This window comes from Corvus kubaryi, unplaced genomic scaffold (genome assembly GCF_017639235.1).
Source record: "Corvus kubaryi isolate FWS band 111438036 unplaced genomic scaffold, C.kubaryi_AGA036_p1.0 split3-131, whole genome shotgun sequence".
In the NCBI taxonomy this organism is placed as follows: Eukaryota; Metazoa; Chordata; class Aves; order Passeriformes; family Corvidae; genus Corvus; species Corvus kubaryi.
The window spans coordinates 7,682,428-7,747,153 of NW_024582083.1; the positions used below are offsets into that span (position 1 = coordinate 7,682,428).

At 40.0% G+C, this 64,726-nt stretch overlaps 2 protein-coding genes across 2 annotated transcripts; one reads left to right on the forward strand and one right to left on the reverse strand.

Annotated features, from left to right (window-relative positions):
• The first annotated feature begins 19,735 nt into the window (after positions 1-19,735).
• On the forward strand, positions 19,736-22,290 carry SLC25A4 (solute carrier family 25 member 4). Its single transcript, XM_042014878.1, has 4 exons — positions 19,736-19,935; positions 20,184-20,670; positions 20,963-21,103; positions 21,457-22,290. The coding sequence occupies exons 1-4, from the start codon at positions 19,825-19,827 to the stop codon at positions 21,612-21,614; spliced, it is 897 nt and encodes a 298-aa protein (XP_041870812.1). The 5' UTR covers positions 19,736-19,824; the 3' UTR covers positions 21,615-22,290.
• Positions 22,291-24,418: 2,128 nt separating this feature from the next.
• Positions 24,419-57,862, reverse strand: CFAP97 (cilia and flagella associated protein 97). Its single transcript, XM_042014880.1, has 6 exons — positions 57,738-57,862; positions 45,016-45,894; positions 44,856-44,927; positions 35,882-36,144; positions 27,005-27,155; positions 24,419-26,315 (listed from the first exon to the last, which is right to left on the reverse strand). The coding sequence occupies exons 2-6, from the start codon at positions 45,872-45,874 to the stop codon at positions 26,188-26,190; spliced, it is 1,473 nt and encodes a 490-aa protein (XP_041870814.1). The 5' UTR covers positions 45,875-45,894; positions 57,738-57,862; the 3' UTR covers positions 24,419-26,187.
• Between the last annotated feature and the right edge of the window lie 6,864 nt (positions 57,863-64,726).

The window sequence follows — 64,726 nt, forward strand, 5'->3', positions numbered from 1 at the left end:
CCTGAGAACATCTGTTATCCAAGAGTTTCCCAGCAGCCTCCCATCACCTATGTGAGATATATGAAGGAGGATGATGTAAACCCCAGCTTTTCTTCTGGACTGTTGACATTACATGCAATGGAGGGTGTGAACTGCTTTGTCTGATCCTCAGAGCAATGCCAACCTATAAAGCATGGGTGAAAAATCCAGGCTGGGTAACAGGCTACCAGACAAAATAAAGGATTATTTCTCACTGAAAAGGACTTCTTTCAGAAGCAGCTTCCTGATCCAAGAACGGCAGTGTTTGGTACCTGGGGGTGCAAAAGTTGCCATTTCCCAACTCTGAAGAACAGATGGAGATGTTAGAGCAGATTTCTGAAGTGAAATGTAGACACAGCTAAAGGAAGCCATTCTGATACTGCAGGCGGCAAAAGAGAGTTTTTATTATTAAAAAACCAAACCAAACCAAATGAGTAATATTTAAAAGAAGAGCTTCTCACCCACACAGGATGTTTTCTCTGAAAAAGGACTTTGAAAATGTCCCAGAAAACTTGGAGGCATTTTTGCTACAGCAAGCCAGAAATCTTACATTATATGGAATAAATCAGTTGCTACTCCATTCATTTTAAATGAGGCTGGCTGGGCAATTCCACCAGGCACCTCTCAGCAAGAAGCAATGTACCAGCTGCAGCTTTGCCAGCACTGCCGGCTCTCCTCACACCTGGGATCTGCACACTGCAGCTGCTCCTTCATGCCCACAAGGATGCTAAAAATATAGCACCTCCCACTGGAGCACAAGAGATACCTCATGTCTGATAGCCTGGAAAAACACATTCAACTCCAGTTTAGATGTGATTGGAAGCCAACCAGTTAGGTCACCCTGCTCTGAAATCTGCCCTTGCATGCAGATAAGACAGATAAAAAGGCTAAGTGCAAGCCTAGTAGTGTATGAATAGTGTATGTGCAATGCAGGCAGCCTCAAGAGAGAGATACTCTTGTGTAACAGACTAGGAATGCTGACCCCTTTTTTCCTGTGAAAGCAGATGTAGATCATTCCCAAACTGAACGTGGGCAAAACTTCGCAAAAAAAAGTCCTGTATTTCATTATAGCCAAAGGATCCAAGTCATGATTCAACAGGCTTAAGAAGGGTCATTTGTAACAAAGCTTAGCTAGTGGCAAGTACTACAAGTAAGTAACTTCTCAAAATTTAATTTAAAAATTGCACAATATATCACACCATACACCACTTGAAAATATCTTTCACACAAGCTGAACAGTGTCCTCTCTAAAACAGCCTATCACAAAATATTTGTTTCCCTGAACTTACACTTTTCATTGTCAACCACAATCCTTTTATAATTTAACTAATTTAAAATATTTTTCAGTCTTTTTTAAAAAATAAATATAAAAAACTATTCCAGAAAAAGAAAAATTAATCCATTTCAAACACCACAAAATATAAACTTGAAAATGCAGTCATTTTTGTTAAATTATTTATTTAGTTTTGAGGAACTTTGTTAACAGGATCATCTACCCTGATAAAGTCAAAGTTAACTTGTCATTATACTTATTAAATGAGTCAACTAATTAAAAAATTAGCTATTTATCCACTAAAAAGATAAAAGTTCAAAATTTTGAGAATTTCCCTACAAGTTTTCTATATGTGTTAGTAAAGAAGTGTAATGCTACAAAAACCATGACAAAGCACCTGGTTTGGTACATCTTATACCTTTCCCCCTCATTAGCTCACAGACTCAGTGATGTGGACCTGATCTTAGTGTGGTCATTTCAACTCACCAATGTTTAATGCTGCATTTCAGAATAGAGGGGTGTTACACACACCTTCCCCTGATACAGATTTATATCTGGGATAGTAAATGTGCACAGATTCCTCATCTTAATATTCTGAATACTATAATAACTCCAGTCTAAACATAAGTATCCTTATGGTTTCTTAGCACCATTACACAAGTTTCATTCAGTTGAATTTATAAGATGAAGATCTAATCCAAGATGAAATTGATGTGAAATAGTGAAAATTAAAGCCCTCAACTTTTCTAAATGCTAACTGGATCTTCCACCTGCAGCAAACTGTCAGTCTAACCTATTTAAAGCCAGATTCCAAGGTCACTTGGGCTAGTCTCCTCTTTTGAATTCATTTCAAGGACTGAGTACTTCAGAACTTGGCACAGCAAATACAGCACGTGCACAAGAGGAAAAATTTCTCCAACACATTCACTAACATATGGTTTAATGGTGGTTAAAACACAGCTTTTCTTTATTATCTTATTGTGTCAAGCTCGGCAGAATTCAATTAAGGTATCTGTTTTACCAGGGAAAATTTAAAAATGCACGTTAGTGCTGTGAAAGGGCCATAACATGAGTTCTCTCCAGAGCTAAAGCCGCTCCTCACTCCAGGAAAACTCTCGATAATCTTACTAAGAGGTTTGGAGACTGATAGCAAATTAGGGTCGAACACAGCCTAGTGCTTCCTTTAGCCAAAGGGCACCCTGACATCTAGTGGCCAGGACATTCCAAAAATATCACTCTGCTTTTTCAGCAGAGGAACTTCATACGGAAACCCTCCCACATCCCTTTCACATGTTTCAGGTTTAAAAAAAAAAAAAGAAAAGAAAAGAAAAAAAAAAAGTTGAAAATCATGGTAACACTGCGTATCTTTTCTAATTACCTGTGTAGAGAGCCCCTAAGAAAAAACACATGAAGTTAAACATTGATCTCCTCTATCTTACCTTGGCATACTGTCTTGGGGTGACTTTGTGTTGTATCCCATATCGCTGTTCTATGCCCAGAAATTAATTTTGTGCCTTTCTATGCCTTTAAACTGAGCCTGAGAGGGGGAAGAGAAAAAACCCAGCAAAACTCTTCAAAGCAGTTGTTTTTCAAGGACACAGAGATAGAGACTCCTCTCTGCATTCAGCAGCAGCGGGAGTGGGAGGAAGCAGCTTGCTTTTCAGCCAGCTTTCAGCTACTTTTTCTCCGGAGAGAGACAGAGAGTTGAACTTTTGCTTTCCTGGGACTTCGTTTTTTCCCTTCTTCTTTTTTGGACTGTTTCAACATCTGAACACATTGGGACTTTTCCCACCGAGGTGGAGGCCCTGGAGGAGGGGGCCCCACCCCATTCCAGCTCCGAGGAGGAGGAGAGAGACTACCTAAGGAAGGGCTTTGACATTTTCCCAGGTTTCTCTCAGCAGAGCAAGAGGTTTTATTATTTAGCATTATTATCCTTTTCCTGTGTGTTGTTAAATAAATAGTTTCTATCTCTTTCATTTTCCTAGAAGGAAAGTGTATTTTTTCCCGAACCTGCTGGGAGAGGGATGGTTGTAACCTGCCTTCTCTCACAGGATATATTTCCAAATTTGTCCAGACCAGCACAGCATACATAATGTATATAAGTGATTTTTATATCTAGTTCTATAGCATACATTAAATATTACATTTCTTTTTCTAGGTAACTGTTAATGAGAGATCCATGCAACGGAGCTTCAGAGAACCAAGCCACTGGATCCTTTTTTGCATCTGTAGTTTTCTCCAGCTAAATGCTCTAAAGCTGAAGTAGGAGCTACAGACCACATGGTGATAGCAAACATTTAGAAGGAGCAAAGTGGAGGTGGGGGAGATTAATTAGGGGTATATAAGAATGAAGAAGTACAACGACTGTATAACAACCACCCAGCTAGGTCACAAACTGTCACGTCTATTCCAGAAAGGTCACTTCTGTAATTTTTCCCAGCTCCCTGACTACGTAACAGCTTTGACTCACTATTGAGGATGTGCTGAAGACTCTGTTTTTGTAAGACTATATGATTACTAGTGCTGACTTGAGAGGAGATGGGGAACATATGATGGGAAGGGAGAAAGAGCTGAGCTGTCACTGAGGCATCAGGATCCTTATGCCATCCATGAAACTATCCTGATCTACTATGAATTAGTGTAAAGAAGCTCTGTTCTACCAGGTCTGGCTGGAATTGAGTTAACTTCATGAAAGCCCATGTGTTGCTGTGTTTTGGTTTTGTGACTAAAACAGTGTTGTCGGTAACACACTAGTCTTTGGCTATTGCTAAACAGTGCTTGCACAGCACAGCATCAAGGCTTTCTCTTTTTCTCCCACTGATCCACTCTGGTGAGTAGGCTGGGGAGGGCAGGCACAAGAATCATAGAATGGTTTGGGTTGGAAGAAGCTTAAAGATCATCTACTTCCAACCTCCCTGGCATGGGCAGGGACACCTTCCACTACACCAGATTGTTTAAAGCCCCATCCAACTTGGCCTTGAACACTGCCAGGGATGGGGAATCCACAGCTTCTCTGGGCAATCTCTGCCAGTGCCTCACCACCCTCACAGTAATGAATTTCTTCCCAATATCTAATCTAAACCTGCCCTCTTTCAATTAAAAGCTATTACCCCCTGTCCTTTCAAGAAGATGGGAGGGAACAGTGCCAGAACAGCTGACTCAAACTGGCCAAAGGATTATTCCATACCATATAATACCATGCTCAGCATTAAAAATTGGGTGTGGGGTTGTCTCCCAAGATAGCCATTGTAGCTGATGCTCGGAGACAGCTTGTGGAAGGTGGTGAATGATTAGCTTTGCATCCCTTTGTATTTTTTCTTTCACTTATTAAACATCCTTACTTCAACCCAAGTGTTTTATAACTGTTGCTCTTCCTGTTCTCTCCCCTGTCCTGTCTGGGAATGACTGAGTGAGTGGCTGTGTGTATATTTAGATGCTGGCCAGGGCCAACCTGTCACATCCATCCAAGTAGCTTATCATAGCAGATACCAGACAGACATTTCAGAACAGACAGTCCAATGCCACACTTTTGCTCCATTGATAATGCAACAATGTACTGAAAAGGCACCTCCAAGACAAGCAGGTCTTTAAATACACCCAAAGGAAAAGCAAGGTAGAAAGAAGCAATGAAGAATTATAGCTACTGGTGACAACCAAGACAGCTGTTATTTCCTTGCTGAAAGTGGACTGTAGGAGGTACAGCAGAGCCTCCTGTTCCCAGCCTGGAACAAGCAATGCAAAAAAAGGAATCTATTTGCAGAGGTGAGCACAAAAGAAAGCTCTCTGTGAGCACCAGTTTCTGAGCTATTTGACAGGACAGCTTCACATCCCCCACAATCTTGAAGAGACTTTAGTTACATCTGTGGTAGCAGGAAGTGCATCTCTTCCAATCATCATCTGTTACTTTCCACTCAGAGTGACTCCCCTCTGTTCAGGACAACACTTAGAAATGTCCACTAGTGAAATGGGTGAAATTACTAAGAATCTCAGACACTTAGTGTGTGGAAAAAACCAGAAGATGGGTGCAGCTGGACTTCCTTTCAACTGAAAGAATTAAGAGGATCCTGATGTAAAAGTACCTGTTGCCGTGAAAACACTGACAGCAATAAAACCCTCCATATCTGAAATAAATCCAACTGATGCTGAAAAAGAAGAAAATTTGTGCTGAAGCAATATAAACTGGTGACTAATAACCACCATGAAGCTGATGCCTCCACACATTCAGACAGACTGCAATCAAAGCATAATCAGGAACTGTCAAACTCATTCCTGCAGTGCTGAGATCTCCCTCTTAGATGGCAGAAACTGCTCCCTGTACTCAGAATGAAGTACAAATAAAACCTGGTAATGCAATATTCCCCTTAAAGATACAGGATATTTGAAGATACAGCTATGACACCATCCTGAACAAAGGACAAGAATCTCCAATGTGACTGAACCAAGAATAATTAAAAGATCTTCAGATTTTTAATCTTAAGGTCATCAGTATGTTGGGTACACTGAGGATGGTGAGGTAGCAGAGGACTGTCCAGTTGTGGCTTGAAAACGAAAAATCAACTGAAAAAATCCATTATTTTCCTGCCCCTTAAATAATCCAGTTACTTCACACAGTTTCCCTTATACAGAAACACAAATGCCCTGAATGCATTCAGCTGTAGGGATTACGAAAAAGGCTGCTTAAGGAAACACTCCTAAGAAGTTAAAATTCTATCTCCCCACAGAGAGATTGTTTTGGATAAAGAAAATCATTCTCACCAGAATTCAATTGCTTTCTGAAATTCCTGCTCATTAATCACCTTTCTCTTTAATTTGTCATTTATTCCTGAGAAAAATGTAAAAAAGACAAAACAATACTAAGAAAACATTTCATACACATTGAAAACAAATGAGGCCTAGGTTAGTGAAAAGATTGAACTACTTTAACCACATATTCCATCTTCCACTTGGAGAAAGGGTCCAATTCCATTTAAAGAAAGTTGCTCACCCTATATGGTAAGTGAAAAATTGTCTCCCTTCCCCCTCCCGGCATACAGGTTCAGCCCACACTGTTCAGGAATGGCATAGGACTTAATGAAGTTTACAAAAATACTGCCTTATATAAACAACATATCAGAGATCTCAAACAACCTACTGAGCACAGTAATTAATTATTTAGGACTCTTTGCTGGCATATTTAAAACTAAACATTTACTTCTGAACTGGTCCTCTGTGACCAGTACCCCTTCAGAACAAAGCCTACTGCACTGAGAAACACACAAGTCCAGTTGAGAAGCATTAACAAACAACAAAAAAAATAATCTGAGAGCCACATACAGTTTTTGCCAATGCTGTCAAATACCAAGTGCAGGGTGAACACAGCATTCTGCAAATATGAGAGCAGGCATCATTCTGAGGTCCAGTGGCTGGCACTTCTGGTGACCAACAGGCAGAAGGAGGCAGTGAATGGAGAATGCCAGACACCCATCAGCTGACATCCAGATGCCAACATTTCTAAGCTACCATGTATTTTCTTCCACAAGGGATACTTCTACATGGTTATTTAAACCAGTTCCTTAAACCATTTATCCAGCAGCTTCAGGACAGCATTTCTCCGTTGGTCACTGCTTGTGGTTTGTCTGCCTCCGTAAGGCACTGAGAGCACACTGATGGAAGAGGCTCTGCACAGCTACTAAAAGTAACAAAAAGAAAAAAAAGAAAGAGATCCACCCTAGTATCTGAATACCTGGGAACTATAAAAGCCACCTAATGATGATCTTAGCAAGTCTGGGCAAAAGACACAAAAATTCCTTCCTGAGAAGAACTTAGTGATGCTGCCACTTTCCAAACAATGGAGCCCATATATTCTCAGCAAATCTTTCACTGCAGGATTGGTGCAGGCTGGAATGCACCTGTCCCAATGAAGATATTTACAGAGCCTTTCTCTACATGTCAACTCACTAACTATAAAAACAAGGATACACACACGTCTAATCCACGACTTCTTGACACATCTCAGAAGGTGCTCATATGGTAGCATCGAATTGTGGATCTCGCTATTCTATCACAGGTGATTTTTCTGTGCTTCAAATTTCACAGACTTCTGTGGCTTATGCAACTTCTGCAGTTTACACTCACAAAGGGGTCACAAATTAAACAAGATAAATGTGACTGGACAGATGTTTATCAGAATGTGGCCAAGAGTGAAATAAAATTAGATTGAACCAAGTTTGCCAGCTTTGCTTCAACTGCAGCCACACCAGACGCTGGACTGATTCTCCCATCTCCCATTTCCCTGTGAAATCTATGAAAGAAAAGACACAATCAGATTTTACCCGTTCCCACTTTTTCCAACCCATATCCTCAAGTCGGAGACTACAAGTAAAACTGATCTGGTTTTTATCTTCCATTAGAATTTTTTTCAGCTGTAAATGCAATGTGATGGAATCAAATACTAGCCAACAAAGCACCTGGGCTCTGTAGAAAGCAATATGATCACTTCTACTCAACCAGGTCCTCCTGCCAACTTGGCTGAGCTGTGAGTCTTGCTTGCACAAATCAGCATCCCAGCCAGACAATGGTATAGTCTCTCTCTTCTGCTATTGGGAGCCTGGGAAATGAAGCCAAGTGATCCCAAAACTGAAGAGTAAACCAACTAGAAGGGAAGGTTAAACAGACACTTATACTGGTTCTCTGTCTTCCCCCAAACAGGCCCAGAGTTATGGCCTGATTATGCTTTACAATACAAGCAGAAAAGTCCTCACCTTTAAAGTTCAGTTTGAGGTTGCAGGCTTGAATGTTAGAAAAGAGTTTCTCTAACAGAATCCTTCCTCCTGAAGGCAGGGAAAGCCAATAAACAGCCTCACAGCTGCGCTGTTACAGCCACTTCCCAAAGTGAAATCACACCTCTAAAAATCCTTAATTAACTCACATATTTTGAAAGAAGCTTTTATTTACTTTATTATTCATTAACTGCCTGCATAAACAAGTCACCACAAGCCTCTGCATACTGTACAACAATTTGTTGAGTTGATGAAAAGATTAATGACTACAGTTGTTTTTATCACTGTACAACATTAGTTGAGTCACAGGGTTCTGATCAGTTCTGCATTTATTTATATTTTATAGATTTTTTTATTAGTCAGAAAATTGGAAGTTTCTTTCCTTTGAAAGGGAGCCACAGGCACATTGATAGCTAAGTCAAAATCCCACGCATGTTTGGGACAAAGAAATTGAAGGCAAGTGTTTTAAAATCAGTATCAAAAAGTGAAACATGCATATCACATTTAAAGATACAAACATTAACATAGCAATCAAGGCTTAACATTAAAACCTGTTTTGCGAAGCGAAGCAGTGAGTTTTCAGAACCATACACCACACCACAAGTTCATTTACTTCATTAGGGCCATGAAATCAGCCCAGCTGCTTTGATCCAGAACAGAACCCTAAACACAGCTCTTACAGCTGCTGGGATATTTGCAGATGTGCAAGCATTCAGGGCTACACAGGCTCCAAATCTATCATGGGTGTACTGCATCATGGCCAGGAAATACCCCTTGATGGCAATTCCCTCTAGCTCTGATGAAATATCAGATTACTTCCGTTTTGCTTCCACACTGCCTCACGGATCAGCTATGGAAAAAAAGGTCCTAGACACCTCCAGGTGTCATGTACTTAGACAAGATGGCTGTAGCTTTCTACACAACTTTGTATCAAACATGTGTGTAAGTAGGGAATTTAATAATTCTACATAGTAATCAAAAGTATAGAAAAGTTTTTGACATCTGAATTACTGATCGAAATTCCTTCCTCTGCATCTCCCCTGCACACTGAAACACAAACAAGCATGTCAAAAAGCATGATTTCTGTGTCACAAGTTGCTTTGCAGAGTCACAAGGGCCCTACCAGTGCTAAACCCCAAGAAAACTATTAGCTATGTTCTGTTGCTAGGATCAGAACTGCTAGTGAAGATATTAGGGCACATTTCAACTGGCTGAAGCACTGCCTGAAACGTGAAGCTGAAAGCACGAATTCACCTGCTACTGCTTTCCTAGTTACACTTCGTTATGGATTTGTGGGATTTCATCACTGACTTACTTTGTTTCCCGAATCTAAACAGCAGAGGGCAGCACTACAGCCTGGTTCAGCCTGGCATCAGCTTCTGGAAAAAGACTCCATACGGACTTTTCTGCTGTTTATCAGAAAGGTTATTCCAGGATACTTCTCTTGCACTGGGCATAGGCCCAGCATCTAGAGGCCCTGTCTACTTAGTAGGTATCTCTGCCTTCCTGAGTCACCCCAACTATGAAAGGCCATGTTTCCTGGCTCTGTTCCAGCCTGACCTATTCAGGGGAAAATTAATCCTGCTTCAGAAGGCCAATGCTAAAATAAACCCATGCTTGCTGGAGAGTGGAGAGGTGACAGGGAAAAGGAGACTATGTAAATGAATGCTTCTCCTCCCTTGCTATAATCAACCTCCTCCCATCCACATCACTGCTGCTTGAAACTGAGAACAACGTCCCCTGCTGAGCTGTGCCCAGTAGGAGAAAGTGCACAGCTGCCAGATAGCTTTCCCAAAACTACATCAATGGGATCTCTTCTCTTGAACTGAGGATGTTTCAGAAGTGGAGGAATAAGGGGAAGAGAAGTGCTCTGCTTATGGTGGTTTGGGCTTTTTTAATCTTATTTCGCAGAGGTGACGGGCAGAACAAGAGACAAAAGTATAGAATAAGCTGCAGGGTACCTGGTGCTGCTGTCTCACCATTTTCCACTCTTTTAGCTCTTTCTGTATGTGGATTATTACCAGTGAACAAAAAAGCCTGCAACTTCAAAAACGCCTCACAAAAATGAAGCATGGCATTGAGGAAATACGTGGAAGCCAGAGAGATATTTTAAATTGCATAAATATCTATTTTATTTGAACTGTTTCTTCTGACCTGACTCTCTCGTCTAGTTCTGTGTATAAAAAAGGGTGCCAACCTACAACATTGAAAAGCAAATCACAAACAAGCAGCAGACTCACACAGCTTGTGAGTGACTCCCCCCAGTCACTATGATCCTGGAAGTAACTTACAAGATCCAGATAATTTATCCCTGACTGACTATTTCAAGACTGTTTCATGTCTGGAATATTGTTCCTAACACCTCAATTTTCCTCATTATATACACTCAGACCATCCCCTGTCTTTTATCCCTTTATAGCCATCTGGAAAATAGAAAATAGCTCAGTCTCAATTTCTTCCCTTACTGTATATTACTACAAAGGAAAAGAAATTAAATGGAGCAATAGGACAATTCCTTTTACAGTGTTGACCTGCAAGCCACTTTTACAGCATATATATTCATTCATTCATACCTACCTATAATATAACTGTACATACATTTATGTCAATTTCAAACAATACTGCAACATTTAAGAATGTACAGTATCTTCATTTATTTCTTATGATGCCATGAAGATTTTTTGCCTTTTCTTTTATACCCCTGTTATACCTTTTTACAACTTCTGTATCGTTAGTGCTTTTTGCCTACATTCTTGGACTTGTTTGTTCAGCTAGGAGACTGAACATTTTAAAGCTTCGTAGGTAGGGGTTAGTGTGCCCCAGACTCCAAGGTCCCCTCCAGAACACATTCTGTAAACTAAGATAGAACCATCCAGGGGAAGGGGGAGGAGAAGGTTCTTTGGGGAGGGGGGCTCATTCAAGCCTCTCATTGGGGAATTTTTGATAGATCTGCTAATTAGTAAGACCTATAATGATATACCAGATCTTTTGGGGGTGGGCATTGCGCTGTGCATTTCAGTGCATTTGACCTGGACATGTGCACCTCAGGATCCTTAAAATACATACCAAGGTAAAATCCCTTTTTCCCTTCTAACCGTGTTTGACTCTTGATTTAAGACCAGGAAAAGGCATCACTTAAGATTTATAAGAAAGTATTCAACTGAATTCCTATTGAATCAGAAACTGGCAGTCATTCTCTAGGAATGAATGAAATACAGATTGATGTTTTTCATCAAGCTGAGGTAACATACCACAGAATCTAATTGTTTCCTGGCTTCTGCTTCTGTCCCCATAATTTGTTCCCTTTCATATCCTGTGTATCAGCTGGGTTTAGCTGATAAATTCAAAGGAATTTTTGGACCTGGGACTCAAACTGGATTTTTTCCACAGTGAGTTCTGAAGCATTGAAACACCCCATGAAGGGACACGAGGCTCGATGCCATAAAACCCATAAACTCTGGCATCTAAAGACTTTCTCACCCAGTTTTCTCACTCTTCAGCAGTGTAGTTATCATCTTCAACATCAGCATCCCACTTGCTGAGATTTTGGCTTTTCAGCAGACCTTTATTTTCTTCATGCATTTTAATAATGTGTGGCATGGAACTGACCTTAATTTGCCATTTTCTTGCAAAATGAAGATTAATATTTGAATTTATTATAAAAAAAATTCTGGCATTATAATCAATACAATTTGAATTACAACCACAATGTAATTGCAGCCTATTCAACCAGCATGTAGGGTGACAAAAAATTGATGATTCATTCACTAAGTAATACAATTTATTCATTTCTCACTTACTTGAAAATAAGCTTGAAATTCTATTAAAACTGTTGTGCTAATAGCTATTGCAAGTTTGCATAAAAATTACATCTACATTTAATGCCTGAAATTGTTTCTGTTTTATAAAAATATGATTACCTTGTTTTGCTACTGCAGTGCAGTTATCTGACTGTGCGCGAAGCTGTGATTCAGTTAAATATATACTGCTGTCAGAAATAATTTCAGTGTTTCCTACAATATATGAAAATAAAATTATTGTCAGCAAGAAAACAATGAACTATTATGAACTATTTCACAGAAGAACGACTAGTCTAAAGTAAAATCACAGCATGAGAAACTCTATAAAATATCTGAAAACAGGAAGATGTAACAACTTGAGCGGGAGCTAACAATATTGACACTTTTATTTAAAAGAAAATTATTATATTATAACCAGATGTATTGTCCAAAATAGCAGGTGGAAAAAAAATAAATCACTTAAATAATTTAACAATTCAAATCTGTCTGCCTGAAACAATTGATTTTAGAAACACCTAGAACAGTAAAGTCACACACAGAAACAACTTAGAAAATGCAAACCAGAAGATTAACAAAACAAACAGACAAACAAAAAGATCAATTTAAATAATTTTTGATACTCCAAAATTACAGCAACACAAAGGATGATAAAAAGATGAATTGAAAAGAACAAAAAGGCCAACTTGAATTGAATAAAGACTTGCATTATCCCATTAAGATTATATTAAGATAATATTTAGAAGAGTAAGCTTGAGCAAAATAGAAAATAAAACCCTACTTAAAATGCTACATGAGATTTCCTCATATACTCTAACTTGCACCAACGTTGTATCAATGATTTTAAATGGTAATTACTGGTTTATGCAGACCTAAGAAGAAAGAATAAGTCCCTACAACTCTAAGAAGAGGCAGGCAATTGAAAACTAGGCAAGAGTCACCAGAGCTATGGAAAGCTGAACACGAGAGTCATCACACAGGGTATTGCACGAACAATGTAAAGAATGTTGCACTACGCAAAGAGGGCTGGGTGTCATACTGGACATTCTTCCAACCCAAAAGGTTTTCTGAAGAAGAGCATGTTGCAAACTTCAGGTCAGAGATGTCTACGTTAATACTTTCGCTTTTTAATAGCTTTGCTTTGCCAAGCTTTGAAAACAAATCAGGCCTATTTTCTAGGTCATGGAACTTAGGCAGGTGCTTCTGAATTCGGCATTCACACAACCCAGTATTTCTCCAGTTTGGAAACAAACAAACATTAAAAAAAAACCCCACCAGGTAAGCAGGAGAACTTGGTGAACAACTTTATTTCCTGATCGGGACATAAAACACATTTGGAATGTTACTGCTAAGAAGTGTTACTCACTAGCAGCAAGAGAAAATTGTGTCTTGTGGAAAATACAGAGGGCTGCAGCCATAGCTTGGCTTTGCTCTGATCACACACCTGCCCAGGCATTGTTGATACTGTTTGCAACTGTCACACCTTCCAAGAGATCTCGTGAACACCATGAGAAGCATATATCTGGGAACGAACTGGAACATGCAGAAAAGCAAAGTACAATGTTAATTATCTCTTAGCACAACTTCTATCTCAGACAAAAGACAAAAAATCATAGAAAATATAATATTCCAAGGTAGTAAGTAGGAAAATGAAACTTCAAGTATCTATCAAACATAACAATTAGGACCCTGGAAATGTAGACTTTTCTTGAGAGGCAAACCTTGCCCTGAAGGTTACAGTTTTTGCACAGAACACAACACTCTCCAGATCTCATTTCTTCCATGCAAAGTTAGTTCAAACTAGAAATTTTAAAAAATAATGAATATATAAACATCAGAGATCCTCTCAGTACATATTTTTTTCCTGGAAGCACAAAACCTGAAAATCACAGAATCAATAAGGGAAATAAGTTCCACCACGTAATGAAACATGTTTGGAAATGACTAAAGGAATTATTTTCTGCAGAGATCTACACCAAAAGAAAAAGTACAACATTCCTTTCAGCTGCAAAGTAAGCTTTCAAATTTTGCTTTATGCTTGTTCTGAATAAGCTTTAATGGTTATTATTGAAATAAATATAATCTTGCCTCTTAATATTATTGCATATATATACAAATGGCATGTGCAAGAGAGATCTGGCAAAACTTGGAAACCTCTATTCGTGCCTTGCTCTACCACACACTGACAAAATGACCTTGAGAAAGTCACCTCACTTTTCTTTGTCTTTTTTTCCAAAATGCCTTCTGAGGATAATGAGTTATGCTTTATATCAAAATATATTTACCAAAGAAGAGCTAGTAAATAGTGAATTATTATGGAGTCTAACAAGTCATTAATTTGCTTATATACATGGCTTGGAAACTGTCCACAATATCTCTGCTTTATGAGTTTACCAAAATCTGTGATGTGTACTGTTTGTTTGTGTCATGACTGCATTAATAATCAAAAAATTAATAGATATTCTGGAGTACTGTAAATGTTTATGACAGCCTGTAGAATCCATTAATTATTCACTGTAACACACATCTGTGACATAAAAGATGACTTTTGTTCTCAAGGTATGTTGACATCTATGAGGAAAAACCACTGATGTTCTAAATCTTAGCAACACTGTTATTCTGTCTATAGCATACCAAGTATTTACTGTACAGTCCTATAGAGAAGTGAAATTAATTTCAGAGTAAAGACTGTGATTGCAATTCTTCAAACAACTAGTGTAGCACAAAATAATGCTTGTCTGATTTGAGGACCAGATAGTTTCTGGTTTAGTTCTGTTGTACTAAGGATCTGAATTTGTATGAAATAAACAAATCTCTGATGAGGAACCAAATCCTGCAGTATTGGTGCTTGATTTGTTTCCCTTCCCCCTGGTTCTTCATGCCCCACTCTTTTCCAGTAATCTTTGCCTTCTCCAGTACCTCAGAGTGGCCACTAGTGAAGCCAATGAAGCACTGAAAATTGAAAAAAACATATTTACTGTTAGTTGCCTTCACCAGAGCAATTTTTAATGTGGTAGAAGACATTCAGTCAACACATACACTTTCATTATTAGTTCAGTCAACAGGGAATGTCAAAAGTATAACATGCCTGGCCACACACATGCACAAGAGGAAACCAGTCACTGCAGACTAGAGAGACTCTGTCTATCTTGGTTAACCTTGCTTGTGGGCTATTTCTCCACATCTCTCACGTGCTCTCTTGCTGCAACTTATCTCTGCACTCCTCTAGTTTTCCCTCCTGGTTTCATCGCTTCCTTTTTATTCCTTCAGCTGCTGCTTCTTGTTTCTTAAACAATCTACCTGAGGCAATGAGCCCTACCTCTTACTCTGCCTCCTTGGTGCTATTTTCCACACCTACACTTCTGTATCCCCACTCTCAAGACTTTACCATTGCTCAACTGGCCCTTCTTGTATTCCTGTTCTGTCCTTCTGCCTGGTCCGCTCCCCTTTCTTCTCTTCACTTGCTGCAGCTGGGGGATACACTTTAAATACTTCCCATAGGCCTATTACATCTCAGTGTCCACACATCCTGGATGCCCTTGCCTGACTCTCTGCAGATTCAGTCTCTTACAAAGACTTCCATTCTCTCCATCCCATCCCACCCCTTACTGAGGCTACCCTCACCATCCCCATCACATTTTGCCTGCTTTTAAGCAGTATCTCAGCTCTTCTCCCGTCTGAAGAGGGAAAAGCCCACTTCCTCCTCCTTTATCTTTATTTTCTTGCACAGATTGATTGTAGACTCTCTCTGTTTCTTACTCTCCACTCCTATCTCATGAATTATGAAGTATGATTGCCAAACACATACCTCAGTCTGCCTTCAGCTTCAACTTTCTGGCTGATCTGTGATCAGGTTTACTTCATCCACAACTGTTTAATTGTGTCCCCTTCCAGTTGTGCCATCTTTATAAATTTTCTTCCTACTTTTCCAAATTAAATGAAGACCTGCACTTTTCAAGTGCTCTCTTCCTGAACATCTTCTGCACAAATCCTTGCCAAAGGAAATATTAATATGCTCACTTCCTAAAAGTTTATTCCTTGTGTGACAGGTTGGGTATTTTTCCTTCCTACTTCCATGCCCCATGCTTATCCCGTTAAAACAGAACCCCTGATATTAATTTTCATCCACTTCCTCAGTTTTCTTCTGAAATGTCGACCCTCCTCCAACTCCTCATCGTCACATTACAGACATGCTCTAATAAACAAACACACCCTATGCTGACTGTTATTGCTATTTCCACTTCTCAATGTGCTGCTTACACTTACTGTCCAATTTTCCCCCCTCCAGCTCAAAGTAGGCTCCTAAGACAAGTAACACCAACACCCAGCTAAAATAACCCTCACTAATACCTGTCCAAAACAAAACTCAAAGCTCACATTACTTCATTCTTCTTGATCATCTTTGTGATCACCAAACTCATTATTTCTCTTCAACTCTTACCCTCAATTAGTTCTGTTTTGGCTCTCTTATTCTCCTCTTCCTGATGTCAAATATATACCAATCTTAAAAATGAGAACTTACTACAATCCCACAAGTCATTCCAGAAAAAGCAACATCTTTCTTCTTGGCATCTTCCCAATACACTGTCTACTCACCACTGTCTAGGCTAGGAGACAGGAGGGTCTGACTGATTCCTTGTGCTCCCCCTTGTGTATGCCATCAAGCTTGGACTGCTGACTTCTGAGGAAAAGATTTTTTATTTTGTGTCTGGCCTAGCTTCAACGCCAGGGTTCCCACTGTCTTGGACACGTAAGTAAACAAGGGTATGCACTACTTTGGAAAAGTTGATCTCCTGTAGTGTTTGAAGCTGGCTATTCACACACTAGAGCACAATGCAATCAGTCACTAATCTCTCTTGGAAGTGTAGATGTAGGTTATTTTTAGCTCAGAATTTTTAAGAACAAAATCCAGTGTCTTTATGCTATGTCAGCAGTGCAGAGCATCCACAAACTCAGCCTAGAAAGACAAACAATCCATCCAAAGCTGCAAAGATCTAAGGAGGATGAAGCTTGAAAGCTGGCTTTCAATAATTCAGAGAGCTTGCATTTTCAGAACTGTTTTAGCCATTTCTCTAGGAAAGTATCAGAATATTGAATACCAAACACCAACTAACTGTATGAAAAGCCAAAGGTTCTTCAGCGGGTTTTTTTAACAACATTTCCAGCTAGTGGAAATAGCTCAAGGTACTGATGGAGTTAGTAGTAAATTCCTTACAGGATATGTTTGAACTTCTACAATAAGTAGCATTATTATACCCCCTCATTATCATACATAGGAAAGATTCAAACCAGGCATTTGGAGCAAAAAATCAAACAAATGAAGAATAACTCTCAAAGTAGCCAACAGATGTCCTGGTCCAGGCCTGCTTTTGCTAAAACTGTTTAGAAGCAGGGTCTCTCCTGGAAATAGGTATCTGGGCTCAGAGAAGGGAGAGCAGAAGCAGAAAAGTGGCCGCTCACTTGCTATGCAGTCCTTTCTTTAAATACTGGCAGTTATGGGTAAATAATACTAGTGCTACAGAAATACCCGATCAAACAATCTCTGTGGATGTGATGATGATACCCAACAATAACTTCAAAAACTAACTGGAATTCTTATCATAAAGACTTTATTAAAATGTCATTTAAAACCCCCCAACAATTTAAATGACCTAAAAAAATAATTTAAAACCCCCACCGATTTAAATGAGCTAAATCAAAGATGTTGGGGAAGGGGCTGGCAAACAATCCTTTCAGGCTAGACCTCCACTCCAGTCTTACTTCAGGCCCCCCACTGCCTTCCCTCCCCGGGAGCATCTCACCACCACTCTCCCATCTCCCACTCACCGTACACCAGTCAGCAGGGCACTGGCTGACACCTGAGTGCACACCCTGAGGAGACCTTATGGGTCTGGGTAGCCAAGCAGCAGCTGCGAGCATCACTATCCCAGGGGTCCGTGTGAAACCAGCAGTAGAAGCCTCAAGGTGTTAAAGGGGTGTTTGCTTTCCTGTGAAAAGAGGAGACACCAGACTTGGCGAGTGAAGTATGAGGAAGAAAAAGGAAAGGTCAAAGGTAGCAGGCAGCCACATATGTTAAACAAAACTCCTTTCAACTCACAGTCTAATTCTAGGGATCCCCTATGCTTCCTACTTGTGCCTGCTTTTGGTCCTTGCTTGGGGAAATGTCTCTTTGGGGGCGGGGGGGAAGGGGCGCTCTTCCCTTTTCTTAGAAGATGGAGAAAGGCTCCATCCTCTCAGGAGGCCAAGGTGCAAAGGGTGCTTCTGGAGATTACACCCACTTCTCACACTTGAGGTTCATGAGAAGAGACCTCAACAGACCTAGGAGCAGCAGAGGGCAAGAGAGACAGGGGATCAAATGTACCATCCTGTTGGGGTCCCTCCCCTGCCATGGAGCCCTGGCAGAGGGGCCCTGAGGGCACAGACACGGGGCTTCCCTGCCCCTGCTCAGCCTCGTTCCCATGGGTTGGTTTGTGTTCCCTGCGCGGGCAGAAGGACCCTTGGTCCCGTGACTGGAACAGTTCCTCGGCAGAGCCCCGGCCATGCGGCTGGAGAAATAAACATCTCTGAAACAGCTATCAAGAATCTGTCTGTCCATAGATATTTCCTTTCCACGGGACTCCTGGTTTGATATATGCGTGTTGCAGGATCCCCACTGCAACACCATCCCGTTAACTCATGCTAACAAACACATTGGTGAGAAGAGATGCACTGCCCTGGCAAGAATGTTTTTTTGTGGGACAGCCAAGCTTTTAGCAGCTACATTAAGATGAATTCTATTTTCATTACTGATACCATATTATTCAAAAGAAACCCTTATGAGTTCCTTGTTATAACATTGTCCTGTCTTAATAGGTCTTTAGGGCAAACTCCTTGGTATGCATCTATACTGTGCTGCATTGCCTTTCACACTACTATTCCACACAACCAAGTCACCCAACAATGAATCATAAGCTCCTGCTTTCTTATGGGGGTCAGCCAGAAAAAACAGATGAGAAACAGGGAATCTAATGGGGGAGCCATGTAATCTTCATTTGAGACTCAAACATTTTTCTAAGAACCAGATGCTGCATGAAGGCAGAGCTTCACTACAGCCTTTACTCTTGTTTCACACTTGGTGCGGGCCAAGCAACTTCAGCATGCCTGGGTATGTGCTTCCTAGAGTCTCTTCCCTTCCCTCCCTCCTTCAGAGGGGACTGCCTGTGGGTCTTGCGAGGGTCTGACCCTGCAGGGGTGAAATGAGGGTACAATGCAGGAAGGCATGCTGCCTCCTCCTCGGGAAAGCTGAGTCCCAGAGCATGCTGGGGTATTTAAAGACCTCGATGCCTGCAAGTTCCACACAGCGCATACAACATGAAGCAGCTCTCTGGCCTTGACCCAAGGGAGGCCCAGTCCAGTGCTGGTCACTGATGCTTATGACCACAGCACCACCTTCCAGGCCGGCAGCCCTGGGGAGCTGCGCGGTTGGGCGTGAAATCCATGTCCCCCCTGCCCCTCTCTGCGTGAATCCACGCACATCAGGGCAAGGCTTAAACACCTTTAGTTGGCTGGTCGCACTCTCAGACCGCTCTGGGCAGGCTTTTAGCCCTCAGGCGCTGCCTCCCCCCTGGACGGAACGGTTAACGCGGCCTGAAGAGCTCCTGCCAGCTCCCCATGTTCCCTCCGGTGCCTCCCGGGAGCTATAAATACAGCAGGCACATGCTCTGACACCGCGTTCCCCAGCAGGTACCAGATAACTTTAATTTGCCCTTTAAACGTCCCGGGCCGCGCGTCCCTCGCGGCCGCCGCCCGGGGGAACATGGCGGGGCGGGCCCGGCGGGCCGCAGCCAATGCCCGCGGCCCGGGGGGCGCCTCCTCCTATCGCGAGAGGCCGCGGGCTATAAGCGGGGCGGCGCGGGGCGCAGGGCCATTTGTCCGGCGCGGTGGGGAAGTGCTCGCTCGTTGCCTCTCTCCGGGCGGGGCTGTCGGACCGGCTCACGGCATGGGTGACCAAGCGCTCAGCTTCCTCAAGGACTTTCTGGCCGGCGGGATCGCCGCCGCCGTCTCCAAGACGGCTGTCGCCCCCATCGAGAGAGTGAAGTTGCTGCTGCAGGTGAGGGGGAGACGGGGGGCGGCGGTGCTGCGCCACAGGTGGTGCCGGCGCGGCGGGCGCTACGCGGCGTGACTAAATATGGGAAGGAGCTCGGCCGGCTCCGGTTACGCGGGAGCTGCCCGGGACATTCAGCACCGCCTCGGGGTGGCAGGAGCAGGGCCGACCCCGTCGGTGCCCTTCAGTGTGTGGGGTCACCCCTGCGGTGCCCCTCTCTCACCGTCCCGTCCTCCTCCTTCTCCTCCCTGCAGGTCCAGCATGCCAGCAAACAGATCACGGCCGATAAGCAGTACAAGGGCATCGTGGACTGCATAGTCCGCATCCCTAAGGAGCAGGGCATTCTCTCCTTCTGGAGAGGCAACTTGGCCAATGTCATCCGGTACTTCCCCACCCAGGCCCTTAACTTCGCCTTCAAGGACAAGTACAAGCAGATCTTCCTGGGCGGAGTGGACAGGCACAAGCAGTTCTGGCGCTACTTCGCAGGGAACCTTGCGTCCGGGGGTGCCGCGGGAGCCACCTCCCTCTGCTTCGTCTACCCGCTGGATTTCGCCAGGACCCGGCTGGCGGCTGATGTGGGCAAAGGAGCCGCTGAGAGGGAGTTCTCTGGCCTGGGCGACTGCCTTGTCAAGATCTTTAAGTCTGATGGCTTGAGGGGCCTGTACCAAGGATTTAGTGTGTCTGTCCAGGGCATCATCATCTACAGAGCAGCCTATTTTGGCGTATACGACACGGCCAAGGGTAAGAAGTGCATGGAGGAATGACTGCAAGGGAAGATCCATTCAGGAAAGGCACTCGCAGTGCACTGGGCAGTACAAGGACAAGCAAGGTTTGGCTCAGCACCGGCTGAGTGCAGTGCTAGAATGTGCACAGGTGTTTCTGACATGCACTCCTGCCTCCCTCTACTTGCTGCTCTGAGATGCCTTGGGTTTGGATTGACTCCGGGGTTGGTGGGTGATTATTCCTTCCACAGCCATCTTTCCCACAGCCCTTTCCCTCTGTACTGATTCCATTCATTTGTTCTTGATGACAGGTATGTTGCCTGATCCAAAGAATGTGCATATCATAGTGAGCTGGATGATTGCCCAGAGTGTCACTGCAGTGGCAGGGCTGGTTTCTTATCCTTTTGATACTGTGCGACGTAGGATGATGATGCAGTCTGGCCGAAAGGGAGGTAAGAATAAGTGCTCCTGTGGTGTTCTGGCTGCAGAAAGTTTCTCTTCATCAAGATAAAATGGGAGATACTGGGTATTTTTTTTTTTTGTCTTATGGAAAATTAATAACCTTCTCGTTGGAGTCCTTAAAAATCCAGTGGGGAACACATTGGTGGTTATTTCTATCTATGTTGATCTAAAAGACTGAGAAATTACTTGATTTCCTATGGAGAAATAATTTTCCTTAATTGATTACTAAATTTTAAATCCTCTGCTGTACTTTGCTTATTCCTTGTTGTTTTTAAGATACAAAAATTGAAACATACTTGCTGTATAACTTCAAGCCTTCTAACCTTTATGTTTGTTTCCACAGCTGATATTATGTATAAGGGCACAATTGATTGCTGGAGGAAGATAGCTAAAGATGAAGGATCCAAAGCATTCTTCAAAGGTGCCTGGTCGAATGTGTTGAGAGGCATGGGCGGAGCTTTTGTATTAGTACTTTACGATGAAATCAAGAAGTATGTCTAAAACTTAATATCATAATGCAGTAGTTCAATTGTTCTCAATCAACTTTTTTAAAAATATGAACTTGTGATGTAATGGACAACAAAATATTTCCTAGGGAAACAATAAAATTTGAGTAACATATCTGGCAGAGATAAGGATGCATTAATTTAGAAATTGTCCACAACATCACAGTTACATTTTGTATGAGAATTCCTCCACCATTTGTATTGGAACCTGTGTATATATTATATTTCAAATTGCAGGTAATAGATTTTGTCTGGAGACAATATTTAAGTGGTCTATACCTAGTTTAAAATCTAATATTGTGAACTGTTAATAGATTGTCATAAATATTTATTATACTAAGTGATGTCTCTAGCTACCCAACACTGTGATGACATAACATGAATTAAAATCATGTCTTCTTTTAAAGCTCTATTTTTTAATATAAGTGAAAAGTATGTCTGAAATTATAACCATACTAAAGCACCAGGCTGAGTTCCTAACTGCAGCCTCTTCCCTGACAAATTATACAGTAATATGCTTGAAGCCATAATCTGATTTTTCAAATATATTTTGTAGAATATGGAAATACAGTGTTTCAAAAATTCCTTGTATTGTCACAAAGGAAAAAGTTGTCTGCTCTGATGTTCAATTGAACTAAAACTGAAATGAAATAAATTAATATATTAATGAACTTTTTCCTGTTGTTTTCAGTACACTGAACACATTGCAAGCATGTCCTCCAAGGTGATGTGCTAATCAGGACACTGTTAGTGGCTGTCTCTTGAAAGTTTTTTCAGCAGAGCTTTAGGTAGGTGCTTATTGATAATTCTACAAATGCAAAACCAAGTGGATTCAGTTTAAGGGTATTGCAGCCAGCTATCTTAGAGATAGGCTTCCACATAGTCTTAGCTGCTTGTATAATTTGTTAATATTACCCTTAACGTTGAAGCACGTCCTCAGTGAATAAAGAAGTCAGTATTGCTTATTTTACTTGAAATAGTATTCTAGAACTGAATACTCAAGAGTTATTGAAATAACTACACTTTGAACCATTATGAACACATTGCACTATTATTTACCAGTGAGATCAGTCCATGCTCAATACACTTTTTGAACTTCAGATGCTGCAGGGTTGTGAATGCATGGAAGGAACAGGCTGGCTGATTAGGCAAAGGAGGGAAAGTGAGTTGTGGCCATTTCAGTTGTTCAGTTAGACTACATATAGACAGGCATTTGGTCTGTACCCACCTAGGAAAAAAAGCGTAGAATCAGAGCATAGTTTGGGTTGGAAGAGACTTTAGAGTCCATCTAGATCCAACCCCTGTGCCATGGGCAGGGACACTGTCTGCTAGACCCAGTTCCTGGCCTGGGACACTTCAGGGCTGGGCTGTCCACAACTTACCTGGGCAAAAGGATAAGACTAAGCAAGTAATCAAATAAACTTTTATTTCACCTTCATCTTTTACTACTTCAAATGTATGGCTTCCAGTTATCCTTTTCCTATATTTGAAGCAGTTGTCTGATGCAGGTAGTCCTAGCTCACTGTCACTTGGCATGATAGGCTCTGTTTGTCTGCCACAGATTCAGACCAGCAGCTCTTTTCTTCCTCAAGGCAGGTACCAGCCACTAACCAGTGTATGGAAGCAACATCTATCCACTTGAAGAACAGAAGCTTTTGGGAAATATTGGTCCAAAATGACAGGCTCTTTTTAAATTAACCAAATACAGATTTTTTTTTTTTTTTTTTTTGTCCCAGGACAAAAACTTGGCCTCATTGTTACATCTCCCTTTTTCATTGTTGCTCTCTTAAATACTTGCTTTTCTAGATACCAGGTCTGTCTTCTTTTCCATAGTAAATAACCAGCATTGCAATCTATCAAACTGTTAAGTTTATGAAGAAAATATTTTTACTGGTTTTCGAAGTGCTTTAGTTTTCCTTAAAAACTCTGCCAGTTTCTGCTCCTTCTCTTCTTTTTCTTCTTCCTCTGCATATTCCTAAAGGTTCCTTATGAGAAGCTTGCTAACACAATCCAACTATCCACTTCTAATCTAGCTCACTGATAAGGCTGCAAGTGGCATTTGGATGTGCTAGAGAAGATATAAGTTGGCTACAAAGAGACAGACTGTAATAGGCAGAGGTATTAAACCTTGGGGAAAATGTATGTATGTATGAATGAATAAGGTAATTAAGAGGAAGCAAAGAAACTTCAAATAAGTGTAAATGAAAGAAGTTACATTTCAGAGAAGAAAGTAGAGGGACTAAAGACTATTAAAAAGGAGGGTGAGTGGTATCAATGCAGGAAAATGCCACTGGGCTAAGAGAAAGTACATGAAATAAAGCATACAGAAAACACAGGGAAATGGCTCATTTCTGCTTAAATGCCAATGCACACAGTATGGGAGATTCCAGGCAGTGCTCTCCATAAAGATACCTGTGGTCAGAATTCAAAACTGTCTATGAATTAACCATTCTTCTGAAAGCAGCTCTGCCGAGTCTGTGTCACTCAGTGTAACACTTGCTGAAAGTGTAACCTAAAATGCAGCAATCAGTTCTGAAAGGTTGGAAATTAGAAGGCTTTACAGACGGTCTATAGTTGCTACTTGAACTCCCATTGTCACTGTCAATTAATACTGTTTCTTCTGTACCTTTGCAAGAATTGGTCACAGGTAAACTAAAGCCAGTGACAAAACCATTATTCCCTTACATCTAACATTTGAACAACAGAAAACCTGCATTTTTTCTATGTACCAAGCTATTCAACCTTCTTTGCACCTTAATACTAATTATAAAAATCTGAAAGAAGCCACTGCAATGACAATTCATGTTAAATATTTTATTTCTTATGATTTACAAGTGACATACAAAATTGACACTCTTTCATACCAAAGTTAAATAAGATGAAGCAATTAAAAGTTGTGAACTTCTTCACAGAAAAAAACCTATCATATGAACATTCAGAAATACTTAAACTGTTATTTTGATATTCACATTCAAGGACAAAAATCTTTAAATAGAGAATAATTTTAATTAGCACAATAATAGAAAATAAATACAGCAGCACTATACAAAGAAATCATTAACAGTTCCTAACCATGAATAACAATCGCAATACAAATCTGTTTGCCACAATGCTGCTTAAAGTTAAAAGTTCCAAGTTTTGTCAAACAGCTAAATTTGATCGGCATGTCACCAAGTGAAGAAGCTCTGCCAAACTATCACAAGGACCGAGTAAAAAGTGTGTTACAATGCAGAATACCTGAAAGCCTAAGCCCTCATGCAAGCACTAGCAAAGAATAATACACTTTTCATGTCAAAGACCCAGCATTACCAAATACAGTTTTTTTCTTTATCCATAATACAGAGATTTCCTGTATCTCTCCTGGGAAGAAGCTAGGGAAGCAAGCAAAGTTTCAGCAATATCCACAGATAGTGGCGTCACAATTTATGCTCTTTATAAGGCTACAGGCCTACAAAACAAGCTCACTGAAAGTTTGCCTTTATGTATAGAAATAAACCACACCACCTACTATTGTGATTACCAATGCCATTAAATTTTACTCCTCTTGTAAATGGATGTTGATATTGGAGCTTATCTGACATTACTACAAATATTAGATATGAACATGACACTTAAAAACAGGTCAAGAAAAGTAACAAGACTTTGTTTTCTATTGTCTTTTTTCCCCCCAAATCCTGGTTAGTAGTCACTCAAAATCAAATGTTCAAGATGTTTCCTGCACGCAAGTTTACATCTCCCCCCTGAGAACAGACATCTGCAAAAATAGGGCCATGAAGTATTTCCCTTGCTTAATATTATTCTCTAGTTTGAGAAATAACCAGAACTTACTCTTGTTTACACTGAATCTGAAACTGCTGTTTACTTCAGTCTTTACTGTTCAGATAATATCAGACGCTTCTTTCCTATGCAAAGATCCCAATACAACTTCCAAAATCCTTTTGATCTGGAAGAGACACAGCCTTGCATACAAAACACACTCCAGGTGCTAAACGTTTAACAGTGGCAAAACATCATCTTCTGCAGCCTCAGTATTCTAGCTCACCATGCAGGAATACACAATCTGCTTTTCATCTCTTCACATTGCTGTTAAAGATTCTTTCAGTCACAAGAACATGACCCACAAAATTCAGGCGGCTTTCATAAAGCCAGGATGTAAAGCAAGGACAAACCAGGAATTAAGCCTATGTTTGTAAGTGTAATGCATTATTTTAAAGTACTATTAATATTTTAAAAATTTTATTTACATCTTGCACCTGTAGCGCAGCAATTCTTTCCTTCCATGGTATGGATACGAATTCCACTTATGATCTGAGACTAAAATAATAGTTAAATTTCTATTTAACTTGTCCATTTAAATACTGCCTTCTCTTTCTTAAGTTCTTCCTGTCATGAAAAACAGTGACAGAAGTTTTTTACACCATTTTAAAACCATTTTATAAACAGTAACTCTAAATGCAATGCATTTTAATCACTGAACAATGCAGAAAATATTTTTGCACACAGAATTTACAAAAGCACTAAAAATAGAAGTTTTAGTATCATCTCAGTATGCAAGGCAAAGAACACACTTATAACCAAGCAGCACGAACATTAGTGGGTTTAGGTCTCTGTAATGCCCCACTGGCTGAATCAGGCATGGGCTTTTCGTTCCTCTGGTTCAGTGTACTTTGTACAGTGGATGGTCTTGAAGGTCCTCCTGTTAACACACAAACATACAAAGGGAGAATGCTTATGCTTAGCACAACAGAAAACTTCATGCTGTGGTAGCACTGCAACACTCATTACCATAGCTCTCAATAAAACCCCAAAACAAATCACAGTAAATTGAATACAACCCCAAAATAGTGGATTATGAGTTGTTCATAAATGATCAGGAAAAAAAATTCAAGCCTGTGGTTCTTTACCCTGACACATATGGCTCTATAGAGACACATTGTCTATGTCCAAATCTCACACACAGAATTTCTGAGAAAAACAAGGCTACTATCAGTAGATCTGAATTTTCTGAATGAGAATTTGAACATTCATTGGTGTTATTTTGGGGTTTTTGGTAAGGTTTGTTTCTCCCCCTTTCTTCTTTCAATAAAGGGTACTGGCAAAATGAGAAGCACTTTATTACAGGGATTTTTTCTTCTTGGAAAAGATGATTGACAGGATAATTTATTGAAAATTTAGGATGGCAACAAAACAATGCACATAGTAATCACTTTTGGTGTGATTGGAAAAATTATTTTGATGACTTTCGTTTGATAAACGATCAACCTAGAGATGACAGAGAAAAGAACATATTTGCTATTCTTAACAGTAAGTGCTTCACTGTTCTAAATTATAAAAAGATAAATATATGCAAAGAAATGCAATAATCTGCAACTTCAAAGTACTTACTTGGAGGACTAAGCTGGCTGAAAGGAGATCTACTCCTTCTTACAGAAGATGAAGAACTCAGGTAGCTCATCTGGCGGTGATAGTCCCTCAGTTGTTCAGAACGCCTCAGACCAGCTGTTGGTTTCACTGCTTCCAATCTTTTCAGGAATGCCTTAATATTGAAGAAAAATGTCATCAAGAAAGACAAAGAATAAACAAGATGCTGCAAAACAAGCAGTCATAAATTTATTTTTATTTGAACTGCAAAAAACCCAGAAATTTTGAGCAGTGCACAACAGGAACTCCTCCACTGGTCATATGGTCATATATTGAGTTCTTTTCTCAATGTTATTGACACAAATTGTAACTATCCCTTGCACATTATCAGTTCTGCGCTGAGTACATGTTTAATACCTCACAGTTCTCTGTACTTTATGGGGATTTGAAACAATACATCTATTTGGTGACTATCACCAAAGCTCGTGAAGAACTGGGTTCCACTATTCTAATCCTACCTTTGGTTAGTCCTCCCTTCTAAATTTCCAGAAGAATGAGACGTTTGGGGTTTTTTTTTTAATCTTTGCTTTGCAAACAGACCATTTTATATTGCCCTATATGAAGCCCAGAGAGGATTACTGACCCTAATTCTGTGAAACTAACTTCAAAAGGCAAGCACGAACATCTACAAGAGTTCATTTTATCCATAATCTAATTTTAAGAGATTCTCTTTGAAATTATTGATAAAGACATGATTTCCTCTTGTTGAAATTAGCCCTGGAAATCATGTGGCAAGTCGTATACTGAAATAACTACTTACACAGTATTCTTAAGATACAGTTTCCTAATCTGCATAATTATTTCTACTTGAAACAGAATTTACTGGTTTAAGACATTTCAATAATCTAAAAAAAGAACCTGGTAGGAGGACAAATTGGGAAATACCCAGCTACATGCAATTTCCAATTAACAACTTCACATTTTTAATATATTTCACCTTTAGTGGTTGCCTCGCATAGATCTATATATTTCCTCTACTAACTAATTTCAATTCATCTGATGGCTTACAAACATTAGGCAATGACACAACCATTGCTGGTCTGGGTTCTGACATGCATCCTTATCAACAAGAGACAATGCAAACTGTGCTTACAATAAGCCTCCAAAGTACTAAAGGTAACTCTCTTAATAAGATGCATTGTCTAGATGCATACTTGTATGGTGGAAGTCAGAAGGTGTATCACCATTAAACTGTGCGCCCAATCTGTACTGGGTGGTTTTTTTTTTTTTAGTAAGAATAAAAAAATTTACAAGAAGTGACTTAGGAAACATACAGTATTCACAGGATGTCAGTTGCCATTGTCTAACTGTAACAGGAATCTCCAAGCTCTTAGTAGTTTATGCATGAGCACTGGAGAGCTGCACAGAGTGCACAAGAGAGAAAGGACAAGTGACTTTGGCTCAGACACAACATGTCACAAGCGCTTGCATCAAGTGCCAGCCAGTTCATCGTCAAGCAGGAATACCTAAGTAAGCAAAAGTCAACGGAAGGACTTCAGCTAGAAATAGCTCTTCACTAAAGCCAGTTACAGAACATGAAATGGTAGACTTGTCTCTAAATGTTGTATCCAACATTTTTCTCACAACTTCATCCACATCTCCTCATGCAACTATATATATTTAGACTTGCAGAAATCACTTATTTTACCTTCAGTATTAAAAATGGAAGCTCTCAGTACATTGTCCCATCACAAATAGATCAGGTAAATTGTAGAAGTGACTTTCCTATGACAGACAAGCATGTTTCAAGTCTGCACTCAATTGTAACAGCCTCACAGAATTTGCATACTTTAACACTGCAGTAATTTCAAGCTTGATTCTGAACATACTGGCTTTTTATACATACATACATACATATATGCCCACTTCATTCTAGTGTAAATAGAATTGTCTGCTTTTGCTTTTATGCCTGTATTTTGAAAAGTATCAAGTCCCCACTGATGAAAAAAAAAAGCTACAGAAGAAGCAGATACAGATTCTGTGGTGCAGCAGCGTCTGAAGGAAAGCTTTGCTAGAGAATGTGAAAAAAAGCTCCTGTGGTTCCCTTGCCCTCTGCTGTGGATTGTCCCAAGGGCATGTAAACTTCCATGCTATATTCAGAAGTGAATTTTGTTCAGAGAATTTTGTTTGGAGAACAGCCTGCTGCATACAGAAATGAACGCATTGACACAGTAAAATGGCAGTCCTGACCTACTAAATCTGTAACCCAGAACTAATCTGACTCTTATGTTTTTATTACCAACCCTACATACTTGAGGTCCTTAACTGAGGAACTACCTGGTACAATAGTATAAACATCTTGAGAAAATGCTGTTTTTCAGTCATACGTAGAAATCTACTAATTCTTTATGTTCTCTTTTTGAGAAATGGACTGAAGACAGCTGATACTTTCCTTGTTCTTCCAAAGCACCAAATTTCTGGAGCCTTAATCCTGCATCACTGAAGTGAATAGAAATTTCATCACTGATCTCAACAATCAAAGAATCAGATCACAGAACATAACTCAGGTGTTTAGAACCAAATATATGTTCCCAGTCAAATTTTAAGGAATAAAAAAAATTAGTAACAGACACTAATGGCAGGAATGTTATTAGTTGCTCTAAGTTGCATTGTAAGTCCTCAGAGCTCTTGATTCAAGCTCAAAATATATATATAGTATCACATCATTGAAGACCTCTCATCCTGGCAAAATACTTCCCTGGCTTATAATTTACCCATCTTCTTTTACTTTAATACTGAATTTACAGTAAAAGTAGAATATTAAAAAAAGAAAAGTCACAGAAGGTGTTCCTGCATTATTACCTTCTAGGAATGGGATAATCCTTTATAAATCTAGGCATCTGGACATAGATTAGTATCTATAAAGATACTAAAATACATACTGTCAATGACAGAAGGAAATGTCAGAAATGCCAACAACTTGAGAACAAAGAAACCCAACACAATTTAAAAAACTGCTGCCATACAATGGGCCAAAAGAAAATCTGCTAATTCAATTTTGAATACATCAGGAGAACAATGAAGGTAAATCTAAAGTGCTCTGTCAGAAAAAGGAAAAAAAACCCCAAACATAATTAGTACAGACTCTTCTGCAGCTATGTTGAAAAAGGAAGAAAAAAGCTACTGAAAATGTAGCACTCTTAAACTGAGTTCAGAGAGAAGGTTAAAAATTTTACTTTTTCTTGGTTTACTTTGCTTTTTAAAAGCATGAAGGCTTCAGTTTCACCTCCTGTGAATCCTAACCAGCTGACTACTGTGCCTTGACAGCTGTTCAAATTTATTTATATTACACCTCCTCTAATGTCACTGATGCTAGAGTAATGTCACTGTCCCTTTGCAAAGTCTGGGGGGAGGGGGAAACAGATAACTGCATTCAAGGACACCTTTCTGTTCTTATCAATACAAGTATTTGTGATTTTCTTTAAATTGCAGTTGCATTAACTAGCTCTAACCTGACAAACTCTAACCATCAGAAAACTCTTAAAGGTCTTCAATTTACAGAAAAGTCTTCTTAACTGAACAGCTGTCAAGTTTATGTGTGGCTGGCAACACCACAAGGAAAAGTAGGCTAAGAGTACAGAAAAAAATATACCACAAAATTAAGCAGTTTGCAAAGCATTCAAAACTTTCCTTGAACATGCCAAGTAGTCAGTCTTTATTATAATTACCATAGCAATGCTACAGTAATCTCAAGTCTGGGTCAGGAATCTGAAGACCATAAAAATCTGACCACAAAGAGCCCATAGCCTAAATACTATCATCACAGAATCCCACTGTATTCGTACTGTACTGTAGTGTATTTTAGCCATGCACATCTGTGTGCCAATCCCACATCCTGACAGCTTCCCATTGACAAGGCCACAGAAACCTTTTTTTGGCATTGCATTTTGTAGTCTCAGGAACTACCAACATTTTGTCTTTAGGCTTGGCATACACCACCTTTGAACTCAGAAAGTATCGTATAAAACTCCGTGTGCTTGGGTTTCTGAGGAGTCATCAATTCAACATGAGTATTTCTGAGTTCCTAAGACCACAAAGGAAACTACATTCTCTTTCACAACTGCATTCTCTACAGCTTTCTCCTTGTCTTGGGGTGACTTTATGATGTTGTATCCCATATTGCTGTTCTATGCCCAGAAATTAATTTTTTGCCTTTTCTGTGCCTTTAAACTGAGCCTGAGAGGGGGGAGAGGAAAAAAGCCCAGAGAACTTTCAAAGCAGTGTTTCAAGGACACACAGATATACACAGAGACTCCTCTTGCTTCTAACAGCAGTGGCGGGAGCAGGAGGAAGCACCTGGCTTGTTTTTTTCCAGCCAGCTTTCGGCCAGTTTTTCCAGCTCCTTTTCCTCTGGAGAGTTGAACTTTGTTTTCCTGGGACTCCGATTTTTCCCTTCTTCTCTGCTGGACGGTTTCAACATCAGAATACATTGGGAGGACTTTCCACCGAGGCCTTGGCCCTGGAGGTGGGCCCACCACCCTGTCCCAGCTCCAAGGATGGGGAGAGAGATCTGCGGAAGGACTCTGAAATTTTCCCAGGTTTCTCTCAGCAGAGCAAGAGGTTTTATTATTTAGCATTATTATCCTTTTCCTGTGTGTTGTTAAATAAATAGTTTTTATCTCTTTCACTTTCCTTCGAGGAAAATTTATTTTTTCCCAAACCTGGTGGGGGAGGGATGGTTGTAACCTGCCTTCTCTCAGAGGATATATTTCCAAATTTGTCCAAACCAGCACACTCCTCCAGACTGAGATCAGTGAGACTGAACAGACTTGGTATTCTTTCTATAACCACGTAAGTGTGCAGCATCCAAGGCCTGGTGATGCTCTCTAACTCTAGGGCTAGTCCTTGGGGACAGGACAAAGGGAATGCAGAGAAAAAGCAGCATGGAATACTTTTAGGGAGGAAAGGACAATGTGCTCAGGTGCAACCCTGATGAACCAGTGGTGCTCCTTCTACTTCTTTCCATGCTTAGAAGTTATTTCCCTTGTTGCAGCACGACACAGTTGGCAGGACAGGAACAGTGCAGCACAGGATTGAAAGAATATTCTTTGTACATGGTGTCAGCCAGGTAGGGGGATGGCCAAAACAACTTTCCCTCCCTTGGCCTTTACTCCCCACCCAACTATGACAGCACATCTGCACCATTAAATCAAATGGAGACAAATGAATACACATTCATTTATGGCAGTATAATAAATGCATTTCTAAATGAGATTTAGGATTTCCAGCAGGACAAAGCCAGCTCCAACTGCAAGAGAAGGGAAAGTCTCCCTGAAGAATCCTTTTGCTGGGACAGGCCACTGACTGCAGCAAGTGGTGGCCAGAAGCAATAATGAATCTGCAGCACAGAGGACTCAGGAAACCAAGTAAGTGAAAAGAGAAAGCCCTTGCAGAGAAACACAATAAGTGGTATTTTTTTTTTTTTAATTTGTGTGGAAGGGTCACCATACTGGAACTGGGATCAGAGTTGGATCTATTTGGCCTTGGGGTACATTTTGTGGGAATAAGAGGTGAGGGAATGAAGAACATGGAGTCTTATGTGCAGTGAGCCATAACAGCATGAGGTAGGAAGAATGCGCAGGGATGCATGGAAAGACCAAATATTCACGAAAAAGGAACACCCTTATCCCTCCTGAGCTAAGGTTTGAGAACTGCCCCTACCAGAGTGGCTGAGATCTTCCAGTGTGAACTCAAAAAGTCATTGTTCACTAGAAATTTGTCTGAACACAGCAGCTTAGCTCACTGAGGTCATCCAACTCCTAAATCATAGTCAGAATTAGTGAAAATGATGAAAAAAACCACCAGAAAACAACACAGAGATATGAATTACTTCTAAGTTCTGATGAAATGACTGAAGAATGATGTGATGGCTGCAAATCTGTATTTCAAGGACCCCAAACACTTACCTGTATATGCCGGTACAGATTTTTGCATTACACAATAAACCATTAAAAGTTTCAATGGCATACAGCCTATGGAATTCAGTATCTTATTTACACTGCCAAAAATGATTACTGTATCAATAGAGATAGACACACATATGCAGACATGGGAACAAAGTAACACATCAGTCACACTTAAGCTCCTTTCCACTGAAGAAGAGGGATTAAAATTATGTTCCAACACAAGAGTAGAATGTTTTCTTAATCAACAGCATCCTCTATTGGCAAGAGACACACTCTGATCTTGCTAGCTCTGAAAAGCAACCAAAAGTAGGTTCCATTTATGAAAGCACAGTCAAAAGCAGCAAGTACAAAATTCTGGCATTAATTTTAGCAGTCATCTGTTCTGCTAATTGTGCTTTTTCCATAAATTGCTAATCAGTACTTTAAAACTACTGTTCTTCAGAGCAATGCATCTTTTTATTCTGTCATTGCTCTTTCTAACAGAATCTGTGGGAATGACATATATTTCCTGTACCTCCTTGCACCCTTTCACAAAGCTAGGGAGCACCAAACCACTTAGATTCCCCTCTAATTTCCTAAAATTTTACTTACTTTCCTGCATCATCTCTGATGCTAAATGCCTGCAAGAGAAATCAAAGTTTCTGATAACAGTAAGTACAGGCATTACTCCAAGAATGTTCTGGTGTAACAGGTGAACATCTTCCCTAGACAAGTTCTTAACCTCAGGACAAGAAATTATAAAAGCTGTGCCAACACCAGCAAAAAAAAAAAAATCTCTGCATCAAAATTCTTTAACTCCCTGCAGAGACTACAGTTGTAGATTTCTATTCTTGAATTGTTTACAAAACTCTGCGTCCTTCTCCAACAAACATTTCACAAAGGTGTATCAAACACCATATTCTGTATGCAGTACCCTCAGGCCTTGTATAAAAAAGACTTCCAAGAAGTAAAAGAAGAAAGATGATAAGAAAGTTCCACGGAATTCCACCAATTCTGCCTCTTTAAATTTATGAAGGTGAGGAAAGCTGCTGACCAGAAGAGAACAGGTTCATAAAGCACATACTTTTATCAATATAAAGCAAAAATCATCATCAGTGAGCAGGGTAGGGCTGCTCTTTCATTTACAGTCTCAGAGAAAAGTATGTCACACCTGTAATCTCAAAAGGTAGCGCTACAAAAATCAAAGTTGAAACTGTGATGCTCTAGGTATACATACACTTCAAACAGAATAAAAATGCAAACAAAATTGCTAAAAAATGATAGCAAAGTTAAACAAAACGGAAGAGCTGCACTGATGAATCAGTGATCAAAAATATATCATCCTGAGTTTGGAAAAAAGAATAAACCAAATCCTTTCATAGTCTAAACTAGCACGATGTCCTAACATAAACTCTCACACCAAACATGTCCACCCACATTGCTGACGACAACTAAACTGTAAATGAGTAAGTAAATGAACAATACTATCTCTTGGACTACATGCAACCACCATTAATCTCTAACATGTACTAAAGCAGCAATATGTGAAATGACTCTATGGGTTTAGGTCTGCTGCATTTTTGATCCAAAAGTTGCAAAGGCAAGACAGTCTTGAACAAACACTGCAATATATCATAAGAGAACGGGGTTGTGGCTTTGAGTAAACAGAAATCCATTTTAAAACATCCTATACATTCATTTACTGCAATCATCAGTTGTTATGCAGTACAGCATATTACTGTTACATCCTAAGTCACTGTGGCACAGCACCTCCTCCCCCTTGCCTAAGAATATATTCTTATTAACAAGGTTCATGTGGTAGAGCAAGACCTGTTTTCAACATCTGAAATAAACACCACCAACACCCTCCTACCAACCTAAACACACCAAAGCCTAAAAACATTTCTTCCCCAGGCAATGACAAGTATAGCATATCTATACAAAATCTTGTGCTTAATTCTTTCAGACTGTAAAGTATAATGTGAACTGCAGTCTAGTGGAGCCAGGGAGAAAGTTTCCTAATTTGAAAAGTTTTAACAATCCAAATGTCTGAAAGCTGCAAGAATGAAAACCTAACAGACTTTTCCAAACAGGGCAATTAGACTTTCTCCATGTTGAATCTGTACCTCTTTCTATGTGTATAGAAAAGGAAATTGCAACCTTTATACTTACACAGAAGGTAAAAAGTAATAAATTCCTTCCAGTATACATTTTCCAATTATTTGAACTATAATTTTATCTCTTTTTCAAACACACTGATAAATACATAGGAGATATGAAAATGTCATTACATTATGTATTACAATTCAATTACTAAAAGTATCTTATTCAAACCAGTGCTACTTCTATTATTTGAGAACTCTGCCAATATCCCTACAAATGAGTCTGAATTTTTGTTTTCCAATAAAGTAAGCTATTGTAATTGCCATTACACTGTGGCAATCAGAGCACTACAAATATTCAACGAGAGATAGCTATGAGGCAAAACCCAAAACTGACGTTAACTTTGTATCCTCTGTATTTCAAATATAATGGGTTTGATGCTATCATATTGATTGTTTTATTTTATGCAAGCCTGTTTTTGAGAGACTAGTAGTCATGATGCATGAAGCAGAATGAACAGTCAGACTGCTATCCAGTGTTTTGAGTGTGTTAACAGCAAGGGTTGTTCCTTTTAAATTAAACAATACCAAAGTAAAGCAAATGCATAGAAACTAAAACCTATTTCCATATGAAAAAAAAAGCATCATTACTCCCACCACCCTCCCAAAAAACCAAGAAACTCACCCAATATGAACAATTATGCCAACACCATAGTAATGGAAATTCACTGAAGACTTACTGCAGTAAAGGTTCATGTGCTGCCTCATCAATTTTCCAAGTCTTTAGCAACAGCTCATCTGACAAGAGATAGTCCTTCTCAATTTGCTGATCCACATCCAAACTCAAAACTTACCAGGTTTTCTCTTTCAATTCTTTGCTGCTCTTTTTGCCTGTTGAGGGCAGTGTGGTACAACCTAGGCTGGGGTACAGACGTCTTCTTCATCGTGCTACTTCTCCTTGGCCTTGCAGACTGTTTGGACAGTTCTTTTAGCAATCTTTGGTTTTCCCGATCAATCTGTCTTACTTCTTCATTTGTGAAAGAGTAATTTTTCCTTATTACTTTGGATGGATGATTGATGGTTAGTTTTTGTTCTTTTTTATCCAACTGTAAGAAAGCTTTAAAACAGCAAGAAGTGCAATAAGCAGATTGGAAAACACAGCTTCAGGAACCCAGGACTAAACATAAATTAGAACCAAGAATTAAACCATTACTAGTATTTAGATGTTTGCACATAGAAAAAGATTTAAACTTTGCTCGCAAGTTAATCTAAAGTACCAGTCTCAGCTGAGAGGCAGAATAGAAACAATGTTTCACACAGAAAACTGACTCTGGGGAAGCCTGACTCAGAGACACAAAGTGCACTTCCTGAAGTGATTTTGTTGATACTTAACTCCTAAAGCAATCCTACATCATGTTGCTGCAGAAAACGCAAAGGGAATGATGAAGATTTAATTTAATGGATGGAGAGAAATGAGTGAGCACATATAACAGAAATTACTGGGGCATGGAAATTTAAAACAGTAAGCAAACAACAATCAAATCGTGATATAACGTTTCAAGACAAAGAATGCACACTTAAAAATACACAGCAACTTAACATGCACAATTGCAAGATAACTGGAAACTTCACTCTTAGCCAGAGCCAGCTATATTTATTACAGTTCCACTGGAGGTTTGCTGTTGATTCATTTCTAAGCCTCCACTTTCTAAAGCTCTGCAGCAGGTCTTCTGGCAACTACTTTAAAAGTTTTGCTGTCATGGTGTTACCCCATCAAACCATTGCATTATCTATGGTACAGGAATGGCAGTACCAGGTTAGATTAAACCCATTTTTGGAGCTGAGACACAGACAAAAAAACCTTACTCATGCCATTCCCCACACTCCTCTAATAATCACAGTGCCTTCAGAAGACACCCCTCACTCTTATCCCTGAAGTCCCACACAAGCAAAACAAGCATCCAAAGCAGAAAGAAAAAAAAACAAACCCCAGGCATGCAGTAATATTTCCTCAGCAAACACTTCCACATTAGCAATCTGTTTGCAAGAGATGTCTGAGGCAGCCTGGCAGCCTAACAGTGAAAAAAACCTCAAAGAATGAAGAGCATTTTCTTACTTCAAAACAAAATGAAATCTTTATTGCAGTATCTCAACTGAGTTTATTTCAGAATTGATGCAAGTAAATATTGCTACTGTCTTTGAGGAATTTAAGAACAGTATTCAAAATGCAAAATCCAAACACTTCATGAATTTCAACATCCATCTGGAAATGGGTAAACTTGCACTATCAGCATGCTAGCCAATATAGGCAAGAACTACCCCTAGGTAGCTCTGTGAGGTCACCCACATTAGCAAATTCTGCTTTCATTTATCAAGAGAAGATGCAAATCACCTTAAAACCAAGACACAATGCAAAGTAGCACAGATCAAGTGTGCCAAACAACAGATTAATACAATATAAATGTCTTGAAAAACACCTCTACAGTTTAGTAAGTTATTCTCAAGGTAAAACTAGTACAGTCATCAATACCATTGGAGGAGACAAACCTGGAATGAGACTCATCTGGATAAGCCTACAAGGGACAAAAAGAAATGCAAAGAAAATAACTAAAGACACAGAATTCACATGCCAACATCAAGCTGCAGCATACCTCTCAGTAGAAAATATTTCAAAATGTCTTTATGGGAACAAGCAAAAGCAGCACTGCAGAACACAGCTAGAAGAAAGTAAATTGAACAACTATCTGAAGATGATATCATGTTACATAATTGATAGCTGTATTATTACGGACCTATGAAAGATAATTTTACCTTTTGCCTTATATCCATAGCGTCTCATGGGTTAAAGTGGACTGCACATCATATGCAAAAGTGGAAGTCAGATTGTGACAAAGAACAGTCATTGAACTGAAGTCTTGACCTAGCCTTGTGGCATCAATGCTATTGGTGATGAAGTCTATTACAAGAGACATTTAAATTTCTGAATGACTGTCAGTGCAAATTCCCAACAATTCTTTTGCTTCTGTGGAAGGTGTCAACCAGTCAAAATCAATTTAAAGCAATAGCATTCTAGATAAAGACTTTTTCAATCAGAAATACAGGTTTCATGCTTTCACTGGTCAATGACTTTTAATTCACTATAAGATAGCAGGCTATACTTTGGAAGAGACTGTATACACTTTTGACGTAACTATGAACTATAGCCAGTAAAGATATTAAAAATGCTTCAAGGTAATTACTTCCTACCTATTTTCTGACTTGCTCGCTTTTCTGGTGAACTGCTTTTAGGTGTGATGAAAAAATAAAACCAGAGCAATGACGTGGAACAAAGGCCTTTCCCTTTCACCCCAAAGCTGGTCAGTAAATGCTACTAGAAACAAGGATTCACAGAACCCTGAAGCAATTGCTACACACAGGGCTCAACAAGCACTGCGTTCCTTTGTCACTCAGGTCTCCTGGGGGTAGTGGTATGTAACTTCTGCAGCATTAAACACCCCCTATTTTACCAGAAGCTCTCAGGCAATTAGGGTAAATACATATCTATGTACATATCCATGCACTGCTCTACTGGATACTACGACTTATATATGCAAGGGCAAAATTTTACTAACTTTACTCTCATCTTCCAGCTTCTTCAGTCACATCCCCGCTCAACACACAGACTTTTTTCATTCATCTCTTCTTTCTTCTTTTCCTTAGCCTCTTGTAAGTCTTTTTCCTTTGAATATGTATCACTTCTACAGTGCCTCATCCACACCTTTTATCAGCTCACCACAAAGATAGCCTTTCTCCCTTGTGTCAGGCAAAAGGAGACTCCAGCCCACTTTTTTCAGTATGTTGTTCATTCTTAACCTCATCATTATTTATTTATTCTTAATGTAGAAACTGACTTTACTAGTCCCAACAGCTTTCTGGCAACTTTTGAGGTTGAGAGCTTGCTAACAGTCATAATATTGAATTTATCACAACTCAAGAGAAATATATTAATACAATGAAAGAATTAAGAACACCACAAAGGTTCTGTTGTGAAGTTACTCAGTGAAGCCTTAGCGGAGAACTGCCAAAACCCAGTAAGTAATCTATTGACAGATGGCTGAATTACAGAAGACTCATTAATATTGCACCAGAAGTTCAGATCTAATACAACACATGGAGTAGCAAGTGTTTTTACAAGGGGATGGAATGAAAATATCAATCCAAAACTCTCTAGTTCCTCAAATGATCTTTTTATTATTAGCCTTCTATATGACCCAAGAACCACATTTGAAATTTCACAACTAGCTCTTTGCTGCAATACTGCTGCAATACACCAAAGCATTGGATCAGGTAACACAGTAAAAGTACGTGGTTTGCTGTTCTTCAAGCTGCTAAATTACTGGAGTTGTGTTTTACTTAGTTAAGATCTATGTTAAGGAAGAATTCAAGCTGCAAACACCACAACAAAGCAAACCATAACTTAATGGACCCTATCCATAGATAATCTTTTTTAAAACACATAAATGCAACACTGATTTCCATAGGAACTGTGTAACAAGAGAGTCTAAAGTTTTGTAGGAAAAAGAGACAACAGAATGCATACTGCATCATTTTACTGAAAGAGCATCACTGATACTACAGCATGATTGTTCCCAACAAAACAAGCAGAAGAAATCACCACTCCTTAAATGATGCTCAAATAAAACACAGAAGCAATCTAGAAAGCAGTGGGGAAAAACTTCTGCATGTCTTCCTGAAGCAGAGGCGACATTCTTTCCTTGGTTCAGAAAGACACTTCTGACCCCTGACTTTAAATCAGCAGTAACAGTTACCACTGCTTCCAGTTACCTGGCTGAAAATCTGTCCAACCTGCCTCTGCAAAGCACCATTTATACAGCACCATATTCCTATTCTCCACATACTTGCTATGACAGAAAATCCACAGGTAATCCACAGCAGGAATATATGTCCAATATGCACTGAATGGATGCCACCACTCACTGGCAACATGCTTTCATGGCAAAGACAGCACGTGTCTAAGTGAGGTCAGCACATGCCCACAAAACCAGGGAAAATTCACCATCAATAAGCAAAACCAAAGTAAGATTCCAAATGCTATTAAATACTGGTAGTACAGTTCATGTTATATAATTCAGGTGTTTAAATTTCATACCTATTTCAGTGATTTATTCAACAATGCACCCACACTACCCTTTAATCACAAAGCCTAAGCATCTGAGTGGTGTACGTGACTATTTTTGCAGTGGCCATGACAACATGAGATAACATTACAGGTTATGGTTTAAGGTTCTAAAAGTTTGTAAGTCTTAGAACAATGAAATATGATTTATCTATCATGTTCATACTCTATCAGTGGGTAATAAGTAATTTAACTAAACCCCTAGTTACTTCCATTGTCAGTCAGACCATAAATATAATTTGGGGGAGATGATAAATAAGGAGCAGCATTTGCGTAACGACTTGCACAGTGCGCAGTCTAGTTGTCATTTACTGGTAAGTAGGAAAAGAAAATTCCCTGGTATTCACAGGATTTCTATGAAAGCTGGTTTCCATGGAGAGATACCTGACTTTTTTTTTTAAGCCATAAACAAGCTGTTTATTGCTTTTAATTTCTAAGCATTGAAATAACCTTGCAGAATGAGAAAGGCCAAACCTTATATAAAATACAATTTATAATTAGCAAGTCAAATGCACTAGGAGAGGACAATACAGCTGTCCTAATGGCATTAAGGCTAAAATTAAAATCATGCATGTTTCAGTGTATCTTCTGCAATCCCAATATAAGTTGCTTACACTTGACTGATACTTTATTTTATACTGCTACACTACCACATGCATATCACATTTGAAAAATACAAAAGGATTAAATAAACCACAGTTCTTCATCAATATATAGTAGTTTAAGAGTGAAACTATTTCCCTGTGGTATCCCTAAACAAATACTTCCTAGAACATCCATTATTGCAGGCCACAGAGCTCTTTAAAAGTGATTTTGGAGAATTCATGATTTGGTGGGTTTAAGAGAAGGAGAATGTCCTTTTCAGGTAAAAATTTTCCCTATTTAAACATGCTTAAATAGGGCTGCTAGTTATCTCTTGATATCATTAGAAAGACAACAGATATCTTACAGGCACTGGACTTCTTTTCCCCATAATTACACATTTGCTCATAGATGTTGGGAAAGTCTGGATTCTCCATAATCTCACAGATTTTCAGTATGTTTTCAAACTCTAAATATAAGAATAAGATAGTAATTGCTTTTCTACCTCAACATAGGTTTCTAGACCTGTGAAAACCAAGCATGTGAATACATATACACATTGAAAATTAGTTCAAACTCTGAACATACACACTAAATGGAATTCTGCAGGAAAGCTATATATGCTTAATTCAACTGTACAGTTTGGGTATGTATATACTGTAAAGTCTACTTTAACTTTAGATACTGCTTAGCAGCTTTTCTACAAATACACTAGTTCAGCACGAATGAGCACACAGATAACATATCCCTAAAGAGAACAAAGTTTCAGTTATCAAAAACTTGTTCTATTTCCTGAGTGACAAATTATATGAGAAAAAAAAAGTTGAAGTGATTGCTACATGTTCAGTTGAAGCTGCTATTTAATTTTCTACAATAGATTTTATTCAGAAACAGAGCTTTTACTTTCATAATAATGATATTTATATTACAGCACTTTTCACAGAGGGAGCTCTGACTATTTTAAAAATCTAAGGCATAGAAGAGCCTTATCAGCACAGAGGTCAGTGAGAGCTTCAAGGATAGAACTGGTCTTCAGTCTGTGGCCAATTGCCCTACTTACCCCATCACACCACCTCCTCAAGTTAATAATAGCTAACACCATGGATTTACAGACTAATTCTCACAGACACTTCTGTAAAATAAGCAGGTATCAACCCCATTTTACAGAGAAGAAAACAAAATACTAAATTCTTTAGCACTGTATACACCTTGTGCTATCCCATTGTATTGATACCAAACAATTGGATAAAGAGATATAGAGAAATTTTAGCAGAAAACTCAGTTCTGAACTACTAGAAAGCAAGAGATTTGTCTAAAGACAGAGAGCAAGTCTGTAGCATAATGGGTTGAGACGGATGAGTGCTTAGTCACACTCATATACTTAACCCATCTCTTTATCTGCATAATAATCGTGACATAGGATCAAGGAAAAATAGCATCAGAAGATTTTCCAATTTATTTTATTCCCAGTTTTCTAACATGGTGATTTATGAAATTACCTTCAAAAACAATCTTTTACAATCGATTTCTTTGCATTGCCATACTTAATTCTCTTTTTGTGTTCAGATTACTCAAGAGTACAGCAGAGGAAATAACTGACATTTTTTATTATTATGGGTTTAGAATATTGCTTTCAGTTATTAATTTTCTGAACTATCTTTAAGGTTTATAGCAAAGTGCAAACATCATCGAATCACAAAATAATTACATGCAAAGATCTATATAACATCATGAAACAACTGAAAAATTGTATCTCTACCTGAAAATTTATAATCACACCTGCTATCAGCAATACCTATCTAAAAAAACAATCAAAGTGCTATATACAGCAGGGAGACTATGAGATTTCCAACTAGAATTATGCTATTTGCAAGATTTTGGCTTACTAAGAAATGCATAATGGAAAATTTGGCTTTTATCAAGAACAAGCATAGCTTTAGGAGTTGTAAAGGCATGATTAATTTTTGTCCACATACAGTTTTTTAAATGCTTACAAATGAATAGTTTTCAATATGAACACAAACAGGTGAAGGACATATAAAGGAAAAATTTTTTCAGTTACTTTTAAATTTAACTGCAACAGTTTCTAAATGCTTTAAATTAATTCTGCTTTAAGATACACAAACCGCCTTGCTGCCTAATAACCAGACTCTTGTGCTAGTCCAAATTTTTTTCTTTGTTTTTGCAATTCTTTTTTTAATACAAGAGATTCCAGTCTTCCCTAATGTATGCACTGGTAATGTGAACAATCATACAAAATTAATTACTGTGTGCCCCGTAGAAACAACACAGTAACAGATCACATGGAAATTCTGCAAGTATCTGGGGACCTTGGGAAGTTAAACTTGTATAACTGCTGTAAATGCTTAGGTCCAGCTATATTACAAGCATATTTGAAAAAAAACTCAAATAAAATGCTTCATCAGTATAAAGTACTGGGAGAATATTATACTTTAAAACCAAATCATGATCATTTAAATATTTTTTTCATGCATTCTGGGCTTGCAGTACTCTCACTTGAAGCAATGTTTATGCCTACGCAGTTCTGATGAACATTTAATGGAAACTGGGGGGTGTGAGAAAATTATTTGCAATTTTTTTCTCCCTAATGTGTACAAAAAAAATTTGTAAGCCATAACTCAGAATAAGATTAGCTCCTATCTTCCCAGACTAGTTACTTTCCACCATTAATAATTCTGCCCCATTTAAACTTCAAAATGCCCAAACTAATTAAGCTGAGTTGTGCTTGCCGATTTAGAGAGGCACTTGGGAGTAATGTACACATTAATCAGGAACATTAGCTGCTAGACTATATGAATTCTACTTCTCATTACTTTATCTTTATTATTGTTATTTAAAATTGGTTTTCAGTTTTGAGAAAAAAGTTCCTCTCCCCAGTAGAGATTCATCTCTGAGAATACCTGCTCTCAGCTATAATACCCATTTGTTTTAGGGATGAGATGAATCCATTGGTAATCACTGGTTACTAAATAGCTTCTTGCTAACAGGGACCAAATAAAGACATAGGACATCATAATTTCAATTGCCTAGCAACAACTCTTCTGACATCATGTTTTGACAACTGGTTGGAATTGTTTCTAGTATGAAAGAATGGCTGAAGCACAAGGACTGTCAGAGATGAGAACCAGCGCTACCTTTCTTGATGGCTAGTGTTGTTTTTCTTAACCTCAAAGAATTTCCATACAAATAAAATCCTCATTTTTTAGTTATAGGCAAGTTAAACCATGTATACAATACATTTTAAATCCTTATTCACTAGAAACTCAGTCTGGCAAGGTGCAAAGTGAAGAAACACAATACATGCAGTTTTAGTCATACCAGGCTTACTTCAACACAGCAAACCTGGCTTGGAATGTACCAGACTTAAACTGCAAGAGGCTTTCCTCACCTGAGATCATCAGATTTCTTCAGTCAAGCCTTTTTTCTTCCACAGATTTTAGTGCCAAAAACTCTGGGCCATGAAAACAAATGCAAAAGCACCATGTAGACCTTAAAATATGCACGAGATCATCCAGAGCACTCTCACCCCATATAATGAAGGTTTGCAATGAATGCAGGGAAAGAGACTCCAAATTTTCTTAGGCTTCATTATTAGATTTTTTAAGTCCATTACCCAGAAGCAACCACTCAAGTTTTAGTAAAGATTATCTGCTATTTTTCTTTTTAAAATACCATTACTCAACCTATGGTATTTTAGAAGGCAGACACCTAGTTCAGAAAAGGATTTCAAATACTTCTGTTTAATTATCGAAAAGGTACTAGAAGTTTAAGTATATGAATACCATTTACCATGCAACAAAATTTTGGACTGTCTTTGTTTTGATAATCCAGCCCTTCTACAGAAAGGTTGATGCTTTAATTTAGATATTAAACTGTGCCATAGTCCAGTAAACCTTAAAATGCCTGTGCAGCTTTATTATTAAATTTGTTAATATATCAAATCTTTTTAGATTCACTCCATCTGTGTATTCATTCTCCTCTATTTGAACACAGTTGTTCTCAACAACATGCAGATGTTGTATTTTGTAAAAAGAAAATTTAAAAATCACCTTTCAGAAGCTGATTCAGGTCCATGGCATCATGCAAGACTTTTCGACTATATCTGAGATCAAACTCAGAATCTAATGAAAAAAATACAGATATAAGATTGAATTTCCCAGCCCCATAGGTTTTGCACATTTTGTGTTATACTTAAATTCTGAAAATTACCATATAATTCTTGGTTCACATTTTCCTGCCTCTTTACTTTTAACTTCTTATCATTTGATGCTACAAATTCAAAAGACTGGATAGGACTGATGTCTGGAGTTGATAGAGGTGTCACGTCAGTCACTGTGTCTTCAGACTCCTCCAAGTCATCACCAAGCTTTGGTTTTCCTTCCGCTAATTTCATTGCTGACTTGAATTTTTGTTTTGGAGACAGAAGAGCATTTCTACAAGCATTCCTCTTTGGGGACAGATGAGGTGAATCTGATAAACAGCTATCAGAATCTGTATCAGAACAATCTGTATCTGAGCTTGAGGATGAGGAGGAGGATGAGGAAGAGGAGGAAGAAGAAGAGGAGGAGCTGATAGTATATTTTTTGCTAGCCTTTTTTATGTTGTTTGGTTGCTTAGCTGACTTTGGTCTAACCTTCTGTTTTTTGCCATCATCACTACTATCTTCTTCATCTGTATAGTAATCTTCTTCACCTTCTTTAACTATTTTAGGAATTCCAGCAGGAACATTCTCCTGTGTTCCTCTATTTGCCACAGGTGTTGCTCCAGAGGTACTTGCATTCTCTGCAACTGAAGAAACTGTCAAAGATGAAGTATTTTCAACAGAATCTTTGCTGTTTTCTAGGGACTGATCCTTTTGCAAATCTATCTGCTTTTCTTCACTTTCTTCCTCACAACACTCTTCATCTTTTGAATGAGAAACCAAATCAGTGTCTGTAAGAGCTGCCTTTGTACTTTCTTTCTCTATATATTCACCATTTTCTTCAGCTTTCTTTTTCTCTTCCTCAAAGTCACTGTCAAAGAAGGCATGATCCACTTCACCATCTGATATGTCTTCAAAATGGTCCATAATGAAATATGAAGTGCCACCTACAAGCATCAGAAAACATTTCCAAAGATTTGTGTTAAAAACATGTCCAAGTATACTTTTAGTGTAAGAGTTCTGCTCTTCACTCTTTTAGCTCTAGTAATTTATAATTCTGCAATTAATTACATGAAGTTGATAGAAACAACTCCATAGTGAGCTTGGTAAAAAAATGTAGTGCCACCTTATTGCACACAGCTTATATGTTAGACTGGAAAGCTTTACTGTAAGCCAACCCATCACAATTTCAAAACTACTACTTCTAAGCAAATTTGTCAAACACTGTTAGTGGCTAAAAAATCTAAGCTATTACAAACAAGCAATTAAAGTGTCTTATTTTGTCCCTTTAAGCTAGAACCATTTTAAGCTAGGGCCACTTATGAGCTATCATTAGTTGGAATTCTGTATTGAAAACCTTGTTTGTATACAGTGGTCACCATCTTGGCTGACACAGCCATACACACTGCAGACTTTCAGCACTTAAGAAGAGAAGAAATTTCAATTTACATCGAAAGACCCATGACTCTATAGGTTAAATTGTGACAGATATAGGGTCAGTGTCAGTGTTCATGTTTTAGTTTGGATAAGGAGCCTGCTTTTCATGACAGTCCTCTGTAGCTCGCACTCCACAGTACAGTAAGGAAACTTAATTCTTTCAGATGAACCTAGACTTTAAAAAGTCTGATCCAAGCATGAAACCAGTGCATTTAAACCAGCAGTCACCATTCAGTCCATGGAACCAGATCATGGCTAGCCCTAATAAATAATATTGTGGATATCAGGACCTCAGTGCAAACCATTATGTTCTACAAATCTGCTCCTATTGTGTCATACTTCTTACAGAATTCTATGGTGTTCGATCTTATGCATGTGGCAGGAGGATACGAAAGTTTCCACTCATTTGTAGTATATATACAGAGTTAAAATGAAAAATCCAAACACCCCACAACCAAACAAAATTAGCCAGTATCAAAGACTACCTGTCCCATCTAGCCAGAGGCACTTTTCTCCTACTCTTTACAACCGATTTTACACAAATTTAGAAAACTACAATCAATAAATATGTAACATTCTTTAGACCCAAGGAAACCAAACATGAAGACATTGGAAGCAACTATACAAGGCTGGAAAACCTTGTATAGATGGATGGTCTCCCTTAAACCACATACAGTTTGTTGCCATGGCAAACAAAGGTGGAAAAAAGGAATTTCCAGGAAAGGTTCTAGCTAAAAATTACTTCAAAATACAGAATTTTTAAAGGTCACTCAGATATTTTGCCACTTCTCAAATAATACTGGTTTAGAGTAATTGAAAATATGCTTCTTAAATCACAACATAAAACCGGAAAGTCTGGAACTTCCTATGGTTTTAAGAATCACAAAGCCAAAAAACTGAAAAGAGACTTTGTATGGTTAGATGATGTATAAAGCTGAAAACACTATTAAGCAACAGAAACAGAGATCAATTTTCAGGATCACAAAGATAACTCTCTAAAGCACCTAGCTCTTCAAAGAACAACAAAACAAAGGAGTAAAACACTTTTGGGAATGCAGACATCCAGCAAGTTAAAGTCTCCCACAAGAACAGGTGCTAGCCATTGTGAAGCCACCCTGCTTCTTACAGATCTTCAACTTCATGTGCCTCTTCATCCTGGGAGGGTGGCCTGTAACAGCACCCCTCAGGACAACTGCCTCGTTGGCCATGTCCCTGGTTCTCACTCACAGGCACTCAACCTTATCATTGCCATCCCTGAGCTCTACACAGTTGAAACACTCCCTAATGAGCCACCCCACCACCTCTCCCTCCTTGCATATCCCTCCTGAGGAGCTTATAACCATCCATTGCAGGACTCCAGCCGTGACTATCATCCCACCACACTTCCGTGATGGTGGCTACATCATGGTTTTCCTGCAGCACCATGGCTTCTGGCTCCTCCTGGTTTTTACCCATACTACATGCATTGGTGCAGATGCACTTCAGCTGGGCTGTTGATTTCACCCTTCATGTCACTTCTTGTGATACTTGGCTTCAGGCAGCTTGCACAGCCTGCAGTGTGCAACTATCATGTGAATTCCTGAAAGTTTTTCTAGAGCAGCTTCCTAAAAGGATAATACATTTTAATAAATAAAAACATGCACAATAGAAAAATAAAAAACAATCAGAAGAGTAACACATTATTTACATTTAATTTTCTACCTCATGTAGTCTAAACCAGAAGGGAAAAAAACCTATAAACTACAGATCATTAATTATTTATTTAGCAAATACAACTTGAACAAAGCCATTTCTATGAATAAAATTAATATAGGAAGTACAGTGTAAAAATGAAAACCCTTTCTTCTCCATGATGAGAGACTTTTATTATTTAAGGAACTAGCATCTCTCCAGCTCGTAGCTGAAAATATTATGACTGATTGGTAAAAGTAGGCATGTGGTGTATTTTGCTTGTCTCAAGCACAAATCTGAAATACTGTTAGCATTGTTGTATATGTAAGAGCGTAAGGGGCTAGGGCAAAAAGGTTTGCAGGTGGACACAGAGAAACTAGTACAGCTTAATATAGCTGAAAACTTCAGTAGAGCTTAAAATATAAAGTTTTGTTGAGTGCAATCAAGCCCATGTATTTATAGTTTATGTAATGCTATGCCTGCAAAGGAGACTGAACTAACAGTATCTCATCGGCTATAATGTGTAATTACACCATGACTTCTCAGATGACTTTTCTGAACACAGTCTCTGAAGCGATGATGGGATTTAACTCAAGACAAAAGGGCAGTGTAGAGGTGGCAAAAGGTGATAAAAGACAGCAAGAAGCTTGTACATTCCTTTCCACCATTAATGCCAGCCAAAGAGCATCTTCTCACTCTACATGATTCAGGAATAGCTCACCTGTCAGTGGGCTGTTTTCTACGAAGACTGAGGCATAACTGCTTTGCAGACAGCAACCACCAGTACAGAAGAGATCATTTAGCAGTCTGACCCTGCCCAAGGAGCAGCAGTCATTCCATTGCCAAATACATATTCCATTCCTCTAGTACAAGTCCCTAACAACTTTAGCTTTCATCTTAATGGGAAACAGACATGCCACGTCTCTCACTGACACTCAATCATTCACAAACTAAAGATTAATTAATTCTGTCATTTCCATTAAAAACAAACAAGAGGAAATAAACAAAGAGATAGTGTTCTTGGATCCTATTCTACTTCTGCATCTAGAGTGTCTGCAACAGAGCTGGAATTTGCCAAGATGATGCAATACAGAAGAAGCAATTTTGCTGATAATCCATGCCTAAATCAATAAATTGGCTCTGTGTACAGTTTCACACCCATTTATATACAACACAGAGTGTAATTTTACTTCTAGGAGAAATACAGAGTTCTGCTATGTTGCCAGTTTTTAAAATATAGAATCAACAATTGATATTTTGCAATCCCCAAAGAAATTGTCATTACAGTCAAATACTTAGCATTGGCTGCTAATTCTAGTGACCACTGTATTTACTTACCAAAAAAAACACATGCTTTTTGTGGCTTTCTGCCATGATACTCTCTAACACAAACATGATCAACTCCAAAGAGCAGGCTGGCCATTAATTATTTGCCAGATCTTTTTTTACTCTAATATTTCTTCTCCCCATGTAATTCTCTACCTCTCACCCCATTTTTCTTGCAACCGTAACAATCACTCATTACCCCAGCCAAGCACACCCTTTTGTCTTTTTCTCTTCCTCGCTGCAGTTCTTCCTAGTTTAGGAAGAACTAGCTTATACCACTTTTTTAAGCCCCTCAAGCTCGATCCATTTAAGATCAGAAAGCAGTGGCCAAGCAGCCAAGGAGAACATACAGTCTGGCTCTCAGGGCTTTAGAGGCCCACACTTTCTTGTCAGGGGGTCAACACACTGAGCATCTGACTACCTACCGAGACCACATCCACGTTCTCCCCAGCTGGACACTGCAAGAACAAAGACCACTCAGCTCCTGCACAAGTCAACCACTGCCTGCTGCTGCACTACCCAAAGAAAAAGCAGCATTTTGACATCCTCCTCCATGTCAAAAAACAGATCAAGACCCTAATCACACTAAGCATATTGAATGTTTTTCCCCTGCCAGCTGCAAACCTGCCAACTACAGCACCACCTGAAATATTTTTGTAGGCAATGCCTAAGAGCAGGCCATTACACATGACTGCAATATAAAGTATCTTCTACCAAGGCAGGATGGTACATAGAAAGTCATGTAATGAGGATACAGATTTAGATATGGGTTTGTGTTTGAACATATACTGCCTTTTGAAAACATTTTTGAATGTCAGAAACTAACACTTATGAAGTACATTAAGTACCCAGGGAAAGATTGGAGGTGTTTTAAACTTGGTTAAGCCTCGAAGTTATCCACTATATCTTTTACTTTTTAAAATGCACACCATCTGAAACATGTGCATCCAAGACATTCAGATATAAGCAGTGACCAACTTTCTTTTCTTGTAAGCATTCTACTTTCATGATCAAGGAAGAGGCTGATTTTTATAGAGGACAACTGGGTTTTTTCCTTATCTTGTAACATAAAAACTCCTAGCATGAAGACTACCATGCTCCAAGGAAAGCTGGTTTTTTTTCCAATCAGGTAACCCACAGATCCCTAGCATGCAGGACATCACACTCTGCGTTTGTATGCTATGCATGCTCTGAAGGGCCTAAATGCTTTCACGACATCATAAGTTTCTAGTATTTAATAGAAGGAGAAAACAAGCCCTTTACACATGCTAGGGGCTGAATCAGAAATGTCTGATGTTACTGTGTGCATCCTGTGCATCACCACAAAGGCCATAATACAGCACAGCTATAGTACACTCACAATGAGTCAATAGTATGTTTACAGCAACAAAAAAGAACAGACACCATCTTAGGATGTATTAAAAAACATGTAAAGTATCAGAAGCAGTATAATATTGTATTTAGCTCCAACAAGGCACCTTCTGGTTTAGGGTTGAAAGTGTTTTAGGTTGAAAGCGTTTTAAATAAATGATTTATACTACCAACGGTAACATTGGTACATGTTCTTTGCAACAGTTCAAAATCCTCTGATTCTTCATTCTCATTATTTCCCCTCTGGGGATCCTGCTCCCTTACACCTGCTGGCTGCCAAATTGCCTCTTTTTATGGTGAACTTGGGAGAGGTTGAAAATGCTAAAGGAACTGCACCTGGCTCCGTCTCCCACCCTTCCTCATTTTTGGCTGAAGCTTAAAAAAACATCAGCAAACAAGCAAAAAAGATAAATTTGAAAACATCTAGAAGAGAGCAATAAAAATGTCAGGACAAGAAAAGTTCTACTTTTTGAGGTTTGTTAGTTCAGAAGAGGGGAAACATGAGAAAACACAAGTCTTAAAACCTGTGTGACAAACCACACATACTCAGCCCTATTTACCTCTTCTTTAATTAAAGCTTTCATATTTGCTACTAAGACCAACAAAGCATGCAAAGGAAGGAATATAGCTCTTAGGAAACTACCTCCCTTAAAGGAAACCCCCAATGAATGAAACAACCAGTCTCTTTAGTAGATATTCTGATTTTCCAAGTTCAGAGCATAATGCCTGCTACAGCTGTTCTGCATACCACAAGTTCTCGAACCTGGCTACCAATTTCCCCAATCCAAACCATGATTGGTTTTGAACCAATCTACAGAATACAAGGCCTCAACTTCAGCTCAGAATAAACTCCAACACTATAAATCTATTCAAGCTCCATACATTCCTCACTGAGCGCAAGATGGAAGGGCCCATTAAGGCACAGGCAAATTATTCTGCAAAACACCACAAGGTAGACTGTAGGTTACGGGCGGGTTCGGTCGGGACGGAGATGGCCGGACGGATGGAGAGATCTCTATAGGCAGGTCTTGGGACACAGTCGGTTTATTGTAAAGGCGTGGGTATAGGGGCACTGCTCAGAGCTGCTAGACTCAGCTCTGAGCAGGCCCAAGAGAGCAAGCGAGTAAACGGGTGAGAGAGAGAGAGAGGGTGTAAGAGCAAGAGTGGAAGTAAGAGTAGAAGTGGAAGAGAGGAATAGAGAAGAGAGAATGGAAGTGAGAATGAATAGAAGTGTCTGAAATCCTGGTTACAATACAATAAATCATCTTCTGTACTGAATATTCTAATCGTCACTAACCAATCTAATACAAGATACAAATCCTATAGCATTTACATACAGCCTATAAGAGTTCTTATATTACCATAGAGTGTTACACCTTAACTTCTAAAAACTACTCTTTGGACCCCTTCTGCTGAGCTAGTAGGGTCTGCTCTGACCCTTGGACCTGTTTGCAAGCAGAGGGTATTGTTTCATCAAGAGGGGATTACTTCAGTGGCCATACCATTGTTTTCTAGTTGTTCAGTAACTAAGACCTGGTATTTCAAAAGTGGCTTTCATTTCGATGTTGCCTGTAGTTTTCATATTCCCAAAATCTTTTGTCAGGCAATCATATTTCCAAGGTTTTCCTGTTTCATCCTCCCCAACAGTAGACAAGAGCTGGAATTAGCATCCAAGAAAAATCTTTAGGAAAGGATCCTCTGGACATTGTCCAGTCCACTGCTCAAAGCAGGGTCAGCTTCAAAACTGCATCTACTTTTGCTCAAGGCCTTGTCCAACCAAGTTCTCAAAAACTCCAAGGATGAACACTTGTGCTATGTGGACATCTGTTTGAATGCTTAACAACCCTTATTGGGGGTTGGAACTAGATAACTTTAACGTCCCTTCCAACCTAACCATTCTGTGATTCTACAATTAACTGGTTTTTTTTTTTTTCTTTAATTAGAATTTTCCATGTCACATCCTGCAACTGTTATTAGCTTCTATCCTTTCATGGTACATCTGCAAGAAAAATCTGGTATCCGTTTAAGATAACTATGTGGCTGCTGATCACCCCAGCCATAACTACATGGAGGTGAATCCCCCCCTCTGCTCAGATTACAGCCCATGTGGAAGTTATTATTGTTGATTAATGACAACACTCTTGTTGTTGGCTCATGAGACAGTAGCAGACTTGTGCCTGAACTAAGTAATCTGAACAGACCATGGAAGCACATTTGTCCTTCATAGACCAAATCTCACAGGACCCAATTCCAGCTCAGATCAGAACTACCATTGTTTCTAGTGCATCTGAAACCACTTGTCTAGCTGATTCTCAGCTGACTTTCACTGTCTTTTTCTCTCTCCTAGCCAGAGAAGGGGAAGAAGGGAAGACTTACTACTTCAAATTTATGAGATCAGGATACACCACCACTGCTGCCCTTACTCCTCTGCTTTTTTCTCCCCATTTTTGTTTTGGATTGCTTTTAGTCCTGGTTCTCTCTGCTGGACACAATGGAAGGATTTTCCCCTGTGTACTCTAAGATACAGTGTATTAATTCCCAAACCTATGACAGATTAGCCCTCAGAACAGCAGTTCTGTCTCAAACAGGTAGGCTCACTGGAGATGCTTCAAAGTACTCTTGAGTCTTTTTAAAAGAGTTGCAACAGAAAGTCCTGAGTCTCCTGGCTATTTCAAGTAAGAATTCAGTTCCATCAATGGGCACTAGAAAATCCTGGAACACAGCCAATTGCCATAATGGTTAGAGCAAATGAAAGCACATGACCACCAAAGAGCCCCAGATAACTGCTAGGCAAAGGCTTTCAAGTTAATGTACAAGGCAGGGAGGAGAGACAACAGGCAAAAACAGGGGGGAAAAAAAGAGGAGGCAGGAAAGAAAAAAATATTTCCTCTTGAGACAAAAATAAGCCACTCCCCTACTGGGAAAAGCTGCAATACATTATGCTGAGAGGTGTGTATCAGTAGCTCCAGGACTTTATTCATACAGATACATTAAATATTTGTTCTTCAGGCCCTTCAGCAAAGGTCACCTTGTAACCTCTTGAGCAGAAAAGTTGGGTCAGAATACTGAGGTTAAATGATGGGAGTGATGATGGCCATCAGGTCTGTCTAAACAGACCATGGCTACTCATTCATTGCTGAGAATCCCAAGAAAATGACTCGCAAACCCTCTAAACCCAGGAAGAAAAGAAGTAGCTTACAATTACAATCAAAAATAAAGACAACTAATCATATGTTGGCTGATAAAAGTAGCAGCAGCTTCTGGAAGGCCTTCCATTTCTACAAGCTTAAGTGACACCACCCACACTGAAGTCTCATGGGGCTGCCGCCATACAATTTCTCACTACCTGGAAGAGTCCCAACTCCAACTACGTCAAAGTGTAAAAAGCAGCAAGCTGCTAGGGGAAAACTGGTCACTGGGATTGATCTTTCCCAAAAGTGACCCATAGCCACAGTCTTTTGATAACATAGAACAGGTACGAAAAGCCCAGAAAAAGACAGACTCTACTGCCACGTATCATGGTGAAGACCAAAGTAAAGGCCCAGCTTTGTTTTCCCACTCCTTCTATACTGGTACATATCTATGAAGAGTATTTCCATCCAATATCAAGATTTAAATTTTGGGGCAACATGTAGTCAACCAGGCTATCCACAACTAATGGGAGAGAGTCTGACCCAGCAGTTCAAAACTGTATGCAAGAAAAAGGAAAAAACTGCTCTTATTAAAGCAAAGCTTCAGGATATCTGCCACGTGAAGGCTGGAGTTCCATTTGCCGGTCCTGAAATAGATGGCAGGACCATAACGGAATCAAGTACACCACAAACTATTGATGGAGTCCAGCAGCAGATAAATCACAGCATATTTCTGAGTATCAGGCCATCTCTACCAAGTGGCACAGCACATGAACTGTCTCTCACAACAGAAATGCCCACTGAACTGCAAGTGTTTTCATGCTTCTAACATTACAAGCTTCACGTGCTTAGTGACCTCGCAAGACAAATATGTGTGTCGTCAGCATTTCCTTTAACAGTTTTCATAGATGTGCTTCAACACACATCAAATAGACCTGAGTTTCTGGAAGAATTTCCTTCATTAGGCCCTCCATCACAAGATGTGCCTATTATCACAGTTTAAAACATACACATACAGTTTTACAGATGTAACAATTACATTCTCCATACCCACTGAAAATAAGATGTAATTCTTAATTTTCAGTGAATATATTTCTATTTAAGAGGAACAAGCACTGCCTGGTACAGATGAGCAGGAGAAAGCATAGAAATTCAGTCAGTAAATCCAGTATACGAAAAGTAGCTTCAAAAAATATCACTCAGGAAGAGTCTAAATATATTTCTGCTTCCTCAGAATGTAAGGGGCAAATGAGGTAAAAGCCTCTTGAGATAATCTCTTGCATTATATTTTTGTGACTTGTTCCTTTCCTCAGATGAGAAAATATCAAGTATGGAAAAACAGGGAAGATGTCGAAACAGAGGACTCTATTAAATTCAACATATTATGGGTTTCTTCAAGTTCTGGTGTTTATTATTACAATGAAACACTTCAAGAATGACAAATACTGATCACTGAATTGTGACTTAAACATCAGTTGGAATTGCTGGATGGAAAATAACTCAGCCAAGGAACATGGATCATGTTTTAGACCATTACTATCACCAGTCTTGGTCAAACATAACATCAGGAAGCAAAGAGTGAAACAGCTTTAAGAAACAGCTCTGGTGGAAGCAGTAAGGTAACAGTCTGCCTATCCCCCATGAATTTAGGGAGTACCTAGGCTCACCTAGGATCCAGCTCACTTTCAGATTCTTACACCTAAGCTTCAGGTATAATATTATGTCATCCAAAAGGGCAGACTTTTAAAAAGCTTGTAGATGATCCTGTCATCTACGCCACAGATGACCATATGCCACCCATCCTACAAAATTCACACTTTTATGTGTTCCTGGGTTGAGCCTTTCAAGGGATTGGCCAATTGCATTCAAAGCCTCAATGGGCTCAGCAGTCCTAATGGCCCTCTGAGCCCACGTAAGTCTTATGAAGAAAGACAGGGCCCTCTGAATGCCCTTCTAAACATGGGCAAGCACAAAACCAAAACAATAAATCCCAGTAGGTCATAAAAGCTTTAAGTTCCAAGAAAAGGAATAGAATATCCCTAAATTACTTGTCCTTTCCCCTGGTTTCTATTCCAACCCATTACAAGTTAGGGGGTTTCTATTACAACCCATTACCCAGGTTAGGAAAAATCAAAGAACATATACACTACAGAAACAAAAAAACAAACAAACCAGGAAGAATTGTTGGAAGAGCTTGAAGCATTCCAAAAGCAGAGTTCAAAGCTCTGACAACTATATTTTTAAATGCCAATTATTTCACAAACCCATTCTTAAGCTTACTTATTTTCGAGCAATGACAACTTCACTTTAATCTTCAAATAACTCCCCTGAAGAATTTAACTTTATGGAACTTTGTTCTCTCTCCACTGACAATTCCAGCAATCACTTTCCATCCAAAGAAGAGAGATTAACTATTTTTTCAAAGAAGCACAAATGTGTACAATGCATTCTATGCACTATATTGAGCACCTCACTACAGACAAAAGCAGGGATACAAAAGAAATCTAGCACTGCTATTTCTGTTACATTAATTCCATCCCACATCGTTGTCCTGGTGTTTTTATGAATGTTGCATAGAAATTATAACCATAACATTTTTAAACGTATACACGACAAATACAAACACCAGATTTTTTTTATTTCTGTAATATAGTAAGAATACGTAAGTGCAAGTATTTGCATACGATAATTAAACCAGTTTTCAAAAAACTGTGTTTGGAAAGGAAAAACTTCAGACAGGCATAAAGGTTATAAGACTTTAAATAAAGTTGTGCCATAAACCATCCTGAACTACATTTTTAAATGCCAATTTCCATAATGCACTGTGAAAACTCCAGAAGAAAAAACATGTTTGACAAACACAACATATATTGCATTTTGTTGTACCATGTCACTGAGCCTCTTTCAAATGAATTCAGTACTCTGCTCTGCTGCAGGGGCCCAGGTTTCATTTGCGATTCCCCCCCCTAATCCACATGGGCCAAGAGATTTGGTGGCTGGTTGTTTTTCCAAACCACAGCTCCACCTTGGGAACCATTACTGCAGAACACAGCCCAGGGCTGGGCAGGGGGAGTTACAAGACTGTCCTGAGGAAAGTGTGGAAACGTGACTCCTGCGACGATTAACACGCTCGAGGCAAGCTGTTTGCAATAATCATTTCAGCTGACTTAATTCCCAACAATTAAGCCCACCCAAAACATTCCTCTGGACTCTACTTGAGCACCACTGCAACGTGTCTCTCAAAGTCCGGTAACTTCAAGGATAGCACATACGACACTGTAGCTCGTTCCCAAAGCCGACCACTACGGCGACGAGGGCCGGTGCCTTAGAACGGAATCCCCCACCTCTTTTCCCATCTCCCCGAGGAGCAAAGCGGGCAGGCACGGCACTGATGTGGGGCGTAACACACATCTCAGGGCGGCACGACCAAACTCTAGCAGCTCAACGCCAGCCCCTGCCCTGCAAAGGCAGCGTGCACGACGCGCTCGGGGGACACCTACGTGCGCGTCGCTCAGGCAGGGGCGCGAGTAGGAAGACAGCTAATTAAAACAAAATCATTTTTTTAATTATATAATGGTGAAAAATAATGCATATGTACACACGAACAAAACACGTCTCCCACCTTGTTTCGGGAAAAATTTGCCGCAGACGGGGGAGGAACACGCCCGTAGTCCCCAACCGCCCCCAACCGCCCTCCAGGCACCTTTCGCGGCGAGGAGGCACCGCAGGCCCCACCACCCGGCCGGCAGCCCCCGCGAGGAAGCAGCAGCAGCGGCCGCCGCCGTGTCCCCCTTGGCCCCCCCTTCCCCCGGCTTTGTTGTGGTAACCGCGCAGGCAGCCGGGCGGATACTCACAGGCACGGGAGGAGAGGGAGAGAGACAGAGGAGAGACCACTGGAGGCGGGAGCCGCGCAGCGCTGAAGCCGCTCGCCCCTGCCACGCCGCTCCTGCGCAGCCCCGGCCAACCCCGCGCGCCGCCGGGCGGGGAGAGGCGGTGCCTCAGAGGGGCGGGAAGGGAGCCGGGCGCAGGGACCTCCCGCTGGGAGGTGCCCCTCAGGCACGGATTCTCCACAGAATCGAAGGAGCAAGGAGGGTGGAAGAGACCTCTGAAATCATCGGCTCCAACCTGTGACCGAACACCACCGTGTCAACTAGACCACGGCACTAAGTGCCACGTCCAGTCTTTCCTCAAACACCTCCAGGGACCGTGACTCCACCACCTCCCTGAGCAGCCTGTTCCAATGTCTCATCTCCCTTTCTGTGAAGAAATTCCTCCTAATGTCCAACCTAAGCGTCCCCTAGCGCAGCTTAAGACTCTGTCCTTTAATCCTGTCGCTGGTTGCCTGGGAGAAGAGGCCGATCCCTGCTTGGGTACAAGCTCCTTTCAGGTATTTGTAGAGAGCAATGAGGTCTCCCTTGAGCCTCCTCTTTTCCAGGCTAAACAGCCCTAGCTCCCTCAGCTGTTCCTCTTAAGACTTGTGCTCCAGACCCTTCACCAGCTTCATTTCCCTTCTCTGAACTTCCTCCAGTGCTTCAATGTCCTACCTGAGTTGAGAGGTCCAGAAATGGACATAGTTCTCGGGTAGTGGCCCTACCAGTGCCAACTACAGGGGAAGAATCACTTTCCTGGTCCTGCTGGCCAGCTATTTCTGATATAGACATCAGTCCCCTCCTGCCCTTCTTTGGTTTGTGGAAATGGGATGGAGAGCTGTGACTCTTACTAAGGCCGTGGAGCCCCAAGCCAAGGTGATTTTGCCCCAAGTTAGGGTGATGGTCCCCAAGTTGCAGCAATGTTGCTCCAGGCTGAAGAGATGGGGCTCCAGGTTGAGGTAACAGTGTCTCAGTCTGTCACGGTAATGCTCCAGGCTGAGGTGATGGAGCTGTATGCTCAGGTGGTTGTGCCTCAAGCTGAGGCAATGGGGTTCTGGGTTGAGATAGTGGTATGCTGGGTGGAAACAATGGGCTCCTGAGGTGATAGTGCTCCTAATTGAAATCATGGTCTCTGGATTGACGCAGTGGGGCCCCAGGCTGAGGAAATAGTGCCCCTAGTTGTGGTGATTGCCCCCAGATTTTGATCATGGGGTTCCGGGGTGAGGGGACAGAATCACAGGTTAAGGTTATGGTGCCCCAGATTAAGGCAATGAGGCTCTGTGCTGAAGTGATGGTTTTCTGTGTTAGGGTAACACAGCCCCCGATCAAGTTGATGGTGCTCCAGATTGTGTTGGTGGTGCCCCAGGTTGGGATGATGGCATTCCTGGTTGATGTGCTGGCAGCACATCATATGGACTGGAGGGTGACCCAGGCTGAGTGAATGGTGCCCAGACTGAGGTGACTGTGAGCCACTTTAAGGTGATGGTGCAACAGGACTAGAGGTCAAGGTGACAGGCCCCTATATTATACTGCCAGGGTTGCACCACTGGGTGATGTATCCTGGGGAAATGGAAAGGGGCAACTCACCTGGAGGAGTTCTAGGGAAGCCTGATCCAAAGATTTGAGGTTGGCTCTGGACCTTTCCCCAAGCCACCTTGAATTTCAGTATAATTGTTGTAGAAACATGGATAAAACCTTCAGGCAGTTTCATTACTTCTGGCACTGAGTAGGTAACTGGTGATTACCTACTAGTGATCTGCCTCTGAGAAGTGGTAGTTTCCTGTGTAAGGATAGGAAAGGTTACAGCCCTTTCAAAAGATCAATTGCAGTATCATATCTTAATAATAGCAATGTTACTTTTTAACAATGGAGGAAAGAATTATGTGGAAAGAAAGACTTCCGGGTTACTGATCCACATATTCAAAATACAAAATTCAACTTTATTTGGTCCCATTGCTCATTGGGAAAAAGATTTAATGACATGATCACATTTTTTGCTGAGCATACTGAATTTTGAACTAAAGCAGGGCTGTGCAGCCAAATCAACTACTGTGTATACTGTCCTGTTTCACTTGGCACATGAACACACAAACATACACAGCGGCACATGGTACATATGTAAGGATGTATGTGTGCATACACACATACACACGCGCATAGTTTTTTAAATACATGTAACAATTGTGTCAGAACGCTGCAAGAAAAGAAAGAAGTCTCTTGAGTAATACAACTGAATGTGTCTAAGTTAACCAGAGTCAAGTCCTGCTTGTGTTACACAGTGTCTAATGGAGGTTCCGCAAATTACATTGACTAAATTTTTATACTTGTCATATGTTTCCTTGTTATTTTTCTGGCACCTCCCTCAGTTCACTGTTGAAATGTTGAATAATGACAACTGCAGCTAAAATCAATAGAAACTGTATTTGGAAAACGTGCTACAAAATGCTGAGCCTTTGCTGACCTCACCATGTGAGGTCTTAGGTTCCTCACATTGGACACTAAATGGGTGCTTTTGTCATTTTTTCCTGAGTTCCTGAGTTCCATGTTCCTGATTGCAAATACGCAAAATACAATACCACTGCTTCAAAAGGTGTAGCAAAAGATAACATCAGTTAATATTAGTGTAAATTACATATTTTTTACATTTAAAATACTGAGAAGTATGACATCCAATTTCCATTCCTCTTGCTCTAGGATTCCTATGATTGCTTCTAACAGTGTTAGTTATCCAGGTTTACCTGGTTTATCACCAGATTTACAAGTTCATGAGGACTTCTGGGTTTTGTGCCCTGAACCTTAGAAATTTCTATAAACTCCTAGTATGGCTGTAACTGCGATGCAGCACCACAGCAGTTATAAAAAAGCATGTAATTAATTCAAAATTGTAAGTATGCTAAAAATATAAACTACATATGCACTATACACACTTTTATTTTTTGCCTATAACGTACTTTTTTTGTTGGTTTTAATTGAGAAGTGGTAACTTGTTTTAGTCCCTTTATGGCAATGGGATCTGAGCTGGAAAGGCTGACAAAACAGAAATCAAATGTGAAAAGGCCTACAGGAAAAGTATTCATTTTAATCTTGCCTAAACATTTTAAAGTGCAAATTCATTGAAGTTTAAAGTTTGCAGTACTGTGAAGGTGCAAGTTGAATGACTGTCACTAAAGGCGGCTGCAAAATCAGTGAGGCTTTTTCTAGGGTATGTTACAAAGATAAATGATACTTCTAGCTCAAAGGAAAATAGTGAAGATGCTGAATCCTTCCCTAAATCAGACATCATTTATCTTTTAAAATAAGTAATTGTCTTATCTCTGTAGGAAAGATATTTGCAGTAATGCTTGAATAAGGCAGAATTTGAATCTCTTTTCTCATAAACTAGTTCCATGACTAAGTAAATAGTTACAAAAAGAGACTATAGTAATCCCCAGTTCAGAAAATTGACCTCATTGAAGTCCTTTGTCTTGTATAGAAAAGTAATTTTTAAAGTACAGAAGGGGAAGTTCAAATAACACTGAGGTAAACTTGAAAATTGCTATTAACTTCAGTGGAGCTAGGATGTCATCTAAAATATTAGGAATTGTACCTCAGGTTGAAAAGTCATAGAAACTTACTAAGACCTAAAAGAAAAAGAGTCAAATCTCCTTCTAGCTCAATGGATACACACTTGAGTTGATTTAGACATATCTAATTCAGGGTATGATGTGTAAATCCTAGCTAAAATAGGTGGGATTACTCATTCAGACAAGAAGTGGTTTTGTGCATAAGCACTGCAGGACTAAATTGTTATTGCAGGTAGGTTTGTTTTTTTTATCCTCCTCTCCACTTCTGAGAATTAATACTGTAAGAAAATACTCTCTGTTTACACAGGACTAACAACATTACATGCTCTGCTTCAGGTTAATTTAAAAATTCAATTCCCTTAAGTAGTTTTGTCAGAGGCCCAGGCAGTTTCCTGAATGCATTTGCAGTAGAAGGTTTCTGTCTATTTTCTTGTGTGGATCTTTATTAAGATCCCAGAATAGATCTTGAACTCAGTCCAAAGTCCTGTATATTCTGAAATCTTTGATGAGTAAAGTGTGTGCTGGGAGATGGATATTTGCTTTCTATTTTCTACCTGATGAGAATAACCTTATAAGAAACCTTCTGGCATGTTGAGTCTTATCCAAAAGCTTTCAGACTCTGCAAGAATCTCTGCTGGTCTTAATGATCACATGTATTGAAAAAACCCTGGACCCAAACCCTGGTCCCAGTGAATCATCAGGATGTTTTAACGCATAGTAATTCACATGGGAAAGAACAGCCATTGCAATAGCATTTTCACTGTTATGATGTGATGATTTTTACCTTTAATCACACTAGACATGTTACTTAAATAATCAATTTTGGATACTCTGTGAATGGTCTGAGCTAGCATTTAAAAGGATTTTGTGCAATTTAATATCCACAAAATAGAACAAACTATAATAAAATGACATATAAGTTACTATAAGGACTTTGAATCAGATTAAGGATCAGTGTCTCCTTTGATAAGTGATGAACAGGGGACTTAAAATCACTTCATAATTACTTTTTGGGATTTTGAGAGGAAATACATTGTTATGCAAACCTCTAATACACACAGGCAGGTGTATATGGACATCAGACCACCACACACTGTGAGTTCTGTTAGAAATAGCTTAGAAAATATTGTGATAGAGTAAAACATTTGTTGTAACTCAGAATCATGACTAGCTCCGTGCTGTTCTGTGCCTGTTTCCATTACAGTTCTGCACCATGAGCTGACACGCAACTTCCCTATTACGAGTGCTGTGCCACGGCTATAACAGCCTTCTGGACACCTGCACTATCCATGCTCAGTGTCCTGGCTTGCTTAGCATCATAGAAGCTCAGGGAAATTTGGTGTCTGGTTTTAGAAATGCTGCTCTATGCACTAAAGAAGTTATAAGGAAATGTAAGCATTCACAAGGTCAGAGCATTGGTATTTGTTTTCTTCATCAGGGTGGTAGAGTTCATTTGACAGAAGTAACGTTTTTATAGAGCACGAATGAATCTAAACTACTCCAGCCTCTGCAACAATAACTGTGTTTAAAAAGTACAATTCAGAGGAGTTTTTTTACACCTCAACTTACAGAGCAGTGGCAGTCTTACCAGCTGCTCACCAGTACACTTCTACTGCTAAACACTTCTATAGAGTATACAGGTATCTGTTCTTAAAATGAAGCCCACGGGTAAATGCCTGTAAATCCACTTTTGCGTAGTGTGGTTTCTGTAAGGAAAGCATTGCCCTTTACTCCTACTCTTGTTGCAAAATGTGGAATATGTAAAAATTTTCTTAAGAAAGGATGCTCTTTGAAGTTTGATCTTTGTATACTTTCAAGACTGATCAAGAAGAAGAGAGATGTAATCCTTGAAACAGATAGCAGCTAACAAGCAAGCTCTAAGTGATGTTCATGTGTTAGAAAAACAAATTACTTGTTGGTAGAATAGCCTTGTTAAAGTTTAGGACTTGACCTGCTTCAGTGATCGCACATCTAGGGGGAGGTTAATAAAGCTTGGGGAGAAGGATGTACAACTGATAGTGGACACAAAGAATGCAGAATTTATGGGACACAAGGACATTTGGCAGAACTCCCAAGATAAGGACAAAACCAAACTCAACAATTGTGCTGAAATCAGTTCCAACTCGATAAAAGGTAATTCCAGCAGAGGGAGATCGCAACCACTAACTCAAGGACCACTGACCCAAGAAATCCACCAACTCAAAAGAAGACTGAGCACGCAGACTGATTAGCATGGGAAATGAGAGAATCATTAAGCAATAGAAGATAAAATATTAATTAATAAGAGAACCATGTAACTTGTAGCCATTGAACACTAATCTCTTTGGTTGTTAAAATGTATAAATAGTAAAAAGTTTTGATATTTGGTGTGCTAGATTTGTAGAATACCACTGAGCACCCAGGCTTGTGCAACTCTGAAATAAGTAATCAATATCTCTCTTGAGTCTGTAATTATTGGCTTGCTGCACACCGGGTAATGAAGCTGATTTTTGCAGACAACACTACGAAGAGATCACGGCCTCCCCATTCATCTGTGCTTGGTAGCTGCTATGAACTCGCGAATTTGGTGGAGTTGTGGCTGTGCTGCACCTATGGCAAGATGAACAGGTGTCCCAAGCACAGCTGAAATATGGCAAGCCTTGTGCCCTTCCAGGAATTTGTTCTCAGATCTACCACAAACAGATATAAAATATACAACGGAGGGAGGGTAGTGACAGGAGGGCTGTCAGGCTTCTGTTGGGGTAGTAAGGCTGGGTTTTTTAGAATCACTGTTGTACCATTTTCATCGCTGTTCTATTAACTTTTTGTTTCTGAAATCCAGTTATTTATGGCTTCCTTTGGCTGATCGGAGGGGTTCAGGCAGACGAGTGCATAGATGTCCGGACCTCTGAGATGCCCCAAGCCAAGGCTTTTGTCCTGAGCTCTGGCCAGGGCCTCGATGACCCGGTCTGATCATCCCGGGCCCCTCTGGGCTGAGCCGCCGCCTGTGTGCTTCAGCCCCTGTGGCGGAGAGGCGTCCCGTAGGTTTCCGCGGGGCCCAGCTCCGCACTGCAGCCGGCGGGGATCCCCTCGGTTCGTCCGACCGTACCCCTTTCCTGGCCTGTACGTGAGCACACCTCCAACCCCGCCACGGCGGAGCCCCCCGGGACAGAGCAGGGCGCATGACATCCGGACCCCACAGTGGGGCGGTGCGGCGGGCGCACATGTCCCGGGCCCGCCCGCCCGGCAGGCACCGCCCCCGCCTCCGCCTCCGCCCCCTCCCCGGCCGGACACCGAGCGGCGCGGCGGGGCCTCCCCGGCTGCTGCCACGGCGCTCGGCTCCCGCCGCCCAGCGCGGGGCAGCGCTGCCGCCAGAAAGCGGCCCGGCCGCCGCGCACCCGCCTGCCGCTGGGCATGAGCTCCGGCTCCCCC

Bases quoted from the DNA above. Each gene is read 5' to 3' on its own strand.
- SLC25A4 (XM_042014878.1), top strand. From the start codon at position 19,825: ATGGGTGACCAAGCGCTCAGCTTCCTCAAGGACTTTCTGGCCGGCGGG. The intron at 19,936-20,183 runs GTGAGGGGGAGA...TCCTCCCTGCAG, and splicing joins GAGTGAAGTTGCTGCTGCAG to GTCCAGCATGCCAGCAAACA. The intron at 20,671-20,962 runs GTAAGAAGTGCA...TCTTGATGACAG, and splicing joins CGTATACGACACGGCCAAGG to GTATGTTGCCTGATCCAAAG.
- CFAP97 (XM_042014880.1), bottom strand. From the start codon at position 45,874: ATGGACCATTTTGAAGACATATCAGATGGTGAAGTGGATCATGCCTTC. The intron at 44,928-45,015 runs GTAATTTTCAGA...TTTTTTCATTAG, and splicing joins TGTGAACCAAGAATTATATG to ATTCTGAGTTTGATCTCAGA. The intron at 26,316-27,004 runs GTAAGTACTTTG...GTGTGTTAACAG, and splicing joins CAGCCAGCTTAGTCCTCCAA to GAGGACCTTCAAGACCATCC.